The 72,089-nt window shown below is 38.5% G+C and overlaps 2 protein-coding genes and 1 pseudogene across 2 annotated transcripts; all 3 read left to right on the plus strand.

The window, feature by feature from the left end:
* The first annotated feature begins 20,096 nt into the window (after positions 1 to 20,096).
* Positions 20,097 to 22,331, plus strand: LOC112624653 (growth-regulated alpha protein-like). The gene is made up of 4 exons (XM_025385482.1): positions 20,097 to 20,364; positions 20,463 to 20,586; positions 20,700 to 20,783; positions 21,596 to 22,331. The coding sequence occupies exons 1-4, from the start codon at positions 20,265 to 20,267 to the stop codon at positions 21,609 to 21,611; spliced, it is 324 nt and encodes a 107-aa protein (XP_025241267.1). The 5' UTR covers positions 20,097 to 20,264; the 3' UTR covers positions 21,612 to 22,331.
* Positions 22,332 to 34,436: 12,105 nt separating this feature from the next.
* LOC112624312 (C-X-C motif chemokine 5-like) lies at positions 34,437 to 35,379 on the plus strand. The gene is made up of 4 exons (XM_025384817.1): positions 34,437 to 34,545; positions 34,673 to 34,805; positions 34,916 to 34,999; positions 35,361 to 35,379. Exons 1-4 carry the CDS (start codon positions 34,437 to 34,439, stop codon positions 35,377 to 35,379), a joined length of 345 nt encoding a protein of 114 aa, XP_025240602.1.
* Positions 35,380 to 40,841: 5,462 nt separating this feature from the next.
* On the plus strand, positions 40,842 to 41,416 carry LOC112624933 (annotated as a pseudogene).
* The last annotated feature ends 30,673 nt before the right edge of the window (positions 41,417 to 72,089 follow it).

Raw genomic sequence — 72,089 nt, forward strand, 5'->3', positions numbered from 1 at the left:
GGGACCCTTGCTCACATGACCTTTTCTCTGTGCGTATGCATCTCTGGTGTCTTTTCCTCTTCTTAAAATGACACCAGTCATCTTAGATTAAGACCAATCCACATGACCTCATTTAACCTTAACTACCTCTTTAAAGACCCTATTTCTAAATGCAGTCATATTGTGAGGTGTACTGAGGGTTCAGACTTTAACACATGAATTTACAGGGAATGCAATTCAGTCCATAATACTTAATGAAATGCCTTTGCTCTATTTCTACTATTATTTATTTTGTTTTATAAGAAAAGTTTCAGTTTCTGGTATAATGTGCACTGTTGAAGAGGCTTTGCAGTAATTACAATTAATAAGCACTTTATTTTTATCTAGCACCAATGAACAGCTCAGGCCTATGTATTTTTTGGTGTGAGTCAGGAGAGGACAAAAGAGGATTAAAATGTGTATTAATGTGCTCACTAGACAAGAAAAGCAAACTTTTATTCTATAAGTGTTTAGTTTTTGATATCTTTAACTTTTGATATTTTACTAAACTTATTTGTTCATTAACTTAATAATGTTATTTAATAGAATCAGTGTTATTCATAATTTCATAAACACTTTTTCAACATCCTATGTACTAAGCACTGTGGTAGGAGTTATAAGTACAACACCAAATAGGATATATGGGAAAGATATATAAGAAAGATATATAAATAAGATATTTCTTCCCTTAGCGGTCTTTCAGTCTAGTGAGGATATGAACTGGCAAGTAAAATGTAGTCAGCAGAGTATGATATCATGGATAAATACAGAGCCCATGGAAGCAAATGGACAGGACTTTGCATCTGTTTGGTGGGAATTGATATAGAAACCGAGAATTAGGATTGAGCATAGAGTTTTTAAGACAAAAGTGATGGGTGAAAAGAAGAGGTGACAGTCCTCAGAACCAAACAGTGTTTACATCTGTGTGCTCTCTCCTTTAGAAGCTCTAGGCCTTCTGCAGAAGCAGCTCTCCTGAGGGAAGTTGCTGCATGGACTTTCAGGCCACTGATTGATTCTTCTTGCAAAGAAATGACCCCAAATATTTGAACCTTTGAACATGTGCTCAGGGAAGCTATTGATCTATATATAGATCCTGCATATAACCTATGCATTCTTTAAAACTCAACCCAAGCAGCACCCCTGCTTGAATGCTTCCTGAAAGATCATTCTTTCACCGTCCACCTCCCTGTACAGATTAAGATCTGAAGGTTTGTTCTGCCGGTCTGGGAACCTTTCTGTACCCTGTAGCCTGGAAACCCACTGTATCTTTTCTCAACTGACTTTCTGGTTGTTTTCCTCTTAACAATAGTAGCTGAATCTGAATCCCAAGCACCTCACACATAGTAAACACTCAGAAAAAATCTGCTGAACAGTGTTAGTCTTTCAGAGTCATTCTGGCTCAGCAGCCAAAAGATCCTGTGTCCGAGGCCAGTTTCCTTCTGTTGGCTCCATTCTAAGCTCAGCATGCCATGACTCACTGTTTCCTAGACAATGTCATTTATTGGCATGGCTATGAAGCCCCATCCACTTGTGGACTTTCCCAAGGATTTCAGAATCTCCCTTTAAAATCCCTTTCTCCAAGCATTTCCATCACAGGGGCCTCAAGATCAAAGGAGTTATAGAATATTGTTACCCTGAGGATAAATATTGTTACCCTGAGCGTAAAACCCTGAGGGAAATTGCCAGACATTTCCCACATGAACTTTGCTTACAGCATCTACAAAAGAGAAAACAATATGTGGTTTACTTTATAAATTTGGTGAAATAAAACCTAATAAGCTAATTTTAATGTAGCAGACATGAGTGTGATTTGAGTGGAGAACCAGAAAGATAGAAAGATATCTATATGCCTAGTCCAAACTACCACTTTAGTGTCAAGGAAAGAAAAATCTCTTTGAACCGAAGCCAAGGAAAACTTTTCAAAAAATCATGTAGGTCTGTTTCATTGTTTTGGCCATACAACAGCATCTTCTTTCATTTGTTACTGTTACTAGTTACTAGGGTCACAGTTGCTAACCTAAAAAATAAGGATGAACACTTTTAGATAATTTAAAAAACAATGCCAATCAGATAAAGCAAGACATAATCACAATCATAGGTAAATGTACCATTAAGCTAATTAGAGCCCCTCACTTTTTCAGGCTTTTTTCAGGGCCTTGGGAAGGGCCCTAGGAATATGCTCATGTGGTCATATGGTTTTATACAATTTGCTGATAAGTCATATATTTAATCAAGTTGATTAGGACTGCTTTTTTTTCTCTCACTCTGACTTTATTTCTTTACAGTTCTCCTTGTATTGGGTGATGTTGGAGTAGCTAGACATGTTTTTGAGATGTGGCTGGGGGAAGTTGAGTTGAGGGTACTCAAATTTAGTTTAGCTTTAGTGATATGTATTTTATTGGTTGACAGTTATCTTATGAATGGTTCTGTTTTTACTAGCCATCCTGGTGTGAGACTGGCTCTCAGGTGTGAGCCATCCTGGTGTGAGACCGGCTCCTTTGCTTACTGTGCACACTCACTCAGCATTCTGATGCAGAAATCAGAATGTGTCCTAATATACACAATACGAAAATGATGCAGGTATGGAAGAGACAAGGTTGAAATGCACAGATCCAGGAGCTAGTCTGGGGAATATTATTCTAATAATCAGAGTGAAAAATCATAAGCAGATAATTCACTTTATATCAATCCTAGATTTAAAAAACCCTCCCCTTCAGGAATATACTCAATAATACAGGGTCTTTGATTATAAATACTTTATATTTTTTCCCTTATTTGATTGGAATGATCATGTTCAATTGGAATTTAATAATGTTTCATAGAATATCAGAATTTCTGTGTTTGTAGAGCACGTACCTGTAGAAGCATGACAAACAACGAGTTCATCCATATGTGATGCTGCATACTTTATGCATTCAGCTATCAATAATAGCTATTTTTATTGATAAATGTAATTTAATTTAATAACTTATATTTACATTGCTAATATACAGAGTTTTTCTTTCAAACCACAGGTTAATACACACTAAAGGACGATGCCGTCAAAGGAGAAGAGGAACTTTGGAAACTATGCTGTCTGAAAGGAAAGCAAGGCACTCTTCATTAACAGCTAGTGGGTTCCTAATTTCTGCCCATGAAGGCATATTCATACTGAGAGAGCACCCTGTGAAGGGGAAGAACCATCCGCGCTAATTCTTGTTGTCTTCTTCTGAGCTAGTGGGCTCATCGTTCATACAAACTAATGTGTCAACATTAAAACCAAAAGGGAGTTGAATTGATAAATGACTTGGGAGGCTCTAACAGTTGTAATAACTATGGCGACAGAAGAACACTGGCCATAATATTTATTATTGCCACTGGTATCTGGATCTATAACTAAAAAAGCTTCTTCATTTCTCCAAACTAATAGATATGACAGGTGTTCATTATTTTTGCCACACTTAGCTCTACTTAAAGAAATATTCTAAACTCAATCTCAAATCCACTAATGGAATTTCTGTTGCAGTCTCTCCTATAGTCAAAAACTAATTAGAGTAACTGAATAGTAGTTTTATACCAGATAGATATTTGAAGAAGAAATAGTCCTCATATATACTTAAATATTCTCCAAATATCTCCCTTGCCCTCCCCCTAATACCATCATTTCTTTGTTTCAGGGAAATGGCATTTTAATAAAACACTTACTGTGATGTACCATTTACTGGGCAAGGGCAGCTGCCTGGCCAATTTGAAAGAGCACAGAAGCAAAGGCTTAATGCTTTGATCTAGAATCCTGGCTCCACCAATTCTCTGAGTCCCAGTTACCTCCTCTGTCAAGGGCTAATAACCCTTTGAGATTGGTGTGAGAATCAAATGAATTAATCCGTAGAAAAAGCCAGCACACTGCCTATCCTGGAGCAAATACTCAATATGTATTTTAATTCCCACACTCTTTGCAGCTTTGCCCATGACCTCTACTGCAGCCTCAAGCCCCACAAACCTAGACATTAATTTGTATGTTAATAATCTCCCATGTTTGCGAGAGAGTTTGGACCTTTCATATTCATCTACCATTGGTAAGCCAGCTTACCTGAGGTCCCACAGCTGATCAATTACAGGGCTGAAATGGTTAACTCTAGGTCCAGTAGGCTACCTGCTCTCCACTCTCTCCTACACAGCCTCTCACATAGCTTTGAGGGGGAACAAACAGCGCTTTTCAACAAAGGAAAGTGTGCTGAATCCGTGAATTATTACTTTGACCTAGAACATTTCAAAAGAAGAGCTTAAGGGAAAATTTAAAATTGTAAGACAAAATAACTTCTACTTCCCTGACCTGTTTTTTTATCCCAGTTACGGTAACTCACCTCCTTCACTTCAGGCATCTTGCTTGAGTGCTGTAGTGCATCATAGGATATGTTCATCATGGAAAGAAAAAACCCAGTGCCCAAGGAGAAAAACAAGCCCCCACTAGAATGTCAGCTCCATAAGGGCAGGGATTTTTCTATTTTATTTAGTGATGTCTCCCAAGTTCTTAAAATACTACCTGGAACATAGTAGGTGCTCTGGTGAATGAGTCAGTTCTATTGAATAAGAATGAGAGTGTGAATTCTAACATCACAACAGAATCTCAGGCAACTGTGATCTGGCCCTTAGTCTGAATTCCCATAGTACTTAGGCAAGTTGGCCTGGAACTGCTCTCAGGGATCAGGTGAGGTGTCAGGTGGTCTCCATCTACACTGCAAACTTTTATAGGGCAAGGGCTGGGCCTTGTCTCTCAGCTCAATGCTAATCCCCAGCAGGTGCGTTTTAAACAGACACATACACGTACATGCATATATATACACTCTTTGAGAAACTGATATTTGTACAAATTTGAAAGTAGTTTTATAGGCATATTTCTACATAATAGATTCAATTTGGCTTAAACCACAGTAATACACGTACTTTAAAAAAAAATTCAAAATGCCAGTGTCTTTTTTTTTTTTTTTTTTTTTTGAGACGGAGTCTCGCTCTGTCTCTTGGGCTGGAGTGCAGTGGCCGGATCTCAGCTCACTGCAAGCTCCGCCTCCCGGGTTCACGCCATTCTCCTGCCTCAGCCTCCCGAGTAGCCGAGACCACAGGCGCCCGCCACCACGCCCAGCTAGTTTTTTGTGTTTTTTAGTGGAAACGGGGTTTCACCGTGTTAGCCAGGATGGCCTCGATCTCCTGACCTCGTGATCCACCCGTCTCGGCCTCCCAAAGTGCTGGGATTACAGGCTTGAGCCACCGCGCCCGGCCGTCAAAATGCCAGTGTCTTAATCTGCAGTCTAGTCACCTATGTGTTGGTATCTTTTAACTAAAAGGCTAAGTACCTGAATTGGGCCATTTCTGAGTTACTATAAAGGACTATAAAGCACTATAAAGCAATAACCATGACTGGCTAACTTATAAAGAAAAGAGGTTTAATTGGCTCATAGTTCTGCAGGCTGTGCAAGCATGACTTCAGTAACTGTTTCTGGTGAGGGCCTCAGAAAACTTACAATCATGGAAAAAGAAGAAGCAAGAGCAGTGAATGTCACATGGTGAGAGAGAGATCAAGAGAGAGAATAGGGAAGGTCCCAGACTCTACAACCAGATCTCACATGAGCTAACTGAGCAAGAACTCACTTATCACCAAGGGGGATGTTGCTAAGCAATTCATAAGGAATCTGTCCCCAAGATCCATTCCTCTCCCACCAGACCCCTCCTCCAACATTGGGAATCACATTTCCACATGAGATTTGGAGGGGACAAACATCCAAACTATATCAGTATCTAAATTAGAAGATTGTACAGAGTTAAAGGCAAAGGACATGGAGAATTTTGAGGGCTCTTTCATCAAGGTATGGTGAGGCTTAACAGAGGCCACCTCCTGGTCAACAGTTCAGGGTCCCTCTTCCCCATTCCACCACTTGGCTATTTTTATGTTTGTGGTAACTATATTTCATGCTGTGGATAGTAGTTTAAATAGGAGGGCATTCTATAAAAAAGTTTTGAGAAAATGGTGACAAACTTTAAGCAAATAAATAATAAGAATATTTTTTAAAATTATGTAAAAATGAAACTGTTCCATCTAGTTTGGGATAACATTCTTCTATGGCTTCCTGGGTTGTTCCTCCAATGACTCACTTTTTTGTGTGTGCCTTCTGAGTCACCTACCCTTGTTTTCTCCTATGAATCTGGACACCATACTTTCAGAAATAGAGGGCAGGATATCCAGTCCTCGCGATGCATTGGAGAGTAAAATTTTTAAAATCAAAATGTCACAGGAAACAGAGAATGAGAATTTACTAACTTTGTAGACTAACATACTGTTACAGGACTCCTTCGGTGCTGCTTCACCAGCTGGAAATCTCTGTGGCTGCTGTGACCTCTGCTTGTGGTCTTGCCAGGGCCTGCTGGGCTCACTCTTCCCACTCAGCCTGGTGGGCTGTACTCAGCTTGTGCTACCTGCCTGGATCCCACATCTGAACAGGGACTCTGTGTTTTGCCTGTGGCTAAACTGGGCATGCTACAGGCAGCTTTTGCACTGGGAGCCAGAGTCTAGATAAGGGGAATGCAGTGGCACCTGAAAACTCAGAGATGCCAGCAACTGTGGAGCCCCAAGTGATGTTACAGCTCTCGCCCGGGGAATCCTGAGGTCTAAGCTCCCAAGAAATGTTGCAGCTTTTGTAGTTCAGCAAGCCAGCCAGGAGGGAATGGTGCCTAACTGCTTCACTTCTTTGAGCCTGCAGCTCGGAGGATGGAGACATGTTACAGCTCTCCCTGCTGCTTGCAGCTTAGAGGATGAAGATGTGTTGTGTCATGACTCATTTGTTCCTGCTAAATAGGTTGATGTGGCACCCAGTGGCTTTTTTCACTCCTGTAACTCAGTGAGCAGGAGTGTGTGTTACACCCTTTTGGCAGGTTCCGGGTTCTTGTCCTGTGACTAAGAAGAATGACGTACATAGACACTGGAGAGTGCGCAAAGCAGAGAATAATTTTCCTGAGTGTCAGAAAAGCTCTTAATACAAGAGGGAACTTGAAGCGGATAGTCCTCTGTGTGAGAGGAGACTCAAAAGCAGGTGGCTGTCTGTAAGGCTGAGTCTGGGGTTTTTATGGGCTCCTAATGGGGGAGTATAGGCTGATTGATCTATGGGTAGGCCTGGAAAAAGCATCATTATATTGGCTAAAAGGCATTGAGGAAATTCTCACTCTGGTCATGGGCTCTACCCAGAACTGGCAGCTCAATTTTCAGGCTCCTGGCTGTCTTTGGCTTGCAAATCAGGTTTTACCAGGGACATATCCCTGTCTGCCTAAGAATTTGTCTATCTCCTCTATCTCCTGTTGCTATCAATATAACCAATTTGACCAGCCATTTACAGGTCAAATTATGTGACTACATAGTGTGGTATGTGAAGATCCTAACTATACCCAGATAGATTATTATAAGTATCACCTTCCCCATTCTTGTGTTCTAGTCTCCAGTAGAATATATCAACTGTCAATTCATCAGAAATACTACCAACACACACACACAAAAAAACCCTTTCAATCAGGAAAAGTTAAATTTATTAGAATTACTCAACAGGAGGAATGATGCTGTGACAGCATTTTAGTGTCTCAGAAGGAAAATGTTCAGAGAATTGGGCTTAAAATGTTTAAAACTGGGCCGGGCGCGGTGGCTCAAGCCTGTAATCCCAGCACTTTGGGAGGCCGAGACGGGCGGATCACGAGGTCAGGAGATCGAGACTATCCTGGCTAACACAGTGAAACCCCATCTCTACTAAAAATACAAAAACTTAGCCGGGCGAGGTGGCAGGCGCCTGTAGTCCCAGCTACTCGGGAGGCTGAGGCAGGAGAATGGCGTAAACCCGGGAGGCAGAGCTTGCAGTGAGCTGAGATCCGGCCACTGCACTCCAGCCTGGGTGACAGAGCGAGACTCCGTCTCAAAAAAAAAAAAAAAAAATGTTTAAAACTGATTTGACAAGGTAAGGAATGAACTGGAATTGGGCACAGTTGCTGACATAATAGAGCTAGTGGACAAAAGAGGTGAGGTCTTGCTAGAATAAGCAAACTTGTCTGAGGAGTGATCTGCTAGCTCAGATGTGCAAACTGATGTCCTGAATAAACTGACTTAGAAGAATTTCCTGAAACAAATGGCAAAGTTCTCCATGAGCTTAGTTTTATTTTCTATGTAAGAATTTCCTGGAACAAAGAGTTAAGTCATACTAATACAAATAGTGTTAGTTATCCAAAGAATGCTCTAAAAAGTAGAGAACTTCTCAGTAGCCTCAACTCCTAGAACAGTACCTAGTATAAAATAAGTGCACATAGAAATATATCTGGTAGTCAAAAAATATTAAAATATTTGTTGAGTTGAATGAAGATTATCTTGGTCCTAATTATAATGTTAATTGAGATAGACATTGTTGCAGATTTGAAAATGCCCACAAGAAGAAGCCAGGGATCTGAATTCTAGTACTGATTCTACCACTAACTACTAATCTGTCTGAAACTCCATTTACTCACCAGACTAATAAGCAAATTTGACTAGATTATTTCTAAGATCCCTTCAATTCCAAAATACACTATCACTTTCCACATTCACTTAGGAATATTTAGACCTCCTGCAGATATACATTTAACTACTAGGGCACACAGGCTTCAGTTGTTGCTTAGAAAAGATAATGCATTCTGAGATTAGGGCTGATGGAAAGATATTCCAAAGTCTCACTTGGTGTCTATTAATAGCAATTTGGGGATCAATAGAATGCCTCATGCGTCCCAGAACATGTAGGCATGGGGTGCCCAGATTTATGATCCAGAGGAAAAAAATCCTTCATCTTCTAGTATTTCATTCCTAGAGCCTTTGCTTGTTTCAAAATAATAATAATAACAATAACAAGAATAGTAATAATAATGATAAATAAAAGTGGTATTGCTATCAGTCCAGTGAGAACAACTCCCAAGAATTTTCTGTTTGTAAGAGTTGCCTAGATGATGAAACCCAGGAAAAATCAATGAGTGAAAGAGAAAACCAGCTAAAGGGGAAAAAATATACAACAGATCCCAGCAGAGGATAATGAGAGCAGAGGACAGAGGCTACAGTAAGGGGAGGAAAAAGGGGATAAAGTTGATGCAGATTATGTTTATGCGGAGCTATAAGCAGTGGTGTGTTGGTAAAACAGCTTTCAAATTAGAAAAAAAATCAGATTTGTAGCATTTGCTGATTTCCATAAACACTCCCACTGTGGCCAAATTTGTGCTTCCAACAGTGAATAACTGGCTATCAAAATTCCAGACCATTTAATAACCTGCTCTGTAAGCCTGTACAAGCTGGCCAGAGCAATGAGGTAAGTGAGGCTGACTGAGTAGCTCTCGCTGACCAAGGGTGAGCTCCTATAGGACCCTCGGGATGATGACTCTTCAATTACTGAATACTTTTTCTGGGGTTTTCTTTTCTTTTCTTTTACTGAAATTCTCACTATGCTTTGCCTTAGGGAATTGGTATTCATATCCTGTAAGTCAAGAAAAGTTTTTTTGAGGGGAGCTTGAATAAATTGAAGTGGGTCAACTCTCAAGTGCCAGACACCCCTGTTCTGAGGTTTAGATGCCAATTACTTATTTCTTCAGTGATCCTTGGCCACTCTGAGATGGGAGTGGTCAGGGAGAGAAAGGAATGGAATGTCAGTGAAAACACTTCCTGTTCTCAGCCTGCCCTGGGGCCTCACTCACTCCCAGCCTTGCATCTCAGACCTTGGCCTTCCTGTGAAATGAACATTCCTTAGCCCTAGCTTCCAGGAATATTGGATGCTAGACTCTAAAATAAACTGATACCTTTCACAGGCCAAACCAGAAGAAAACCAGGAAACATATGGCAAAAGAAGTTTTCTTCGACAAATTATTTTCCATGTCATATTTGCATAAATTTGTCATGGGCCTGTCACTTCCATGAAGGGGGAAACCAGCGTGACTCTAGCATGCTGGCATCCTGGTGCCCTTTGCAGCTGAGGTCAGACTGTTTCTCCTCTTGCTTCTTTTCTGCATTTCTTAGTGGACTCACGACCAACACATTTGAAGCTACAGATGATTATATTCAACACTGTATGTGCTATGAGTGAGCAGCCTGAATTGCACAAGAGTATTTCATTTGGCTAATATTTCAGTTTGTTGAGTCATAAACTTGACAAGCAGCTACAGACCACAAAATCACATTTTCTGACTCAGAGCATGTGAGAGAGAAGTGGTAGCTAAAGGTTCAGCACAGCAGACACTGTTGGCACAACCATCTGACTTCACAACCTTGTTCTAGAATCTAGATTCGTCTCTACTTGACTCAATGGCATTGCTTTACAAATTCAATGTAGATCTCAGACCTTCAAGAACATATCCCAAAACACATGATGAACAGCATCTGGTGTTCAGCCTTCTTTTCCTCTAACTGTGAAAGTGTCCCACCAGGAAATGACAATAGCTCTCAGGCTATTAACTCATGGGTCACTTGATGCCTTTTGTGTGAAGAGTACAAGTTGAGAAATGAATTTCCTGCTGCTGAAATTCTAATACTTAGAAACTCTTCAATGAACAAACACAAGTATATTATTTGTATTAGTAGTGGGGGAAAAAGGGTTTTTTTGGTTTTTTTTTTTTTTTTTAAACCAAACAATTTAAGTGTCTTGACAAATGTCAGCATAGTGGGATAGGATCTTAAAGCATCAAACAGTGGGTTTTCCTTGTGTTATAGTTTTTCAAGGGTCCATTGAAGAATCAAGAAATGTTGATTCTTCATTTTTCTTAATCATGTTCCATTGTTCTATGTTATCATAAAATGACTTTAATTAAAATGCTAATTTTAACTAAAATTAATGGCTTTCTCACCTGATGTCTTAACTATTGAAACATATTATCTGCACTCTCCTTTCTTTCCCAAGAATGTCCTATTCAATTCATTAAGCTCTGCTGGGTTCCAAGCACTTATAAAATGAACTCTGTGTGTAGATAAAACAGAAATAATTCTTGTTTCAAAAACATAAAAATTCATCTGAGGGGGTGTCAAAATTAGCACACATTAAAATATGTTATAATAACCTAAATTTTTTCCCAGATTCATCTTTTAAGTCATCTGTTCTAGGATAATTTTTCATTATTTTCCTCCACATGTACTCCTTCAATGCTTCATGAGGCCATATCTAATAATTGTGGGGTCTTGAGAGAGAGTTCAGAGAGGCCCACGTTTCTCTGTCTAAATATTTAATGTTTTCTTAACTAGCTAACAAAATGTTAAATAAAATGAGTCCAAGGATCTTCCTATCTTCACAGATATACACTTGTGCACTACATAAGGACATTTTGGACAACTACAGATGGGATACACATAGAATGACAGTACTATTAATATATATTGACTGTATACTTTGTGTGTTTAGATACAGAAATACTATTATGTTACAATTACCTATAGTATTCAGTACAGTAACATGATGTACAGCCTTGTAGCCTAGGAGAATAGAATAGAGTATATAGCATAGGTGTGGAGTAGGGTACACCATCTGGATTTGCATAAGTGCATTCTAAGATGTTCACACAAGGAGTAAACAGCCTAATGACAGATTTTGCAGAATGTATTTTGATCTTCATGTGACACATGACTGTATATTAATAACATTTTTTAAATATATAAAGTTATGGAATTTGTATGATGAGAATCAGCAAAATATCAGAGAAAAGTGAATTTGTAATTCCATATCTGTTATTGTGCAGGCACTGTTTGGATGCATACAAAATAAAATCATGCATAATTTAAGATTTATTCTATTACTCTATATTTATTATATAAAATTTATTTTTCTTCACTTCAGCAAAATTAGTAATTACATTTTTATAATAGAAATGGTCACATAATTTTTGTTCTATAGACAATAGTGCCATTTTAGATGATGCTTCAATCAATTCTTACATTTATTTATAATTAATTTAAATTTGGAGACGTTTTACTCTTCTAATGCAGTGACAGTAAGATTCCTAAAGCATTACTTGGATGCAGAAACAAAGCATACATTTGATGCTATATTCACACATTATAATATGTCGTCTGTGGTAAGTTACCTAGACACTGAATTTTCAGAATAAATTAAAAAGCATCTGGTGAACTGATTCCTTAGGGTTATGCTTATTAATTGATCTCAGAAAAAGATGTGGAAAATGTGGAAGTAGTCGGCAGTAAGGATACGTGGTCCTCTTGACTTTTTCCAAGCTTCTTAGGCCAAGTTCCCTGTGAAAATTTGGTTTTTAAATACGCTTCGAGCTCCTCATAGTCATTCCAGAGCCAAAGAGAACAGAAGGGAGCTCAACCACCATGATCGTTATTCTTTAGTCTCCCCACTATGTGCCTATGGGATCTCAGCATTGGACTTGAACTTTGTTAATCAAGAGAGTAAATATCTAGTGTTAAGGAAGTTTAGGAGGTTAAGGGTCATTTGGTGCCCACTCTAGGTTCTGGTTCCTCAGGTGACAGAAGTGCCCCCAGGTTCTCTAATACATTTGTGGGTTTTTTGTTTTTTTTGTTTTTTTGTTTTTTTTGCAAGGTTGTGATAGTGAGATCTTCTGAAGCTTAGGCTCAGGACAGGGGGGCCTTCTTTCCTGGGTCTAAAAGCAGTAATGGATCCCATATGGAACTGACCAAACAAGATACATTTTTTTAGAAAATTGTTTATTCTACATTTTATAATTTAAGCACTTTAAGAACAAGTTCAGTATTTTACCCTTATTTTTATCCCCAGTTCCTTACATATGTAATCATACATAATGTCTGGCATAAACACTGGGTTATTATCACCTGTTGACATCCCTGTCTGCTCAACCAGAGTGTGGCTCTTGTGAGGGAAGGAATAGACACTTCGATTTCTGGATCTCAGTGTCTCCCTCAATCCTGGAAATATGGTTGCTGTTTAATAAATAAGTCCAGTGGTTTAGTATATGTGTAGCCTTAGAACCGTACTGAGGAAGAGGAGAGACAGTGTAGTCAATGTCTCACGTGGCCTGAATGTTAGTTTGGCAAACATCTGAATAAGGCAAGAAGAAAATACAGAACCAGAAGGGCACTGGAGCACAGAAGCAGCTCCTAGTCTCCATTCCACCATTTCAGCTATTTTAATTTTATTTCTCATTTCAAAATCTTCATTCCTGAATCTTGGACTACCAGTTGACAAAACTTTCAAAGTTAGTTAAGTAACTTCAGATCCCTTGGATGTGCCTCTCTTTTCCCTCTCTTGAGAATCATTCATTATTTTGTTTTATTTTTCGTACCAGTCTCAATGTCTCCCCCTTCTTTTTGAACTCATGAACTATCCTTCATCTGCTTCCTGGCTGTGTGCCACAGGGATGGAGGAGTGGGAAGGGAAAAGGGGCCTTCACAGTGTTTCACGCACTGCCAAAATTAACAGTTTTGTTTCTCCTTGTTGCTCTCTCCTTCCAGGGAGGTGACAGGACTCTGGAAGTAAAACTGTACTTTGTACTTAAGAGATTGGCAAGCACTGGTATTACCAAACTTAGCAAAGATTTATGTGCTACAGAATGGATAAAAGCTGCAGTACTGCACTTAAAATGACCATGTCAATGTTTGTCCTTTTATGGAAAACAAGTATAAGTCAACGTACAGATGGACAGCCCTGAATATTTTGCTCCGCATAAATCCCCTGGGAGCTTTTGTACTTTCAATGTGGTCTGGGAGCTACAATAATGACTTAGATTGAATAGTTTTCTCCTTGGAGGAATGAAGGCATATGGTCAAATTTAATCTGATTTAAAGGAAATGAGTTGAAGGACAGTTGAGATTAGACTTTTATAAGGGATTGTTGGAACCATAAAGTTTAAAATATAGCCACCGTCATTGCTTTTGTTCCAAGTGTAATGGTTGCAGGTATACAAGAGAGCTAACAATGTTGTATTTCACAAAACTGTATTTTCTATCTATTTTTATCATGGATATGCATGCAAAGTAGAGAAAAAATGACGATAAAGATGTAACAGAAAAGGATTACATCCCAGATAAATATATTATTACAGAAACTCCTCTGTAGTACAAAGACTTTCAATTTGTATCCAACAAATAATTTATACATGCTATTAAATTCAATAAAATTCTATAATAGAGACAAAGAATGTGGTTACATTGTTAGCATATAAAATTAATATTGGTCTTGAAAGAGTCAAAGCATGCTTCAGGCTCAAATGTGGATTTCTCAGAAAGGTATTGCGTCAGTAGTGGGGGCCAAATTAATCCAAAACTAAAGGGTATTGTGGACCCACAATAAGAAATCTTAGAAACAATTTTGGAAAGAATCAAACTGATCCCAGGTAACCTAAATATTTCCCCGATATTTTACCTTCAATGCCACAAGTTATTTTGCTAAAATACAAATACAACCATGTCACTCACTTACGTATAAACATTAAAAGTTTCTCTTTCACCTACATTTTGAGTTCCAATTTTGTTAGTATGGCAGATACCTTGGCTTCATAATGTGAAAATGGGCATATTTTGAATACCTATCTCTTGAGTTGGTGTCTATGTGTAAGGAGATGTTATGCACATACACACACACACAGACATGCACTCACATATGCACATGCAGGTTCAATCTCAGCCCTCTTCCAGATATAAAAATATACAAAATAACATTCTTATTATTAGTTATTCATAATTATAATTTTCATATTAGTATATTGTTATTTTGTGTACTGTCATAGATAATTTGGCAGGTTGAGTTAGACATTTAGCAAAGACAAAGATTTTGGCAAAAATAAACAAAGAAAGTTAAAATTGAGCAAGTTCTTCCATTGATTTTTTTTTGAAAAATTAACACACCAGGAAGTAGGGTGCCAGTGGTAAAGTATTAAGGTTTAATATTTTCTTTATTTCCCTTTTATACCTGCCACAAGTAACATTCATAGCTGGATATAATAATCCGTCGGTGTGGCCCAAATGACCAAAGGACTGAAACAATTTCTGCTGAGCAAACCAATAATGGTACTAAGTTAATCTTTTAACTCTGCTGAGAACACTGCCAAGTGGCCACTCTTATCAGCAGGAACATCCGAAGATGGCGTTCCTGCTGGGAAAATCTCAGCAATTTACTGTAGCTGCCTGTTGTGCAAACTTTTAGGGAGTGATGACATTAAAATGGAATATGCTTCAACTTTCTTTTTTTCCTGATTGGAAATTCTCATCGGATAATGTCTACAAACTTCGAACTTATTATATAGTCACAGCCTCGATCAATATAAGAACATCTCTGAAGGGATATTTTCACTCCTGGAAGTTCTTTTTTTACATCTTGTGCACCAAGTGTTGTTTTACAGTTACCCATCTGTGTAAGACACAGAAGTATTATAAGATAACAGTTAAACTAACAATATGTGATGCATTATGGCATATGTATTTTTAAATTCCATCCTATTATAATCCTATTATATTTTATTCATATATTTATATATACTTTTTTTTGGGGGGGGGACAGAGTCTTGCTCTGTCGCCAGACTGGAATGCAGAGGTGCAATCTCGGCTCACTGCAACCTCTGCCTCCCGGGTTCAAGGGATTCTCCTGCCTCAGCCTCCTGACTAGCTGCGACTACAGGCGCCTGCCACTATGCCAACTAATTTTTTTCTGTATTTTTAGTAGAGACAGGGTTTCACCATGTTGGCCAGGGTGGTCTCAATCTCTTGGCCTCATGATCTGCCCACCTCGGCCTTCCAAAGTGCTGGGATTACAGGCGTGAGCCATTGCGCTCGGCCCCATTAAATTTTTAAATACTGGTTACAACCCACAAAATTGACTTTATGACCCTCTAGTGGATCATGACTTGTAGTTTATATGTATTGAAGTATTGCTGTAGTATCTTGATGACAGACCAAGCTTTAACAGTTTATAGTGGTATCTACCTTCTTATTAGTGCCTTCTAAGATACTTTGAGAGCTTCTAGAGGTATGATGCTTAGCTAGATCCTTTACCTATGCTACCATCTGCCTTCAATTTTTTTTTTTTTTCCCATAGAGACAGGGTCTCACTGTCTTGCTCAGGCTGGTTTTGAACTCCTGGCCTCAAGTGATTCTCCTGTCTTGGCTTCCCGGAGTGCTAGGATTACAGGTGTGAGACACCACTCCCAGCCTGCCTTCAATCCTAATATCAGATTCTGACATGGTGTTGAGAGTTGCTGGGAACTTCACGGAGTGAATTTGGGGGCTGATGGCACAATAAGCAGGAGGTTCTCTGGGCTGCTGGGGCTCTGGAGGCTACTAGTTGTCATCACTTCTACGTGTCTGTTTGGTTCCTGATCAAAACTGTATTACATATTTTAATAAATGCATTATTTTATTGTAGTGTTGAAAAATAATAAAATATTCTCCGTAGACTTAATTAAGATTCTTTTACATGTCCTCTTCTTCCCCAATCACTTCCTTGTCTAGAGAAAGACTGGCTATGAGCTTCTGAGTCAGACAGTCTTGGGTTTGAATTTAATTCCACCTCTAAGATCTTTTACTCCAGTTTCCTTGCCTATAAAATAAGACTCATGATACCAGACTCCCAGCATTCTTGAAATTATTAAAATGACAGTACACTGAAAAACTCAGGCACTGCATCTAATAAAAAATTGGAACCTAATGAATAAATATTACTTGCCTTCTCTTCCTTTGGCACTTTATCTCCAGAGCACCTGTTTTGATGAGTGGTGGCCACAATCCCTGAGCTAACAAGCAATCCACTAAAGAACCACAGTCAAGCAAGAATTTTTCTTCCACAGGGTCACAACCCAAAGCTGGGGTGCCAGAGCCAGCAAGGAAAAATTTAGCACAATGAATATAAACCACAGTTTTCAAAAAATCACAAAAGTCCCACAGAACATGTCAATTGCTATGTTTATAATACTATGAAGTATTCCTAGATTCTGATCATTGAGAGACTGCCTTAATTCTTTAGTGAAAAAAATAAGAAATACACATAATATGTAATTAAATCAATTATGTATTTCTTCATGGAGTCAGACACAATAAAGGGGTTGCACCACTGTCCACTTTGTGTGTGTGGCAGGAAAACCTGAAAGCAAAGGAGTTGCTAAGCATAAACAGTGTGAGGACTATCAAGTCTTATCAGAACAGTGTTATCTGTCTTCTATTCGGTAATTCCAGAGCCCCGTATCTCAACCTCCACCAGATCTATCTCTAAAATCAGTTGTACTTCTTTATTTATCTTTCTAGTCTGTTCTCTAGAGGAGCAAGCTTTATGTTGGAAGTTATATCAGCAAAGTCTTCGAGGCAAGTCACAGTAAAGCAGAGCCACACCACTCATTTTGCTGCCCAAGTAGCAAGAATGTCAGTGCTCGGCATGGAGCAGTAAGTTTATATTTTTCAGGTCTATTAGATTGTACTAGTCACATCTGAAAAATATAATAGAAATTAAAGGGGAGAATGGAATTTAGGAAACTGTGCTTCCATTTTAGAGTTAGTATCTTTGAGTTAGTAATTGCATGGGTTTACAACTTGTGCCTGTAACAGTGGCTCTCAACTCATATTAAGACAAGAAGGAATTTGTTATGGTAAGTTTCATAACACTGGTGCTCTTAAAAACTTCAGAAGCTTGGTTTAGGGCTGTTGCAAGTTAAATCATGGAAAGTGGTATATTAAAAAAAGAAAAAAGAATTCTACTTCCCTTCTGAAAGCAAATAATTTTTAGTAAAGAAGTTCCAGGAATAATATACATAATTCTATAAATGTTGGGCTGATTCTTGAAATTTCTCATCTTTTGGGGGAGCTGTTACTGTAGCAATAGAAATTTTACTCGATTTACTCACATCAATACTTTGGGATGGGTCTGGCCATCATTATAAGCTGATGTTTTATGTTGTTCTTTAGTTCTTTAGCACAAAATAAAGAAGTCTGGGCAGGTAGCTGCTAATGCCCAAGGCAGAGTCATTTCGTAAATCTTTTCTGAAAAATGGATAGGGTAGAATTTTACTCTTATTCTCATTTTATATGGAAAGTAATTGAAACTAAAATTTCAAACAAACAATGGATCAAAAAAGTATTCTAAGACCCCATAAGGATATAAATACACCCTCCTTTAAAATTTCTGATGTTGAAAAATTGTAAAGATAAATTAGAAGATATTTCTTTGAAAATATTTCTTTCTTTGTGTGTGTGTGTGTGTGTTCAAAAGGCTTTATCAGAGTGCTTCTGTTTAGTAAATGTCTTAGTCAGTTTGAGCTGCTATAACAGAATGCCATAGTCTAGGTGGCTTAAACAACAATTATTTCACAGTTCTGGAGGCTGGGGAGTCCAAGATTAAGATGCTGGCAGATTTCATGCTTGGTGAGGGCCCTCTTCTCATTTTGCAGATGGTGGCCTTCTTGCTGTGTCCTCACAATGCAGAAAGGGAGAGAGAACCAAAGATTGAAAGCTCACTGATTTCTTGCTATAATGGCACTTATCCCAGCATGGGGGCCATATCTTCATAACCTCACCTAAACCTAATTACTTCCCATGGTCCTGTCTTCTAATATTAGCACATAAGGGCATCAGGGCTTCAACATCTGAATTTGAAAGAGTACGGTTGTAAAACACCACTTCGATTTTGTAACTTAGCAAATATTTACATAACACTTTACATGCACTGATGGTTTATACATATTAACAATCAATACTTCTAACAACCCTGTGAGGCAGGCACTATTATAAGCCCTTCTACAGGGGAGAAACATGAACAAATAAAGCATAAATTACCAAAGGTCATGAAGCAAGTTAGTGGTATGGCTGAGACTTCAGCCCTGATATTCTTATGCAGTGATCTCTACAGCTGCAGCATCCAGGGAACACTCTATTCCTAAGGCAGTCCCACTTCTTCATCCTCCTGCCACTCCCAGCTCTTCTCATAGCAGTGGCAGGATATCTCACATATCCCTGAAGTCTGCATCCACCAGGAAGAATTAAGACAGAGTATTATAGGCCTGCAGCTTAATTTTTAAAGGGAGGGAACATTGAAATTGATGACGAAAAGTCAATAATCCAGTGAGAAGGCATCAGCTAAACAGGTTTGGAAATGCTTTATTGACATTCCTCTAGAACTGAAATTTCCTTAATAGCTGTTTCTCTAGAGGGAACCAATCCCAGGATGCTGGTAAATACAGATGGCATGGAAATGCAATTATGTTAGTAATCTAGTATGTATATATCAGATACGTCTGCTTGTGCTTAGAGGAGTAAACAAGCAGAGTTTCATTCCCTGCTCCTTTTTCTGGTGGTGTCTATGGCCTTTTCTGCCCAGGGACAGTACTAGAAAAGACAGACCTCCTGAGCCCAACAGGCCCCTCCCAGTTCCCCAGTGACTTCCATGGATCAAAACACAGCCTCCCATATAACAAAAAAGTGATGCTACTGGAATTACTAGAGTTCGAGATGTTCCAGAATTTCAAAGAGGGAAACGATAGGGGATTGCAACACTGAATAAACACTGAATTGACCTTTGGCAATTGTCTGTTCCCACACCCAACACCTGGCTCCACTATGTAAACAACAAAAAAAAAAAAAAAAGAAAAGAGAAAAAAAAGCACACATGTGATATTTGTTTTTAAGATCATAAAACGTCAGGAAGACAAAAGCTCTTACGCGTAATCTGAGATGACAGATGTACTGTTAAAGAGTGCGTTTGTTTCAAAGCTGAATGAAATCTGCAAAACCCAAACTAAAGACAAGATAGATAAGATATGCTGCAGTTCTTGCCCTAACTCTTTCAATCCCAACAACTGAAATGTCTTCCAGAGAAGTAACTCCCCCCGGTAAGGATGTAGCGCGGTCCCTACGTGGTTCTAAGGGATCAGACCCGCGAAGCACTGTACTGGGTTCACGAAGCGCCCCTCGCAGGCGCAATCTCGGTATCTCGGAGAGCGGTGGGCTCTCGCTCCCCCTCCAGGGATTTGGAGCAGAAAGCGAACATTCCACAGTTGGCGGGAGTTACGCAAGACAGCCAGACTTGGCCTTCACTCGTGAGTGCCCCCACCCCACTCCACCCCAAAGGCGGGGCTGCGCCTTCCTTCCGGACTCGGGATCGATCTGGATCTCCGGGAATTTCCCTGGCCCTGGGCTCCGGGCTTTCCAGCCCCAGCCATGCATAAAAGGGGTTCACCATGCTCAGAGAGCCACAGAGCCCAGGCCACAAGCAGCTCCCTGCCAGCTCTCCCTCTCCTCGCACAGCCGCCCGAAACGCCTGCTGAGCCCCATGGCCTCCCCCGCTCTCTCCACCGCCCCTAGCAATCTCCGGCTCCTGCGGGTGGCGCTGCTGCTTCTGCTCCTGGTGGCCGCCAGCCGGCGCGCAGCAGGTGGGTCCCGGAGCCCTGGGGTCCCCGGGCCGGAAGCGGCTGGGATGGGCGCCCGGCGCCGACAGCCCCGCTCAATCAACGAGTCTCTTCTTCCCTAGGAGCGTCCCTGGTCACTGAACTGCGCTGCCAGTGCTTGCAGACCCTGCACGGAATTCACCCCAAGAACATCCAAAGTGTGAATGTGAAGGCCCCAGGACCCCACTGCGCCCAAACCGAAGTCATGTAAGTCTGGCCAATCGCTGCCGCTGTCACCGCCGGGGTCCCCGACTCTCCCGCCGCCCCAACCCTGTCCTCAGCCTGACCTCCTGTCTCACGAGATTCCGTTCTCTCTGCAGAGCCACACTCAAGAATGGGCAGAAAGCTTGTCTCAATCCCGCATCCCCCATGGTTAAGAAAATCATCGGAAAGATGCTGAACAAGTGAGTTGTAATTTCCATGTACACAGGCGACAGGAGCCGTTGGTCAGAAATACCGGCATCTGTTCCCTAAAAAGTCAATCAGGAAAACCCAAGGGTTAGCTGCAGGACTGAAAAAATTATAATTTTCACAAAGTTGCCATTAAGGTTATTAATCTGCGTTGGTGCCAGAGGATATTCCCAGTGCCGGGGGTCACCACCCAGGTTCTTCCCTCGTTTTAGCCAATGTAGATAAAACTGCTTTCATGAAACTTTTCATTGAAGTTTGCCGGTTGTGCTGAAGTGTTTCCCACCTGTTAAAAAACACAGGCTTCATTTCCCCTAGTTCCTACTGAACTTCAGACCTGAAAAGCAGATCCTCTGGTTTTTTGTAAAAGTTTAGGGATGAAGTGCAGAGATTTCACAATGATATTGCACTGGGTACATATCTGGTTGCCACCACATATTAGCCATGTCACTCAAAGACAATATTATTTAGTTTATCTCAGACTCAGCAAAACAGGGAAAATAGTGGTAGCTACATCATGAGGTTGCTTTGAGGCTTAAGTGAGGCCCAGTATGAGAAAGAGCAATAGGCTCTGGCTATTTCAGCGAGTAATACAGTGGAGACTGCTGCGCCGGCCCCCAACCCCCATTCCTAAGCCTAGAGGTCCTTGCCACACAGCACAGCTATCACAGGCAGTAGCCGCTTGGGTGCCAGGCTGGGGAAACTGCATTCAGAAAACTCTAGAGTCTGGGGAAACAGGACAGGAGAAGAGTGTTGTGCAATCAGCTTTCCTGAGCACCTACTCAGGGCACCCATTTTCTCATTACAGTGGCAAATCCAACTGACCAGAAGGAAGGAGGAAGCTCATTGGTGGCTGTTCCTGGAGGCGTAGCTGCCCTTACAGAAACAGAAGAGGAAAGAGAGACTCAGCTGCAGAGGCCACCTGGATTGAGCCTAATGTGTTTGAGCATTGCTCAGGAGAAGTCTTCTATTTATTTATTTATTTGTTTGTTTCTTTTAGAAGATTCTATGTTAATATTTTACGTGTAAAATAAGGTTATGATTGAATCTACTTGCACACTCTCCCATTATATTTATTGTTTATTTTATGTTAAACCCAAGTTAGTTCAATCCTGATTCATATTTAATTTGAAGGTAGAAGGTTTGCAGATATTCTCTAGTCATTATGTTAATATTTCTGAGTGGATGACATATCAAATGTCAGCCACTGTGATAGAGGCTGGGGGATCCAAGAAAATGGCCAGTGAGATCAATGTGAGGGCAGGGGAATGTATGTGTATCTATTTTTGTAACTGTAAAGATGAATGTCAGTTGTTATTTATTGAAATGATTTCACAGGGTGTGGTCAACATTTCTCATGTTGAAGCTTTAAGAACTAAAATGTTCTAAATATCCCTTGGACATTTTATGTCTTTCTTGTAAGGCATACTGCCTTGTTTAATGTTAATTATGCAGTGTTTCCCTCTGTGTTAGAACAGAGAGGTTTCGATATTTATTGATGTTTTCACAAAGAACAAGAAAATAAAATATTTAAAAATATAAAATGTTTGTTTTATTTTGGGGGAAACAAGGACTATCTTTGCTGAAAAATCTAATGATTTACATCAATATTTATTTCTCAATTTTTTTCCTGGGCTTTCAATCTGCTATACACATAAATCAAACAATGAATTATGCCTAATTTTATGTGGTGATTGCTGTCACTCCCCTTGGCTCTCACCTAGTAAACAATGTGCTTTACCAAACTATGGTCTTGCCCCTGATGGGAGAATCACTGATATATATTGCCATTTTTACAAGAAATTCCTTACTACTCAAATTTACCTCCTTGAAAATACAGAGGGGAGAAATATGTCAGAGATGTTTTAACCAGAGCAACTCCATCTTGAATAGGGGCTGAGTAAAATAAGGTTGAGGTTTACTGGGCTGCATTCCCAGTAGGTTAGGCATTCGAAGTCACAGGATGAGATAGGAGATTGGCACAAGAAACAGGTCATAAAGACCTTGCTGATAAAACAGGTTATAGTAAAGAAGCCAGCTGAAATCCACCAAAGCCAAGATGGAGAGTGACCTCTGTCATCTTCACTGGTCATTACACACTAATTATAATACATTAATATGCTAAAAGACATCTTACCAGCCCCCTGACAGTTTACAAATGCCATGGCAACATCAGGAAGTTACCCTATATGGTCTAAAAAGGAAAGGAACCCTCAGTTCTAGGAAATTGCCCACCCCTTTCCTAGAAAACTCATGAATAATCCACCCCTTCATATAATCAAGAAATAACCACAAAAATAGCCAACCAGCAGCTCAGGCTGCTGCTTTGCCTATGGAATAGCCATTCTTTATTGCTTTACTTTCTTAATAAACATGCTTTCACTTAAAAAAACAATTAAATTCTTGTAGTTATCTTAACAAGGGATCTCATTTGTTTGCTCTTGCTAAATAATCTTTTATATAATTGTTGACAACTTAATGAAATTGTAAATAAAATGGTGGCTAAAATATTTTGTTTTTCAAAACTCAAGTAGTTTGTGTCATAACAGAAGCATAAAAAGTGAGTGGCTGAATACTTAACCTGTGGAAGCTTCTAGTTGAACTTTGGACTCAAAGTTCTAACCTTCAGATAGAAGTAACTAGCACTAAGTTTAATGTTGTTTCAATCCTTTATAGCAATATACCAAATGTAATGCTTTTAAGATTTAACTGCATTAGTCTGCATCCTTCCTAGTGGAATTTTGACGGGACCTCATAGAGCGTTTGCCCTCTGGGGAACTCTGTATTCAGTGCTGCCCCAGGATGACAGCAGCATGCCAGGTTTTCAGGACAGCCACACAATTGTCATGTCAAAAGAAGAAAGACCTCAGTAATCTAAAAGAAACCATACTCCCAACCTGAAAAGGAAGGACAATGGTGCATGCATGAGGTATCTACTTGTCTCTGATTCAGGACTCATTCAGGAATTCTTAACCCTGGGTAACTGCCTCTAGCACAGGCAAGAAGGTGAGGCTGGCAGCCTCAGTAATTGAGATCAAGTTCTGTCCCAAGTAGCTGGGTAAATAAGGGAACAACCTTTAAGTAGCAAGAAACAACCTCTGTGAGCTTTTCTCACAGCTAAAAAGGTTAAAACAATAATCTCTTAATAATTCCAAGGTTGTGAGTTAATTATAAATGAGATGAGAAAGAAGAATATTTGTAAACTATATATAAGTAAAAAATGCAATCCATTCGAGAAGCTCCATAAATGGTAGTCTTCACTCCCTAACCCCAAGTTAGAGGACACTGGAAAATGTTTACAAGTGGCACCCAAGGGTTCAATAAAACCACTCCTTAAACCTAGACAAAGTCCTCACCCTCTAACATTGGAGCTTGCTGTACTGGCTACTTAGCTCTTGCTAATATAGAACAGGGAACATGAAAAGAATAAAAGAGATGCTTTTATTTACATAGTGGTTAAAGACAAGTTTCAAAGGATCAGATTGACTTTGGAGTAAATTCCAGCTCTGTCACTGTGATCTTGGGCAAGTTTCTTTACTTCACTCAACCTCATTTCCCCTTCTATAGGATGAGGATAACAACGGAATGAGCCTTCTGAAGTGTTGCAGGGATTAAATGTTATGGAGGCTTTGGAAACATGGTCCTAAGACCAACTCCATGGACATTGTCTGGGTCTCCATCTTAGATCAAGTAGATATGAAAATTGTGTTTTTCACACCAAATTGCCGAGAAGTTGCAAGTACCAGGCAGTCTCCTGTAGAATGTGTTATGGCAGGAAGTAGGACACAAGCCAGTTTGAGGTGGTGGTCACAGGGTGAAGGAAGTAGGGGAATAATACTACATGATACATCACAGTTTTGAGAGGCCGTCAGCAGGAAACAGCAATGACCACAGTGACTGAAGTTTCCTGACCAATGTGTTACCGGAAAAAAGTCCAGATCCAGACCCAACAGAGGGTTTTTGGACCTCACACAAGAGTTCAGAGCAAGCCCACAGTGCAAAACCAAAGCAAGTTTATTAAGAAACAAAATATAGTCACATCTATGTAATCTTATTGCTTAAATGCCAAACCTCCATCAGCAATTTTAGAGATGGAACCTTCAGTGTTTTTGTTCCCAATGTTTCACAAGCAAACGGATGTAAATCAGGAGACATATAGGGGAACAGAAAGTCAAAATCTCTTAAGACCAATTAAATGAAATTTCCTGAAAATGACAGTGAAGCAGAGATAGTGACCAAAAAATTGATTCATGTAGCAAAGAGGCAAGGCAGATAAATACACACAGCATAGCAGCTAACATCCCCTGGCGCCAAACCTCTTCTTAGCCAAGAGGAACTTTGCTGAGAGGGCCCTCTAACCCCATAAATCTTAGGAAGGACTCTAACCTTCCAAAGTTGGGCCTGGAACCCAGGTTCGGTCAAGTGTCCTTGCCTTTTATTAAAAGGGGCCTTTAACTCTCTCTGTCAGGGGAGACTCTAACTCCCCTAAGTTGGGCCTCTAACCCAATCCCATCCTTTACCCGGGTACCCAACCACTTAACCAAAGTCAGCTAATTGGTACTTCAGTTTATTTCCTTTGGGTTGGGGGTCTCCTCAGTATTTTCCTTTCATGGTTGCCAGAAAGATGTTACCAGAAAGGGGTCCCAGTTTAGACCTTAAATGAGGGTTCTTGGATCTCAAGCAGAAAGAATTCAGGGTGAGTCAACAGTGCAAAGCGAAAGTAAGTTTGTTAAGAAAGTAAAGTGGTGAAAGAACAGCTACTCCATAGACAAAGTAGGACGTTCCTGAAAGTAAGAGGAGGAACGTGTTCACCCTAGGTACGATGCTTGTTTATGTATAAGATAAAAAAAGATCAAGAGGAGACGTGTTCTGCTACAAGAGTTTGTGACGAAGGTTTAATTTTTTTAATTACTACGTTTTGCAAGAATTGATATTAGTATCTTTAAAGCAAAATTAGGAATGCTTCTGTTCTCTAGATATTGGGATATCAGGAAGCTCCTAAGCCTGGGTCTGTTTAGTACATGTTATCAATCTGTTCCCTTAACTGTAAACTTCTAGAGGCTAGGAATACCTAACTTTCTGGGAATGCAGCCCAGCAAGTCCCAGTCTTACATTTTCTTAGCCCTCACTTAAGATGGAGTCACTCTAGTTTGAATGCCTCTGACATATTTCCCCACTTCCTTTACAAGAAGACCCTTAACCCTAAGGGTGGCAGATAGACAAAGATTAGTCTTTTGTAACTTCCTTAGGCTGAACAGGGACGATGATATTCCTGCCTAACTGTTAGAATCTCTTGTATTCAAGTTAGAGAGGAACTCAGTCAGAAAGCATTGGTATGGTGAAGGTTCATAAATGAGTCCCAGCAAAAGGAGAAATCCGGAAAATCAATGTGTCCAACTTAAGAAAGCATTGAGTAAGCTAGTCTTGCTTTCCCACGCAAAGAGTACAATTGCAAAATATTCCACAACAGTAAAGCAAAATAAGTAAAATCATCCTAAGTAAACTAAACAGGAAGGCTTCCAAGAACTGGGTAGTGGTTGGAACCAAGTTGATATAGGGTCAACTGACAGTGCATCAGTGGCAGAGATATGAGTGTCTAGAGTTTTCATAGCCCTAGTAATATTATGTGAATAGTCTGATACACACACACACCATTCGTTTTTTATTTGTTTGTTTGAGACGGAGTTTCACTCTTCTTGCCCAAGCTGGAATGCAATGGCGTGATCTTGACTCACCACAAACTCTGCCTTCTGGGTTCAAGCAAGTTTCCTGCCTCAGCTTCCCGAGTAGCTGGGATTACAGGCATGTGCTATCGTGCCTGGCTAATTTTGTATTTTTAGTAGAGATGGGGTTTCTCCATGTTGGTCAGGCTGGCCTCAAACTCCCGACCTCAAGTGATCCGCCTACCATGGCCTCCCAAAGTACTGGGATTACAGGCATGAGCCACCACACCCAGTCCAAAATTCGGTTTTGATCAAAGCACAAGTTCCCCCAGGACTGCTGTTAAAATGTTCAAAGTCGCATGGTTTTGTAAGGCCACCTGCCTAATCTGAGAAGTTTCCTCAGTTAGGAGGGTAAGGACATGGCGTGTATTATTGAAAGCTGCAGCCATGTGCTTGGCTAAGGCTTTAACTTGTAACTTGGTATTGATTATGGCTGTCTGTGGGGAAAACCTAGCCAGCAGGTAGAACCACCAAGAAGCCTGTTTTTGTTGCCGTATAGTGAGCATTTACAGTTTCCCAGTTAGACGGGAGAGAGTCCAATTTGGTGAGGATAAGTCCCAGGAGATAAGGACAACTCCATGTACACCTTCAAGTCCAATTATAAAGTAAATACAACCAGTCGTGAGTTCCATAAGCATGTAACCATCCCCAAGGGGAAGGGTGGGCATCGATATTTTGCAAACTGTGTTGCCATCCTACCCACATTTGGTCTGTTGAAAGAAGGGTCTGATTACATTGTTGAGGTGGCAACCATCCCATATCATGGGTTTCAGTCAGGTGGTGACTATTATTGCACCTTTCAAAACATAGAGGTGTTTTGCCTGATACCTGTGCTTGAACAACTGTCATTCACCCAAGTCTATTGTGTACAGTATAACCTAAAGTCAAGGTGCCGTTTCACTGTTTCCTAATTAGATGAAAAAGGTGCCTTCTTGTCTCTCCATAAGAGAGGAAGGGGCTAAGGCCTGTGTGGCTATGGTACATGAGAAAAGAGGGATGATATGTGTAATGCTCAGTTTCCCAATAATAATAAAATCCCCATAAACTTAGGTTTGCTGGTTGAATATGCCAGGGCAACCTGAAAGTGAAGGAAAATGACAATTCTCTACATACCCAACAGTTTGTTGGATTATGTAGAGAGGCTACAGTCTGCCCACTTAGCAAAGAAGTTACTCTTTGTGTGATTCCAGCTTATACCCAAAACTAGAATGCCAATCCATATCTTTATGTTACCCATCCCTTTTGTTTCTGAACAGGAGCTAGAGGTCATGGGTTGGTCCACAGGAATAAGTGGGATCAGTCTTTTTTGTTCTGTGGGACCTTATAAGAGACAGGTTTCATTCGAGATAAGTGAACCCAGCTGTTCATTCCTAGAAGTTTAACTGCAGTTGGGGTACTAAGGAGAACTTGATAGGATCTCTTTCATTTTGGAGGAAAGTTGATCTGCTGGGGATCCTTCCTTCCAAGTTTTTAATAGGACCCAGTCTCCTGGCTGGGTTGTAACAATATTATCTTTCCCTAGTAGGGGAAGGGAGTCTTTGATTTCTATATTCAAGGAGCACCTTTGCATTTGTCCTAAGTTGATTACAAAATGTTGTAGTTGAAAGTATCTATGTCTAACAGGAAGTCTGTAGTTAAGAAAGGCTTTCCATACGTCATTTCAACAGTGTCGCACTATAGATTTCTCTTGAGAACAGCTTGAACCCATAACAAGGCTACAGGCAATATAGATAGTCAGATTTCTGATGTTTCCTGGCATAGTACTTTTTAGAGTTTGATTAGCTCTTTCTACTTTTCCTGAACACTGTGGCATCCATACTAAATGAAGGAGGTACTTACTTCCTAGGGCCGAAGATATGTTTTGGGTAATTGTCACTGTGAAAGATAAGCCATTATTGTTTTGCAAGCTCTTAGGCAGCCTAAATCTAGGAACTATTGCCTTTCATAGGAGGTTAGAAATCTTGTATTTTCAGATCAGGTAAGAAAAGCCTCAGTCCAACCAGTAAAGGACTGATGAATACTAATAAATATTTAAACCCTTCGCATAGGGACATCTGAGCATAATCTACTAGTCAATCTTCACTGGTATACGTTCCACTATGCTGAACAGGCCTTACTAAAGGAGAAGGAAAAGACTGGTTATTTGGATTATTCCGGGCACAGAGTTCACGGGACTGAGTTACCTGCTTTACTGTTCTAAGTAAGTAAGCCTTTTCCTATAAAAAGATGAGACATTGGCTGGGCACAGTGGTTCATGCCTGTAATCCTAGCACTTTGGGAGAGCGAGGCACATGGATCACCTGAGGTCAGGAGTTTGAGACCAGCCTGACCAACACAGAGAAACCCTGTCTCTACTAAAAACACAAAATTAGCCAGATGTGGTGGCGCATGCCTGTAATCCCAGCTACTCGGGAGGCTGAGGGAGGAGAATAACTTGAACCCGGGAGGTGAAGGTTGTGGTGAGCCAAGATTGTGCCATTGCACTACAGCCTGGGCAACAAGAGTGAAACTCTGTCCAAAAAAAAAAAAAAAAAGAGAGAGAAAGACAGACCTTAATTGAAACAAGGAATCTCGTCCCAAATGAATAGAGTCATGCAAATGCTTAACTATTTTCCACTGATTAGCACCTGGCATCAATAATTTGTTGTCATTGATAAGTCATCCAGAAGGATCTTGAATTAAACCCTGACCTTAGCCCATTCTTATTCCTCTTTAGTATAGCTTGGTTCTGTCATTACCAGGACAGAGGGCACTAACATGCCTACAAGTCCAACTGGCTGCTTTAATGCAGCTGCCTTAGCTCCTGCATCTGCAAAGGAGTTTCCTTTAGCTACACTAGAGTCTCCTTTTTGATGCCCTCTGCAGTGGATTATAGCTACTTCCTTGGTCAGCAAAACAGCATCTAATAGATTTAAAATGTTAAGTGATGTTTCTTAGGGGAACCCCTAGCAGTTAGGAGTCTCCATTCCTTCCACGAGCATGAAGCACCAGAACGGCATACATAGAAACAGTACAAATATTAATTATTAAGTCATTTCCCAAATGCAGGGCTATTAATATGAGCTATTAATAATTGCAGGGCTATTAGCAAGAGCTATTAATTCTGCCTTTTGAGCTGAGGTAGAAGTTGGTGAGGCCTGAGACTTAATTACTTTGTGTTGATTGACAACGGCATATCCAGCTTTTCTGTGTCCCTCGAGCACAAAGCTACTTCCATCTATAGAACATTCTACTTCAGGATTATCTAGGGGCTCATCCTTTAAATCCGACCAGCAAGAATAAACTTGCTCCATTACTTGTATACAAGAATGATATAGGGTGCCGGTGGGTTCAGGCAGAGAGGTAGCTGGATTTAAAGTCTGGCATATCTTAAGGGTTACGTGAGGAATGTTTAGCAACAAAGCCTGATATTTAAATAAGTATTTCCTTTCATCTACTGTTGTCCTTTAGCTTCTAGGACTCCTTGTACTTGGTGTGGGGTTAAAATCTCCAGATGTTGTCCTAAAGCCATTTTATTGACTTCGTCTCCTAAAAGAGCAGTTGCTGCAACTGCCCTGAGGCATTCAGGTCATCCTGAAATGACATGGTCTAATTGTTTTAAAAAAAATATATCACTGGTTCTCAGATATCTCCCAGTTTCTGGATAAGGACACCCAGGGTGGTTCCTTGTTTCTTAGCCACTTAAAGGAAAAATGGCTTATCAAGATTAGGGATCCCTAGGACTGGAGCTGATCCCAATTTTTCCTTGAAAGCATTAAAAACTTGTTTACAATTGTTATTCCATTCTAAAGAATCTACATTCACTCCTTTCAGGGCATCATATAAAGACTTGACCATACACTCCAATCCTGACACCCCTAGAAAAGCCCGCAGCTGCTTTCTACTTTGGGGTTGTGGAATGCCCAAGATAGCTTCTTTTTGTTCTGGTACTATTGCCTGGGTGCCAGGGGTTAGGAAATATCCTAAGTATTTAGCCTCTTGAGTTGAAATCTGGGCCCTATGTTGTAAGACCCTATCCCCATTAGCTCACAGAAAATTTAGCAACTTAAAGGTATTTTCGTCCAAGCTTCCTTCGGTTGGGCTAGCAACCAACACATCATGCACATATTGGATAATGATGCCCTTATTTAAGTGTAACATCCTTAATTCTCTAGACAATGCATTTCCAAACAGATAAGGGCTGCCCCTAAATACCTGCGGAAGAACTGTCCAAGTTTATTGATAAATCAAATGACTGTCAGGATCAGTCCATTCAAAAGCGAAGATGAATTGTGAATCAGGGAGTACTGCAATGCAAAACAAACAAACAAACAAAGACATCTTTAAGATCTAAGACTGTAAACTAATTGGCATCTCTAGGGATGGGACCCAGGCTAACAGCATATAGGGATTGGCACTATAGGATGTATGGGAATGACAGCCTCATTGAAAGCTCGAAGTTCTTGACCAAATCTATAGTATCCGTTTGGTTTTTTAACTGGTAAGATTGGTGTATTACAAGGAGAATCACAGAGGTTTAACAACCCAAATTGCAAAAACTTAGCTATTAATGGCTGGATTCACAGACTGCTAACTGCTATACTAAGAAATTATGGGAGGTTATGTGAGAAATGCATGACATCACCACTGATTTAAGGAGTTTATAGTTGACTTGAGGAAGACAAAGGCAAAATTAAGGAACAATTAAACTCCGCCTCATGAGGTAGTTATTACAAGTACACTAGATGTTCAAAGAGCAAAGGTGGAAGCAATACCCTACAAATGACTTTGCCACAATAAGCCTTTTCAAAGAAGAAAGGACTTTGAATCTACCTGGAAGACAGTGAGGGATTTAGAAAGCAGAGGACGGTTTCAGGTGGGATAACTTGGAAGCCTCTAGGACCCTTGATATTACTGCAATCTCAAACACAGGAGTGGAAGGATTGAGGATCTCAACAGCTTAAAATATGGTTGTTGGGAAACACAATAAAATGGTTAGCCAGACTGTAGCAAGCCGCTGGGGGTTATTTGCCAGCAACTGTGAAGAAAGTGGTTTGTAATCTGGAAACCATTAAAAATTACTGGGGCAGATTCTCTGGTGCTTGACTGCCAGTGCTGGATTTTCTACTACTTAACTCATACTCTACTTACTTTGCCTAGCTGCAAAATGGGAAGAAAATTTCTCTTCTCTAAGAATCAATGTGACACTCAAGCAATAATGAACATGAAAGTGTTTCAGAAGGCAAAAATCATTTATACTGTATTAGTTTATATTACATTATACTGTGGTATAATGACCAAAATAAGATTGCTTTAGACAGATAGTTAAGCCTTCAGGCTATCAGGATGCTGATATCATTGGATGAATTGTTCTATTTTAGTTGGGAACAAAAATAACAGAGTTCTTTTCTACCACATGGATACAGTGCAAGTAAGAAAAATGGCTTTTGTTTAAACTGGTGATAAAGAAGCAACTACTGTTAAAGTGCTGTGTCTTCAGTGGTTCTTGGTGCTGTCATACTCAACCTCAGAGGACCTTTGGACCATTCACGTTAGTACAAAGCCAATATCCAAGATGCTTATATAGGAGCCAGACATGGGCAGTGGGCCAGAGTGATTTCCGTGGGAAGCCAGTTTAAGTGACACATTGCTTCCTGATTAGGTTGGGCAACCCAACAGCCCACTTCTAGTGGGGACTTTCTATCACCTGCTGGTCAGCTAAACAAGTATTGTTTTTGTTCTTGTGTTCCATAAACAAGCTACAGTGAATTGATTCAGAGTGCAACCAGGTGAGATATATACATTTATAAGACCGTCAGGAGGAACTGGCAATCTTGTCTCATGATCCATCTCAGATTTCACCATTTGATGCCAAAAGCAAATTCATATGTTCACTTATGTTTAAAATAGTTTAATTAGAACTAATCCAAACACACACACAAACACACACACACACACAGTTTAAAAGTCAATACCTATGTAATCAAACTGTTTTTTTTTTTAAGCAAAGTCTTATATTATGGTTTATTCCCTGTGGTTAAGTTGAATTTAATTGCCCAAGATTTTTTGAAGTCTTATCACTTCACCAAGGCTTAACTTTTGTCTTTAGATACACTCTAATCTCTAAAATGTCAATAGACTAAATCTGCAGGCTGTTTTCTACCGATCACCACTCCCCCAAAAAATGAAGAATTCCATTTGCCGAGTCAGGTATGATGCTGATGATGTCAGGAAGCTGTGAGGACTTCTCATGTAGTTTCCCACAGAGTAAGGCCCATACCACCCAACCTTACTCAGCCAGTGAATTTCTGAAGTTTCCTTCCAGAATAAAAGTTGTAAAGGTCTATGACACCTCTTTCTTGCTCACCAGTGGAGGTGATGGATGGAGGAGTTAATAAAATTCCCGGAATCACAGGAGACAAGGGAACGAGTTATGTTTCATGACTTGTTTCTCATTGCAAACATGTTTACTGATTACCTTTGCTCTGCCATGAGGGCAAGGGTTTTGAGAACCAGCCAGAAGAGGATCTAGTTCAATTTCCGTGAAAGAAAGCCAATGTGTCATTCAATACAATAGCCATTCCTGCATGGAGTGAGACAGTGGAAGACCCTTAATCCTTCAGTGCTTTAACTGCTCCACAGATAGCAGAAGGAGAGAGGGAGACGAAGCTGGAAGTTACTTCACCCTTCAATTTCAAGCAGCAGTGCAGGGCTCACTGGGGACTAGAGTAGGCCTGTGGGAACAGCCTTGATCACCAGCAATCACGAAACTCGAGAGATCCAGAAGCCTGTGGGGGGCATTACCCACCCCCCCATGAAGTTGTTTGAGGGAAAACAGACTGGGTGCTGTTGTGCTGCCAAATTGATGCAAACCCATACAAGAAGCTTTCACAAGAGCCCCTCAAACTCATCAGCCTCCTACAGCATCTCCAAATGGTGTCAAATACACACCTGGGGGTGGGTCCAGAGCTGGGGCAAGCCTGGGATCCCTGGCAAGCTTTAGCCTGTGCTCACCATGCTACACCTCACCCCCAAGAAGACCAAAACCTCTTCCAATTCAATAGCATAGCAACTGCCAACAGCAAGGTATCTTCCATGGCAATTTGCTGGGTGATTTTGGAAGATTTTTGTTTAACCACCTGGACACACATATACTTGCTATACTACAAGTACAGAATTCTCAGTAAGCAGACTTACTCACCAAAGAAGGTGATCTGTGGGGGAGTCAACAAAATTCAGTGGTGGTCCTTTCAGGCCACTGACTTCAAGTGGCAAGAGACAAGGGTCTCTTGTTATGTTATCTTGGCTTCCAAACCTGGCTGAAGTCCAGAGAATCATAAAGTCATTCAAGAAAGCTAGAATGACCTTCTTGCAAGGAAGACAGGAAGGACTTTCAGTTTAGAGCAATTCAAACATGCATAACATTTCCTAGATTAATAGTAATAATAATTAGAAAGGATTGACTTTGAGAAATTTTTCTCAAATCAAGGCTCCTGCTACTTTGGTTCCACCTTTTCTCTCTAGAAGGAGAGGAGCAGCATCTCCCAGAGTGCTGCCTGCCTCAGAAACTCCGGCATCCCTAGCCCCCTCAGGCCCAGGACTTGAGGTCCCGCTGTATCACTGCTGCCTTCTGGCTGGAGCCACAGCTCCCTCCACCGAGGAGCAGGTGGAGAATGTCCCTCTAGGTAGAGGTGCCCGCAGCTCCTCCAGGACACCCTCCCCACTGTCACTCCCCCTCCCCCAACCTCTTCTTTCCACACTGCCCCCTGAATTCAGGGAATTTCCCAAGCATCCCAAAGCTTGAGTTTCCTGTCAGTGGGTAGAGATGAATGTAGATAAAAGGAGTGCAAAAGGCACTAGGAAGCCTCAGTGCTCCGGATCCTCCAATCTCTGCTCCTCCACTCAGTTCAGGAACTCTGGATCGCTCACAGCGATCTCTTGACCACTATGAGCCTCCTGTCCAGTCGCCCGGCCCGTGTCCCGGGTCCTTCGGGCTCCTTGTGCGCGCTGCTCGCGCTGCTGCTGCTGCTGACGCCCCCAGGGCCCCTCAGCCCAGGTGAGAGCGCCTGGCACGCGGGGCGCACTGGGGCACAGTGGTGCATCCCAGCCTCTGCGGGGCAGCTGCCTTCCAGGGAACTCACCAAGCAACTTGCCCTATAAAGGTGTCTCTCTTTCTTCCCCAGCTGGTCCTGTCGCTGCTGCGTTGAGAGAGCTGCGTTGCAGTTGTTTACAGACCACGCAGGGAGTTCAACCCGAAAGGATCAGTAATCTGCAGGTGTTCGCTATAGGCCCGCAGTGCTCCCAGGTGGAAGTGGTGTAAGTTCTGTGCTGCTCTGTCTACCGTGACCTTGGCAAGAGGGAAGTTCCCCAGCCTGGGTCTTCAACCTTGCTATCTCATGAGTGTATCTTCCTTTTCTTTCCTTCAGAGCCTCCCTGAAGAACGGGACGGAAGTTTGTCTCGATCCACAAGCCCCTTTTCTAAAGAAAGTCATCCAGAAAATTTTGGACGGGTACTTATCACTTTGATCTTTGTGGTTTTTAAATCTCATCTAGCGAGACCATAGACTTCACAAGGTCTTTACTCTCTGTACTATTTAAGTAACACTTTTCACGCTTAGTATTAAAAGGTTGTTAAATTGGGAACATTTTTCTGGACTGTCCTGGGAAAAACTTTATTACCAATCTTACATGTAATTACTTGAGCAAATACACACAGCTTGTCGCTAGTTATGCTTTGTGTTTCCCCATTGCTTGTATTGATTTTGTATACTCCTTTTTTACCAAGCATTATAAACGCTGAGTGTTGACACCAGGGTGCAGTAGAAAGGAGTGCGAAAAATGATTAAACTAATATAACCTTTTTCTCAACAGTGAAAACAAGGACAACTGATGAAGAGAAATGAGTAGGCGTGGAAGCGTTTCCCAGTCTTCAGCAGAGCAGTTTTCTGGAGGTCTCTGGACCCAGGGAAGACAAGAAGGAAGGATTTTGTTGTTGTTTGTTTATTTGTTTTTCCAGTAGTTAGCTTTCTTCCTGGATTCCTCACTTTGAAGAGTGTGAGGAAAACCTATGTTTGCCCCTTAAGCTTTCAGCTCAGCTAATGAAGTGTTTAGCATAGTACCTCTGCTATTTGCTGTTATTTTATCTGCTATGCTATTGAAGTTTTTGGCAACTGACTATAATGTGAGCCAAGAATCACTGGTTGTGTCTTGAATTGTGTCTTGAAATTGAAGGTGTCTTGAATCGAAGTGTCTTGAATTGAAAGGTACTATTATATCTCCAAGAAATATTCCTTAAGGTATTAACTGAGAAGGCTGTGGATTTAATATGGAAATGTTTCATAAGAATTCTGTCGATGGAGATACACTATTATCTTCACGTTTTTAAGAAATAGGAAATATTTTAATGTTTCTTGTCAGAGAATTTCCTTACTCTTGATCGTGGGATACTATTTAATTATTTTGCTTTAGAAAGCTGAGTGTATCGCACCTTATCTATGTAGAATCTATTTCCTTATTCAGAATTTCTAAAAGTTTCAGTTCTATGGGGGCTAATATTGTCCTATAATTTTAGACATTTTTTATCTTCTTAGTATAGCAAACTGCCATTATTTACTTTTAAACTTTGATTTTACATACTATTTATTAACAATTTGATTAGGAGTACTATAATTCTGTTAACTAAATATATATTTTAGATAGATGAAGAAGCGAGAAAACAGGCACATTCCTGACTGCTACTTTACATTGAAATGTATTCTTTCAGTTTTTAAAGTAAAGGCAAACTTAACAATGACTTGTACGCTGAAAGTTTTGGAAACTTATTCAAACATTTGAATATAAATTTACCATTTAGTTTTTAAAATACATAGCGACATCCTCGAGATCCTAGCATTTCTCCTTGTACAGGGGACCAGAGAGGGCTTGGAATGTTGGAAAAGAAAGCAAGGAGAAGTCGTCCAAGGGATGTCCATTTTTTATCCCTCTGCATGGGCTAGATTTTCCAAAATCATAATTTGCAGAAGGCCAGCATTTATGGTGGAATACAAAATTATATATAAGGTGGCCACACTGGGGCACAGTCCATACCCACTCACAGCTTTGGCCCCTTTCACAGAGAAGAACTCGGGTTAGAGGATTGCAGAAGACCAACAGGGAGGGCAGGGAAGATGCCGGTTGGGTTTTTAGGACAGTTCATTTCACTGGGATTTTGAAGCATTTCTCTCTGAATGCAAAGCCTGCTCTAGTCCTGGTGGGACATACTGGGGGTGGGGGTAGGGGAAGATGCAGTAATGAAACCAGTTAGTCAATATAGTCTTAATATCCTTGACAATGCTATAAAGTTTCTTTTTATAAATATTTCTGTTTAAGCTATTTCACCTTTGTTTGGAAATCTTTCCCTTTTAAGGAGAAAATGTGACCCTTGTGAAAAAGCTTGAAGGAAAGTTCCTCCCTTTTTTTCTTTAAACGTTTAAATGACAAATCTAGGTAATTAATGGTTGTGAATTTCTATTTTTGCTTTGTTTTTAATGAACATTTGTCTTTCGGAATAGCATTGTGTGATAACACTTAAATGGCAAAAATAAAACATGTGCAATTAACAAAGCTACTGCAAGAAAAATAAAACATTTCTTGGTAAAAAGCATTTGTATTTATATATTATATACTTATATATAATATATACTTATTATATATTTAGCATTGCTAAGATTTTTAGATGTCTGTTGTGTATCTTTTAAAGGTTTTGACCATTTTGTTATGATGAATTACATATGTATTACATTCACTATATTAAAATTGTACTTTTTTATTATGTGTCTCATTGGTTCATAGTCTTTATTTTGTCCTTTGAATAAGCATTAAAACATTTGTAAACTTCACTTATATTGTTTCTCCTTCCTATACTGTAACAATACATTTTACTTATCTTTAGTTCTATATAATTTCAAACACTAACTCTGCTCCTCTGTGCCTGGCAGAGAAGGCCGTCGTTCCCCAACACCATTGCTTTGGTTCAACCTTTCTCCAAGCTCAGTTCCCTTCCAGTTATTCCTTCACAGCCTCAATGGCCTCTGGGGTTTTTGGAAAACAAAGATTTCCTTCTCTAAATTCTTCCCTATCTAAATTGTTTCCTAGAAATAAAATAGAGGTTTCTAAGTATGACAGATGATGTTCTTTCTGTCTCAACCCACTCTTGATCAGCGCTTCAACTTCCCTTGTCCCTCAAATTCACTATAGTCCAGTGTTTGGTTCCCTAACTGGGCATGTTCTTTCCTAGGCCCATGACTTTGCATTTGCTAGGGCCACTACCTGCATATAAGAGGAGGCTTACTCATCCTTAAGAACTCAGTTCAAGTAATACCTCCTTTGTGTTTTCCTTGGCAGAGCTCATGGCTTCCAACTTGATGTTCCCATAACATCTCATTATCTGAATTACAACAAAAATACTGCATTGCTCTTACTTATTTATAGGTTTCTTCATTCACTCTAGCTCTTCCAGAGCATTAACCATATTATATCTACCACTGCATCCCCAGTGTATCATTAATGCAGGACTTAATGAATTAACAAGTTATCTTGATCTTCAGGCTGTCAGATACTGTTCTAAATTCAGTAACCTGGCTCACAATAGGTGTTTTTTTGTTGTTGTTGTTTGTTTGTTTGTTTTTTGAGACTGAGTCTTGCTCTGCTGCCTAGGCTGGAGGTCAATGGCATGACCTCAGCTCACTGCAACTTCTACCTCCCAGGTTCAGGTGACTCTCCCACCTCAGTCTCCTGAGTATGTGGGAGTACAAGCACCTACCAGCATGTCTGGCTAATTTTTGTAGACAGGATTTCACCATGTTGGCCAGGGTGATCTTGAAATCCTGACCTCAGGTCATCGGCCCACCTCAGCCTCCAAAGTGCTGGGATCACAGACATGAGTCACCGTGCTTGGTTTTAATTAAATTATAACTTGTTTACCCTCTTTTCTCCTTGTCTAGCAGTAGTCCAACAAGGGATTTGGCATGCACAATCCTCTCAATCTATAATACCTCCCCTCACTTTTACCAGGGTAACTACCATCCTTCCTTCTGGAATAGCTTGCCTTTTACTTTCTTGAGGAAACTTCTCCAATCCTTACTCCTACCTTTGAGGAGTCCCCTTTTATACCCTCTCCTAGCACTCTGTACTTTAACTTCATAAAGTTTTCTCACCAAAGTTACTGTAGAGTTTATTGAGTCTATGTGTTTATTGTCATCTGTTTAGGGTCTCTCTATTTTAGCTTCATGTAAGCTTCATGAGAGCAGTGACAATGCTTATCAACTTCATCTCAGTTCCTAGGACAGTACCTAGCACATACAAGATATTCAAAAATCAAGTGATCTAGGCTAAACAAGTCCCCTTGTCACTCTAAAAGTAAAAGAGCAATTTCATTTACATACATATTCTTACGTATTTTAACTTAACATTTCCCTATCTAAATGACAAATGAGGCTGTCTCATCCCAACCCTGATCAGTACTTCAAATTCCCTTGTCCCTCCAATTTACTATATAGATACCTAACAATGGGTATTTATATGAAATTGCTCTTTTATGAAACACAAGAAAAGGAAAGAAAGAAGATTAATCGTATTACTATGTATGTACATACATTCACACTGCAGTTGGATTATATTATACATGTTTATACAGGCATGTACTTGTATAAATTTGAATATGCTATGAGTCTTTTTTTCTTTTTTTTTTTCTGAGACAAGAGTCTCGCTCTGTTGCCTAGGCTGGAGTGCAGTGGCATGATCTCGGCTCACTGCAACCTCCGCTTCCCGGATTCAAGCAATTCTCTTGCCTCAGCCTCCAGAGTAGCAGGGACTACTGGCACGCGCCACCGCGCCCAGCTAATTTTTTTGTATTTTTAGTAGAGACAGTGTTTCACCACGTTGGCCAGGATGGTCTTCATCTCTTGACCTCATGATCCGCCCGCCTCGGCTTCCCAAAGTTCTATTAGCTATTAATGGTTGGATTCCTCTTTGTGCCTCTGGCTTTAAGAGGTATTGTCTCCTCCAGGGGTACAGGACATCAAGTTTAAGTTGGATACAGATGGAGGGAACATTTAACACTTTGCCTGTGATCTCAGTGTCCCATACTATAGGATTGACTTGGGAAGTAGATAAGTTTTCCATTGTCTTTCCTCCCTTATCACAGGAAAGCAGAAGGAGCAAACCGTCATCTGCCTTGTGATTTCCAAGACATACCACTGTTTGCAGCTGAGCCATCAAACTCCTTCCCAACAAGGGAGTGGGGCATTCAGACATGAAAAGGAAGGTATGTGAGGAAACTAAAGTCTCTGAAGAGCAGCTTAAAAGGTGGGTAAAATGGCATGTATGAAGTTGTTTATCTACCCCTGTGACCATACAGTTTTGGGGTGACGGAAGCCCATTGTAATGGGTCAAAACCAAGTAAGCAAGTCCATGTCCAAATGGAAGTTAATATTCTTCTTCTTTTTCTTTCTTTCTTTTTCTTTTTCTTTTTCTTTTTCTTTTTTTTTTTTTTTTTTTGAGACCGAGTCTCACTCTGTCCCCCAGGCTGGAGTGCAGTGGTGCAATCTCGGCTCACTGAAACCTCCGCTTCCCACGTTCAAGTGATTCTCCTGCCTCAGCCTCCTGAATAGCTGGAATTACAGTCACCTGCCACCATACCTGGCTAATTTTTGTGTTTTTAGTAGTTTCACCATGTTGGCCAGGCTGGTCTTGAACTCCTGACCTCAGGTGATCCACCCACCTCGGCCTCCCAGCGGGCTGGAATTACAGGCATGAGCCACCTCACCCAACCCAAAAGTTAATATTCCTACCTGCCACCTCAAAGGTTACCTATGGCTCCTCTGGAGATATGTTCCATTGTCCAATGGGAGATGTGGCAGAAGGTCTGGTGGGCTTGCCTGGGTATTTCAGCCATCATTGGTTCAGATGCCAATGGCTCCCTTTGGAGTACTGGGCATTTCCTCTTCCAATATCCAGTTTTTTTGTTTTTTTTTTTTTTTTTACAATATACACACTGATTTATGCCCAAGGCATGGTGACTTGGATGCCCAGTTTTATGTGTTCCACCTTTTCGCTTCCCTTGTTTAGGCTAAGAACCAGGAGGGCAATCCCATGTGGGAGGTGAGCTTAAGGCTGCAGCCAAGAGCTGCACCTTTTGGGACGTCCTTTTTGCTCTTTCTGCTTCCTATGTTCTGCCCCTGTTATTAAAAACTAAAAATGCCATATTCAAAAGCCTGGGGAGAGACTTCTTCAGCACCACAAGCAAGGAGGGATATGATAGGCCGCCAGTGGCTATAACTCCCTTAGAAGAAAGGAAATTAACTTTTGATACCCATGCATTGGTTCAGGACTTGGAAACTCATGGATTTGACAAAACACAAGCAGAAACTACAGTATCAGCACTAACTACTTTATCAAATGTCAGCCTGGATACTACCAATAAAAAGATGGTCACTCAAGCTCCACAGGAAATAACAGTACAAGAGGCAATGGCTCATTTGGGCTCTATCAGGAAAGAAATGGGCATCCTAGAGAAAAGTGAATTCACAAATCTGAGAGCAGAGAATGAGAAAATGAAAACTGAATTAGACCAAGTTAAGCAACAACTAATACATGAAACCAGTTGAATCAGAGCCGAAAATAAACTGGATATCAACCTAGAAAGGAGCAGAGTAACAGATATGTTTACAGATCAAGAAAAGCAACTTAAGGAAGCAACTACAGAATTTACAAAAACGGATACCCAAACCAAAAACATTATTTCAGTGACCAGTAATAAAACTGATACAGAAATTGCTTCCTTAAAAACACTGGTGGAGTCTAACAAACTTGAGACAATTCGTTATCTTGCAGTCTCAATATTTAATTGCCTGGCAGTAGCATTGAGATTTTAGAGATTCTGGAAGTAGTATTAATACTCTTACTGCTGTGGCTATTGGCTTCTTAGAACACCAAACCAGGAGAGATTGATTTGGAACATTGTCTGTTGCAGCAAAAATTTACCATACAAGATTATTCGAAGTATATAAGGACTAAAAGAGGAAATGTTTCAGAATGACAAGAGACATTTTGTCTTTATTGTGTGTGTGTGAGTGTGTGTGTGTGTCTTTTTTATATTGAAAAGCTGTAATTTAAACCTGGTTTATTTGATATAGAAGAGCATTTTGTCCTTTTGATAGTTCATAAAATTGAACCAGGGTTTTCTTGTGTTTGCTTGATCTATTTTATAAATCATACAGGATCTTGTTGGTATTGGCTGAATATTTGAAAACTATTCCCTAGCCTACATACTTATTACTGAATTAACTTCCCTGATAACCATTGTATAATTACATTTTTCTATAAAATAAAAGGTTTTTACAACCACAGAAATGACAACAGCAACAACAACAAAAGGTGATTCATAGGAGTCTGGGGACCCATAGCTGCATTTTGTAGTTTCATACGGATATGAAGATCAGATTGGATTATAAAATGTACTCCCAAAGGGGTTTGTCCTTTTTTTTGAGTCAGAATTTGTGTTAGTACATTTCCTAATTGCCTCAACTAAACATCCGTGAAGCAAAACCGATTCTTATCTTTACCCGTAGAAACTTCCTTAATCTTTTCATAGTTAATAGGCTTTTCATCCACTTCTTCACCCCTTCTAACGAACAAAGAACCATATGAGTGCCCTCCCCAAGTCCTCACTGCCCCTTTGATGATAGTTGCATTTCAGATCTTGATCTGGAACATCTGTATCTCCTGCCTGATATATTTTATGGTTAGGGCTATGAGCCAGTATCTCATCTGTGTGGGTCCCAGCTGTCCCCAAAATGCAATGTTTCTCTCCCACTGTACAACACAGAGACAACCAACATGCAGATTCTGCCAAGTCAAACTATAGGTCAGAGTTAATTTCTCAAACTCATCTATGAATTTTCCTGGATCTTCAGAGAAATGAGGAAACTTTTCTTTACGTAGAGCCAAATCAGACATAGAAAAGGGGACATGTACTCTTACAGTGCCTTCTTCCCCATTTGCCACCTCTCTTAGTGGACAAACATTTCCCTTTGGAGGTTGATAAGAGGCTCCGCTACAAGTAGTACCCACAGGGCTAGGTTCCTCAGGGAGTGCTGGGAATAGAGTGGGACTAGATGGGTAAGGAGGAAGGGACAAAGGGGTCTCAGCAGAACTTTCAGGTGGACAGAAGGGAGAATGGGCTGACATACCTGAACCTTCCTAGCTGAGAGAAGGAGGTTCTGCTCCACCCAAAAGTGTCTGCTGGACTGTGGGGGCTTGGATCAAGGGATTGTCTAGTGTATCTAGTTCTTTTTCTTCCTTTCCTTTCATCAAACATGCACATGCCTGTTGCAGGGTTTTATCTTGACTGAGCAGCAAAAATGCTTAACACGTGGTATTTCATCCCATGTTTCATCCCACTTACAAAACAAACCAAGTGGAAGTGTAATCGAATATTATACTTATATTATATTATTATAGTATACAATATATTATAATATTAAGTACTATATATTTAATTATATACTATAATATTAAAGGCTGTACTTCCAATAGGAGACAATTTCTTTTGTTTTTCCAAATAATACTGAGGCCAAACAGTATTACACATAAACACCAATTTCACCAATTTTCTCCATTATTCCCATTTATTTTAAACTGATCTCAGTGTGGAAGGATACATCCTAGTGATAAGTCCTTTGGGATCAATGTTGTGGTTCCCACGAAGGAGGCAGGCGATGTTGAAAGAAAAGTTCCAAACTGGTGAGATTGTATTGCCACTGGCCAAGTTCCACTAAAAAGGAAAGGAGGCGTTTTTAAGGTCAGCAACATTCATGTAGCTGAAAACTGAATTCTCTTATCCACACTAGCCAAATAATATACATGAACTGAGCCATGACTCTTAGATAAACCACAACATAGAATCCAATGAAAGAAATGTCAAATAAGGCAAAGGAAATGAAGGGGAGTTAGGTGGAAATGGCCAGAGCAAGCAGGCTCTGGGCAATAGTTGCACTGTGGATTGGACAAGCAAAGCTGATTTGCCCGAATTTTGAAAAGATAAGAAATGTTTTTAGTGTACAAACCAAACAAAACAGCAAGGAGAAAGGTCCCCTGATTTCTATCCTAGTGCTTCTCAATCACGCCTAGTGATTGCAACAAAACATAACCACACCTATGTAATCTTATTGCTTAAATACCAAATCTTCATCAGCAATTTTAGAGGAAGTTAAAATCTCTAAGATCAGTTAAATGAACTCTCCTGAAAATGACAGTGAAACAGAGACAGTGCCCAAAAAATGGATTCATGCAGCAAAGAGGACAAGGCAGATAAATACAGACACCATAGCAGTTAACATCCCCAGAGGCCAAACCTATTCTTAGCCAAGAGGAACTTTACTGAGAGGGTCCTCTAACCCCACAAATCTTAAGACGGGCTCTAACCTCCAAAGTTGGGCCAGGAACCCAGGTTCGGTCAAGGGTCCTTGCCTTTTATTAAGAGGAACCTTTAATCCTCTCTGTCAGGAGAGACTCTAACTCCCCTAAGTTGGGCCTCTAACCCAATCCCATCCTTTACCCTGGAACGCCAATGCATACCCAGAATCAGCTAATTGGTACTGCAGTCTATATCCTTTGGGTCGAGGGTCTCCTCAGTATTGTCCCTTCATGGTCGCCAGAAAGATGTTACCAGAAAGCGGTCCCAATCCAGACCCCAAGAGAGGGTTCTTGGATCTGGGGCAGAAAGAATTCAGGATGAGTCCACAGAACAAAGTGAAAGCAAGTTTTGTAAGAAAGTGGTGTAAGAACAGCTACTCCAAGGCAGAGTTAGGTGTTCCCAAAAGAAAGAGGAGGCCCGTGTTCACCCTAGGTACAATGCTTGTTTATGTATAGGAGAAAACACGATCATGGGGAAACGTTTTCTGCTACAAGAGTTTGGGATAAATAATTAATTTTATTAAATACTATATTTTGCAAGAATCGATATTGGTATCTTTAAAGCAAAATTAGGAAGGCTTCTGTTCTCAGGATAATGGGATATCAGGAAACTCCTAATCCCAATCTGTTTAGTAAATGTGATCAATCTGTTCTCTTAACTCTAAACATCTAGAGGCTAGGAATCCCTAACTTTCTGGAAATGCAGCCCAGTAGGTCCCAGCCTTATTTTTCCTAGCCCTCATTTAAGACGGAGTCACTTTGGTTCGAACGCCTCTGACTATGTTACTGTGGCAGCTAGAGAAGGAGAGGAGGAGACGTGTCTAACACTAATTCTGTCATCGTTGAGTCCTTCTTTGTGAGTCCTCCTGAGACACCTTCTCAGGTGTTCCAGAAGTAACTGAAGAGACATTGAGGGATGATGGACGTGTTAGAACCACAATAGCACAGTGGGGGCAATCCAGAAAAACAGATCACACTGTTGTCTTTCCTGGCTACCCATACAAATAATAAAGAAAATGACCTGTCCTGTCTTCGCCAGTGATGCTCCACTGCATATCTCCTCCACTCACCAATGAGTTCAATGGGTGCAACGGACAACAGCTTTGCAATTTTAGCTGCCTGTTACAATTCCTCTCTTCCCGAGGGCTTTCTCCAACTGGAGATGGGAAAGTAGGCTGGGCAGACAGAGCTCACAGGCAGGATGGCCTGTGATTTCAAACCCTTAGAGGATGGGCAGAAGTTAATGGATGAATATTCAATTTTCCCAGTCTCTTGGTTAGATAATTCTAGAAGTTTCTTTCTTGTTTTCTCTCTTCCTACATTTCTGTATATATTTTAAATATTTTATATTAGAATAAAAGAGTATAAAAATAGAATAAAATAAATATATAAATATATAAAATGTTCCACTTCTCTCTTCATTATGATTATACCTTCTTTTAAGCCGCTGAGCATATTTGTATTAATTATTTTAAAATTCTTGTCCACTAGTTTATCATTTTATCATGCCTGATTTTATACTGACTTGATTTTGTTTTACTTATTATGGCTTATGCTGATTTCTGCAGGAAATTGTGAATTTTATGTTGCTGAGTGTCAATATTTGTTTTCCTTCTTTAGAGTCTTGGGCTTTGTTCTGTCAAGTAGTTAAGTCACTAGGGCGTCACCTTTACCTGTTTGAGGCTTGTTGTTGAGCTTCGTTAGGGTGGTCTAGAAATGTTCTTCACTCTAGGATTTGTTTAGCTGTAGTACTAAGTCATGGCCTTCCCGTGCCTTTAGTGTTGCCCTGAGTGCTCATGAGTTCTCTTCTCTCTGATAGGCCAGACCTCAAATATCTGCCCACTCCCTGTTATGTCTGAGATTTGCTCAGCTGACAATTTTCTGGTTACACTTTGCTTAATTTATGGAGTTTCATCCTATGCATGCGTGACTTAATATTGATCAAACAGACCCAGTGGGACCTCTATGCAGATTTCTGGAGCTCAGGTTTCCTGCACAGATCTCTCCTTCCTCCAACTCTTTTCCTAAACTTCTAGTCACTCCAGTTATCCTCTATTCAAATCTGTGCTCCCTCAACTCAGCAAGACTACCATGGTCTACTTTGGATCTCTCCTCCTGCACAGTGGTCCAGAATTGCACCAACAAAATATCCAGGGTGTTCATCGATCTCATCTTGTTTATTTCCTTTACCCAGGGATACTAGTATGCCCCTGCTTGTTGGCTTGTTGTTTAATGTGTAAAAGGAGTCACTTCGTATATTCTTTGGGTTTTCTAGTTCTTCAAGACAGGAAGTTAAAACTTCTGTTTTACTTCAGTATGACTCGAAATTGAAGTCTTAGTGGGACAATTCTGAGAAACACTTCACAAGGTTTGTGTAAGACTCCAGGCAGGGTTGAGCTCTGATTGCCCACAGTGATATCTCATTAATTACATACCCTTTATTAGACTTTTTCCCTTGCCTATTTCACATTCCCCCACTTCCTCATTCCTTTCTATAATCATCTCTAAGGCAAACTGCACTTAAGTCTTGGTGTCAGACTCCGTTTTGGGGGAGCCTGAACATAGACAATTGGGCCCCCCAGAAATTATACCTCACAACAAAGGCTTATGACTAGTATTTTATTATTTATTTATTTATATTTTTGTTGCACTTCAAGTTCTGGGGTACATGTGCAGAACGTGCAGGTTTGTTACATAGGTATACATGTGCCATGGTGGTTTGCTGTACCCATCAACCCATCACCTACATTAGGTACTTCTCCTAATGCTACCCCTCCCCCAGCCAACCCCCCACAGGCCCCAGTGTGTGACGTCCCCCCACCCCCATGTCCATGTGTCCTCATTTTTCAACTCTCACTTATGAATGAGAACATGTGGTGTGTGGTTTTCTGTTCTTGTGTTAGTTTGCTAAGAATGATGGTTTCCAGCTTCATCCATGTCCCTGCAAAGGATATGAACTCATCCTTCTTTATGGCTTCATAGTATTCCATGGTTTATATGTGCCACATTTTCTTTATCCAGTCTATCATTAATGGGCATTTGGGGTGGTTTCAAGTCTTTGCTATTCTGAAGAGTGCCGCAATAAACATACTTATGCATGTGTCTTTATAGTAGAATGATATAAAATCCTTTGGGTATATACTCAGTAATGGGGTTGTTGGGCCAAATGCGACTACTCTTTTACTAAGGAGAACCAGGAGGAAAGAAAATGGGAAATGAGGCAGAAAACAGTGAAAGCTCCTAATAGGACAGAACATAACCACACTGGCTATTGCTGCAGACAACTGAGTTCTTGACTTCACAAAGGGGCGGTTGTGAGTGTGAATTCTTCTGCAGAAACTGTGTAAGCAACTCAAACCAAGGAATTGTAGTTCTGTGTTTACAGGAGAGTCATAAATCACCCTACTAGCAGGGCATCAGCCTCTGATTTCTATTCCTTGGTTATACTTAATATAAAAACCTGGAATCTCAATTCATAAGGCCCCCAAGTTGGGGGAAGAGAGTTTACCGAACTACATCCCGGACCTCATGTTGACCTGTGAAGAGGTTAGTACTCCTATTGTCATTTTTGTCCTCCACATTAGAAGTGGTAAATCTTTTCTTTTATAGGTGTAGTTTAGTTATAATTGTTCCTGCTGCTTTCAACAATCCCCAAAAAGGAAGCCGGATTGAATGGGAGATGAACAAACCAATCAAAGATTAAGGCCAGACACTGATCCCTTGATAGCCAGACAGGAATTTGGTTCACAATATGAGATCACATAAATAAAAAACCAGTCTTCTTATTTTATAAATGGAATTGTGAAGTCTCAGAGACCTGCAAGGAGTTACCAAATGTCACAGAACTATTTTATTACAATATTGGGCTAGATTTCAGTTTTCTGATGTTTAACACAGGGAGATTTTCATTAAAAGTAGATTATTATCTGGACTGCTAAAGATTGTTAGCTTGAATGCTGGTTGTAGAATTGGCTTTCTAAAATTTGTAGAACCAATGTCAGGGTTCTAAGTAATAGCTAATAGCCATTTATACCATGAGCTCCTTTAGGACAATCTAAAGAAAGCAACGCACATTGTAGTCAAAAAATTCAAGGATAAAATGGGTTAGGCCACTTGATATGGTTTGGCTCTGTGTTCTCTCCCAAATCTCACGTCGAGTTGTGATCCTCAGTGTTGGAAGAGGGTCCTCATGGGACGTGTTTGGATCATGGAGGAGAGTTCCCCCTTGCTGTCCTCATGATAGTGAGTGAGTTCTCATGAGATCTGGTGGTTTAAAAGGGTGGTCCCTTCTCCCTTCACTCTCTCACTTCCTCCTACTGTCACCATGTAAGATGTGCTTGTTTCCCCTTTGCCTTTTGCCATGATTGTAACTTTCCTGAGGCCTCCCCAACCATGCCTCCTGTACAGCCTGTGGAACTGTGAGTCAATTAAACCTCTTTTCTTCATAAATTATCTAGTCCCAGGTAGTTTGTTATAGCAGTGCTAGAACAGAGTAATACACCACTTTATTTGACTTGCTACTTTATCAGTGATCTATTGTCTCTCCAAAATGCAGTGCATTAAAACAATCACCATTTTATTCTGACTCATGACTCTGAAGGTCATCAGTTTGGGCGAGGTGAAAAAAACTTTGGGGTCAGCTGGGTGGTTCTTCTGATGGTGTCTCCTGAGGTCACTCATGGGGCTGTAGTTAGTTTCTTGGTGACTTGCTTGGGGCTGCCTCACTCACGTGTCTGGTTGTTGGTATTACCCAATTCCTGGTTCTAGTGTCTCTAGTTGATGAGCTTGGCAGCAGCATTCTAAGAGGGCAGGGGAGAAGCTCCTAGGCTTCTTGCCGTGTTCACCTTCAACATCTACAACATCACTTTTAAAATATCCTAGTGCCAGAGCAAGTCATAAAGTCAGCACAGAATCTAGGGGGTTGGAAAACAGAGTCTCCCTCTTAAAGTGAGGAGCTGCTAAGAATGCATGGGTATTTTTAATCTTCCACCTTTCTCATATTTTATTGTCTTGTTTCTAAGTTAGAAATACCCCTTGCACAATTTCCAGACTTACAAAAAGTCGTAGAGCAATGTTAGCACAAAGGAGAGTACAAGAAAAAAATTGTTGTTATGATTGGGTCTCAGTACAGATAAATATTTTAAAGAATACAACATCTAAATGTACTTTTTATTATCATGGTAGTACATGTACACAATGTTAGCACAAAATTCTGTTACATTCACTTTGTACAGAAGGAAAATGGATTCAATGGAAACAGGGCTGTTTCTGAGTAATACTTCTATCTGATGTTCTACTTCTTGATTTGTACAAAGGCCAAGATCTGATCAGTCAATTGAATGGTGTCAAGTTATTACAACATCTCCTTTTCAGATTGAAATAGAGTGTTTTCCCTTCTTAACATGTCTGGATCTTCTTTGTGCCACTTTGCGTATTTCTCTATCCCAAATTCATATCAGCCTTTTAAATAAAAATAATAATGAATTTCTTGTTGTCTTTTCACAAGTTCAATGTTACCTCTCCTGTAAAGTTTTCCCTGACTCTCCTGGGGAAGTTCTCCCTCCTCCTTCCCTCCACAGTGTCGTAGATATACACCTATTATAATACAGATCACCTCTAGATTAATCTGTTGACCTGTCTGTCTCTCCATATAGTCAACAGCAGAAATTCAACTTTCATTGTTTTCAAATACCTAGAGTCAAGCAAAAGCTCTGGCAAGAAATAAATGCACAATGAGAATTAGCAAAAAAAAAAAAAAAAAGAAGAAGAAGAAGAAGTTACTGTTTAAGCTAGTTTTGCCTTTAGACTGTATCACCTCTCATTATCACCAATTTTTCAGTTAAATGTTGTTATGTGCTGAATTATGTCCCCCTCAAATTTATATGCCAAGATTCTAACCACCAGACTTCAGAATGTGACCTTATATGGAAGGAGGGTCCTTACAGAGGTAATCCAGTTAAATTGAGGTTATTAGGGTAAACTGCTAATTCAATATGATGGGTGCTCCAATTAAAAGAGGATATTTGGAGACAGACATGCATACAAGAGGAACATTATATAAACATGAAGATGACCACATACTAAGCAAGTAGAGATGCCTGGATCAACTCCTTCTCACACAGTCCTGAGAAAGAAACAGTCTGTCAAATCTTGATTTTGAAATTCTGGCTTCCAGACCTGTAAGATAAAAAGTTCTGTTATTTAAGCCACTCACTCTGTGGTACTTTGGTATGGTAGCACTAGAAAACTAGTTCAAATATTTAATGTTTGATTTGTTAATGAAAAAGAAAACCACCCTGTACTCAGTATGGAATAATTAAGGTCACTCAAGACACTTTTCAAAAAATAAAATTAAACCTCATAGTTCACTGTTAGTTAATTAAGCTTGAAGCACATGGAAACTGCTATCTCCAAACAATAAGTAAATTGTAGGTTGCAATTCCTCACAGGGAAAAAGTTATACTCTGAACTGAATTTTTTTCTGCAGTATATCTAGGCTGTGCAAGTAGACTTAGTTTGAAAAATTCTATTAAGACTTTAAATGGGATTACACAAATAGGTACAACATTCAAAAGCAAATACTTGCTAAGGAGAAGCATCTTAATTCCCTATTTTGTACGAACAAGTCCTTGGTAAAGATGCAAAGACATTTTCAAGACTCCATTCTGTAAGTCACCATTAACTGCAACTAACATTGACCCTTTCACAACTATGCAGTTTCACCCCAGGAAATAACAGATACATTTTTCTATTTAACAAGTTCATCTCATCGTGCTCCAAATGCCCCAATTAAAACAAAGTTTGAAAAACAAACTCAGCTTCCTTATTGGCTTGTGAGTGACAAGTATGGCACTTGATAAACTTCACCTTTTATTCTTTAGCGAAGAGAGAGAGTACAAGGAGAGCAATACAAATTTCTCAGGGTTGCAGAGAGCACATGCAAGTGGGCTGCAGTATTGATTTCACCATCCAGACCAGGATCAAGATCAAGGACAGACATGGGTACTCAGAATTCACCAGCACTCCTCCTGCTGGCTTTCCTTGTCCTGTCTATGTTTGGTAAGCCAGCTATGGCTTTTATCTTTTCCTTCTAGGGACTGGAAAAACTCAGAAAAGATTCCAGATGTAATGAGATTGTATTTAACATGAAACAAAATATAGAAACTGTGAAATTAAAATGTAAGCAGACCTATATAGTATTTAGATTGTGGAGGGTCAAAGAATTTATTGTTGACTCAAATAAAATCGTGTTTATGGCCAGGGGCGGTGGCTCACGCCTGCAATCCCAGCATTTTGGGAGGTTGAAGTGGGCGGATCACCTGAGGTCAGGATTTTGAGACCAGCCTGGCTAACATGGTGAAACCCCGTTTCTACTAAAAATACACAGAATTAGCTGGAGGTTACAGTGAGCTGAGATCACGCCATTGCACTCCAGCTTGGACAGTAAGAGCAAAACTCTGTCTAAAAAAAAAAAAAAAAAAAAAAAAAAGAACATGTTTACCTTCCTAGAAACATCTGGCTGCACAGCCGGGCACAGTGGCTCACGCCTGTAATCCCAGCACTTTGCGAAGCTGAGGCGGGTGGATCACCTGAGGTCAGGAGTTTGAGAACAGCCTGACTAACATGGTGAAACTCCGTCTCTACTAAAAATACAGAAATTAGCCAGGCATGGTGGCGCATGCCTGTAATCCTAGGTACTCGGGAGGCTGAGGCAGGAGAATCGCTTGAACCCAGGATGGGGAGGATGCAGTGAGGTGAGATCGTGCCATTGCTCTCCAGACTGGGCAACAAGAGCGAAACTCCAACTCAAAAAGAAAAGAAAAGAAATATTTGCCTGCAAGAGTTGTGCTTTTCTTTTTGTAGGTGATAGTAGGAAGCTCACTGAAAATAGGTTTAGGGTGTTTTAATGATGGTAGGCAGATAGAAATTGCTACATTCAGCTGATAAAGTTTACATATAATCTTTACTTTTACAACTTTTCATAGAAAGGATCAAGTTGATTTTTGCCATTAGAAAAGTTATGGACCGTGCATATGAATACTTTTAAGCTATTAATTAATGGTTTAGTGTATTTACCAGTTCTTCAAATATAATAGATGCTCAGTAAGTGTTTGTTGATCAGGATAATAGCATATCATTAGGTTTGTGTAAACTTCTCCCTGAATATTTCTGAATTTGTAAATCCAGTTGAGTGTCCTGCTACATTGATTTCAAATTTCAAGTAAGTGTTACGGCTACATTTGTTCTCACTGAGGGCTTTTCTATTCCTTTCTCACACAGCTGATTCCTCTGAGAGTCAACAGTTGTGATATGAGTGTGTTCAGATATATTCTGACTTTATCTCTTCCCAGTTTATTAAAAATGTTCAGTTGATACCTGAAGGTGCTTTCTGTAGCAGAAAATCAATCATGTAAGCAGTGAAGATGTGGGGGAGTATGGAAGCCTCTAGGACTGTGATTTTCAAAGCTGGCATTTATTTACAAAGAATGCTAAGCAGAGAGTATAGGAAACCTAGCCTCTAGACATGATTCCTGCACAGTGTGGGAAGATAACTGCCCAGTCTTTTTGCCCCCATTCATGAAAATATCCTGTATTCTCTCAAAAAAAAAAAAAAAAAAAAAAAGGCGAGGGGGGCTTTCAAATGGAAACATCGGGTGTGAATTCTTCTGAGTGGAGTTAACCTTGTTGTAAGTGAACATGAACAATAAGCAATGATACACATTCTTCAGTAAGAATACATAGATAACTCAATAAATTCAATACTTCCTGATGGCCCTGGAGACAAGTTTTCTGAGGCATAAGTCTACAAATATAGAGCTTAAAGACTATGGGAAACAATTCTGCCTTTTATTAAACTTTTTTTACTTACAGTATTACTATGTAATACAGACTGTTTCAGTTGTTCATTGTTAGGTAACAATTTACCACAACTCACTGGCTTAAAATTAACCCACATAATACTTCACAGTTTTGTAGATTAGCTGTCTAGGTGACTTGACCAGGTTCTCTGCTTGGGATTTCATAAAGCGAAAATCAAAGTGTCAGCATGGTCAAGCTCTCATTTGAACGCTCTAGGAATGAATCCAATTCCAATTCAGGTTGTTGGTAGAATTCAGTTCTTTACAATATAGGACTGAGGTCCTCATTTTCTTCCTGGCTGTTGGCTTGGGGTCACTCAGCACTCCCAGAGGCTGCTCTCACTTCCTTCCACGTGACTCCCTCGATAATAAGCAATGAACAACCTGCCTTGCATTGAACTGAGCTCACCCTTCAAATCTCTCTTACTTCCTCTTCTGCTACCTGCCAGAGAAAACTCTCTGCTTTTAGGGTACAAGTCATTTCATTAGGCTCACTTGAATTATCACTCTTCTTTTATTTAGTCTACTCATCAATAACCTTAATTACATCTGCAAAATCCTTTTTGCTATGTAAGATAACGTAATGATGGCTGTAATATCTCATCATATTCACACTCCAAGAGAAGTGGGTGGGAAGCTCGATGGGCTTTTCCTTGGATTCTGCCTGCCACAAATACAAAAGAGAATATTATTACATATATACAGTTTGGAGAGCAGTAATCTAGTAAACACCCACTCTCTTGTTATGCAGGCTAAATTTTAGAACTAACTAATACATCAGAAGCCTCTGTGTATGAACCTCTTGTAACAGGCTGAACTATGCATTTCCTAAATTCATATGTTGAATCCCTAATCCCTAGTACCTCAGAATAAGACTGTATGTGGAAATGAAGTCTTTACAGAGGTAACCAGGTTAAGTGGAGTTCTTTAGCATGGTCCTGAATTCAATATGACTGGTGTCTTCCTAAAAAGAGAAGATTAGAACACAGACAACACACAGACTGTGGGGTAACCATGTGAAGACAGTGAGAAGATAGCCATCTGCAAGCCAAGAAGGGAAGTCTTAGGAGAAACCAAACGTTTCAGGACCTTAACCTTGGATATTCAGCCTTCAGAACTGTGAGAAAATACATTTCTGTTGTTTCAGCCACCCAGTATATGGTATACTATTATGGCAGACATAACAAACAAATACATCTCTCAAATCATACACCCATCCCTTTCCAAGAATTAATCACTATTTTGAATTGTGCTGTTTCTTGCTTTTCTTTATAGTTTTACCATCTAGGTATGAATCCTTAAACAATTACGTATTTTGCCTGCTTTTAAACTTCATATCAATGGAATAATGCTGAATGTATTGTTCTGTAACTTGATTCTATTATTTAATATTATGTTTTGCAATCCATGATTTCGATATGTTTAGCTGTTCATTCGATTTTTAGTAATTCCATTGCAGGAATATGAAGTAAATAAATGCAAAATTCATTTATCCAATCCTGCGTTGGAACACACTTGGGTTCTTTTCATATTTTGACTATTGCTGACATTCTTTATATGTTTCCTGGTTCATGTTATATAAGACTTTCTCTAGGAATTAGTTGCTGTGTTTAGGGTTTGCATGTCATAAATCTTATCAGGTAATGCCATGTTGTATCACAAAATAGTTGTACCAATTGACAATACTTCCTGTATAAAATTATCTGTTGCTTCACATATTGGCCAATACCTAGTATTGTTAATCTGATGAGTATGTAATGGTATCATGCCTTTCTTTTAATTTTCTTTTCTTTATTATTAGTTAGATTGAATATTTTTATACGCATAGGAGCATTTGTGTTCCCTATTTTATAAAATTTATATATTTTTTAAATTTTCTTATTTGTATATTCTCTCTTTCCCATTGGCACGCAGGTATTCTTTATTTATTCTGGATATTAGAACCTTGTCAGGTTTATAAGTAGCAAAACTAGTTTTCCAATTTGCAGCTCATATAGTCTTTCTTTTTATTGTGTCTACAGTGAACGTAAGTTTGTATTTTTATTCTACTTGAGTTTAGCAATATACTCTTTTCTGATTAGCAACTTTAGTGTCTTATTTCAAAAAGAAAAAAAAAACTTCCTTTTACAATTCATAAAAATATTCTTCTATATTATATTCTAAAGTTTTTATAATTTTTTTCTTTGTGTTTAAGACATGATTGTTTATGGAATTTGTTTTTGTATTACGTGAGGGAATTATCCAATTTTGTTTCTTCTTCTACAGGACTCATTAATTGTTACAACCCTATTTAATAAAATATCATTTCCCCACTGATCAACAATGCTATTTCTGCCATAAATTGTGTTCTGCAAGTGAAGTCCTCCAAGCAAAGGAATGTTTCTAATGTCTCTTTTCTGTCCCATTGATCAGTGTGTCTATAGGTATACACAGTCTTCATTATTAATATTTCATAATAATTTTTAATATCTGGGATGGAAAATTCTTTAATGTTGTTCAAGAGTAGCGTGTCTTTTCTTACACGTCTGCTCTTCCATATAAATCTGAGAAATAGCTTTCAAATTTGCACTGAAATAAATTATAATTTCAAATGGAATTTCTTTGAAGTTATAGATTAATTTTTAAACTATTGACTTCTTTATCATGGTGAGTTTTCCATTTTAAGAACATAAACTCGCCACCAATTTGTTGAGGCCTTATTTAATGTCTTTAAAGGTTCATAATTTTCTCCATAAAGTCTTTCCATATTTTTTAATTATAAAAAAACTATTTCTTGCTACTCTATATTGTTTGATGTTATTGTAAAGGGTATCTTTATAAAATATAACTTTCCATCTATTAGTGTTGAAACATAAAATTTTGTAGTAGTTTGATAACCAACATTTAACTTGGGTAGTCATATCATCTGAGGATAATGATAGTTTAGTTTCCTTTTTTGAAAACCTTATGCCTTTTATTTATCTCTTTAGCTTTGATGAGATGTCTGCGATAATAACCTACACTCTTTTCTTGTTTTGGCCTTCAAAGGGATTACTTTCAAGATTTCATCATGTGTGATATTTTGTGGCTATCCTTGTATTAGTAATTTGCTAAGGATTTATCATTGTATTATTATTAATTTTTATAATTGAATCTTGTTATTTTCTTAAACCCTGGAATGTTCACCCCTGGCTCAGAGTGTGCTAAGATGATCCAATCCTGGAGATGCTGGTGAAAAAAATATTTTTTTAAAGATTAAAAAAAAAGTAGATTCATATGGTTCAAAGTCAGCTTAATTAAAAGTGGATATCCAAGCTATACATATATTTAAACAGCCTTTATGCTTATTCTTTCCTTAAATCTGTTCTTTTGAGAACAATCATTTTTGCTTCCTCTCAATCGTCAGAATCGTTTCTCCAGTCTTTCTTCTTTCCACTGCTGACGCCCACATGAGAGGATCTAAGTAATTTCTAACAGCCTGGAACTTCTTGGGAAAAACAGAGGAGGAGCCACAGACCCAGTTTTGGGAAATACCTTTGTTTTCTCCTCATGGAACCCTAAAATTGTAAGCAGATAGGTTTCTCTTAAAAATCTAACGCTTTGCTCTATTGTACTTTGTGTTACCTGACCTTTTGACTTTTAGGGGTGTCAGAGATTACTTTGCATTTTTGGAAAACTTTTAGCCTTGGTGTGTAAGAGCTAGAATATACTTTTAGGGATGGCCAATGGCAGTTGCTTACAGTGAGTGGTTAATACTACAGACCAATACTTCTTTCTTCTCACACTGGCATAAACAAGCATGCTATTCGACATCTAAAAGGTATGGAATGGGGGAAGGATTGATTGCACAATGAGTTAATTGGCTTTGGGCTGACCACCAGCCTTGGAGAAAAGCCATTGCAGTGAAATCCATGGTAAAAACATTGCACTCTCTGGTCTCACAGTGTTCCCCTCTTTTTGGGAATCCAGGATTGAGTACAAAAATGGAATCTTAATTCTGGGGAGTCTATTTTGCCTTCCCGTTGTGTTTGCTTTTTTGGCCCTAGAAACTGCATGCTTTAAACTTAAATACTGGCAAAAGAAAAACCTTGTAACTACTGGTTCTTCTTCAGTCTGTGTATTTATATATGTTTTGTGTGTGATGTTTATGTAAAAGAGCTTTAATCCCTGGCTTAAATAAAATAAACACTTAAATATTTTGTAAGAAAAAAAACCTTTCATGCCTTTTAGTTCATATGCTCGAATAATCTTTTAAAAATAAAGACAACTTAAAGATTATCAGTAGCATAAAATAAAAATGTCTTCAAGATTTGGACATTTGATCTAAATTATACAGGTCAGACACTAGGATTGCTAAATGCTTTAAAGTCATAAACTTTCTTTGATGACTTTTGATAATTGTGCAACTTACCTGCTTTGGAGCCATTAGATTGCAGATAAGGCCTGGGGACATATAGAATTTCCCATGACATCTAGCTATGCTGGAAACAGCATGACTTTGCAGCTCTGTCCTGTATTCTAGGCTCTGCACCTGGTCCACAATTAAAATTGATTACATTTTGTTGGGAATAGGCCCTCAAAATCTGGCCATAAACTGGCCCCAAAACTGGCCATAAACAAAATCTCTGCAGTACTGTGACATGTCTGTGATGGCCATGATGCGCACGCATGCTGGAACGTTGTGGGTTCACTGGAATGAGAACAAAGAATACCTGGCCCACCCGGGGTGGACAACCTCTTAAAGTTGTTCTTAAACCACAAACAATAGCATGAGCGATCTGTGCCTTGAGGACATGCTCCTGCTACAGATAACTAGTCAAACTCATCCCTTTATTTCGGCCCATATCTTTGTTTCCCATAAGGAATACTTTTAGTTAATCTGTAATCTATAGAAACAATGCTTATCACTGGCTTGCTGTCAATAAATACATGAGTAAATCTCGGTTTGAGGCTCTCAGCTCTGAAGGCTGTGAGATCCCTGATTTCCCACTCCACACCTCTATATTTCTGTATGTGTGTGTGTTTAATTCCTCTAGCGCCACTGGGTTAAGGTCTCCCCAGCCAAGCTGGTCTTGGCAACATTAAAAACTAAAAATTATATATTCTTGATAGAAAGGCATGAGAATGTGTGTGTTTTTTTTTTTTTTTTTTTTTTTTAAAGAAAGTCATCTAGTCGAATTTAGAGGATTTAAGAAATAGGATAAAACTGAAGTTTTAAGCAAATTGTAGAAGGTTTATGAAACAGTAACCTTGTAAAGAATTCTATGTGTAAGCAAGTTGACCAAAATCATGAGTATTATTTATTTTTTCCAGAAATTGAATATTAAAATAAAAGCACCCTGATGCAGGATGAGAATCTTGGCCCATGTGTCAGAATAACAGGGTTTTCTGAAACATTGATTTGCTGTTTCATACAAAGTTATAAAGGATTACAAAAGATTTATGGAAATATTACCTTATGGTCAAACAAATGAAAATTGGGTAATTGATAAGTTGATTGGGGTTTTATTAAAAATTAGCTTTAGCAATAATGATGAATTAATGCAAAAGAGAAATTTGATTTTCCTTTTTGAACAAGATTTTTGAATAATGAGAGACAATGAAATATTTTTTTTGGCTTTTGAATAATTATAGAAAAAATCATGGAGAGAAAAGAGACATAGACTTTGGAAGGTAAGTCTCCTCTTTATGAAGGGTAAAGTTTTTTTGCCCTTTTCAAATATTTGAGTTATCATTATGGCTAAATAAATTACTTATGGCATCCTGGAGTCCTATTTTATAATATCAAGTATTTTAAACCATTGATGTTTGACAAACTTTGCAAAATCAAATACTACATTAAATCTTTTTCTGACCTGATTAATCCTCTCAGATATCAGGTCCCCTAAAGTCCAAAAATGGCATATTTGGCTTATTTGTTGTATTAAAAATCATACAGGAAGCACTGTCAGATATAGAGTAGTGTTTGGCTTCCTTTAGGCTGTATTTGTCTAAATGTGTTACCGGTTTATGTTCTAAAACTATGCAAAACTCCAATAATTCTGATATAACTTAGTGTACATTATCAGTAATAATTATAAATACTATATACAATTATTGTGTGCCACAGAGTAAATCAAATTTCCTTGTCAATTGTGTCTTTAACTGTGGATGTCCTAAGACATTTTTCATCCACAGACAATTTTTGTCTTGTTTTGATCCTCTTCAAAAAGTGGTTGATAATCAGCTATAGGACTCTGATGAGTCCTCTTAACTGAAGGTCTCTGATACTTTGGACAATGTCCCATTGAAGCAGAGAGGAATAAAACCTCTCACAGAATGCTAATATATTCATAAGGACGGTTGGTCCAATATCAGGCAAAACAAGAGTTAACAGCATGGACAAAACTGATAAAAGACCAAATAATTTTTTAATAATTGTTTTGTTTTAAACATTGATGATCCTTTCTGCTTTATTTTTCAGAGTCAAGAAAAATTTTCTTTTGACCTGTTCATAGCTTTTAGCAATTAAGTAAGGTATATACTCCTCTGAGCAAATTTTGGAGCACATTTCTTTTGCCCTACCTGATTTCTCCAGAATTTAGAAACAATTTGTGAGTATTCTTAACTTATGGCAATATAGTAATCTGTATAAGTGCAATAAGAATCTGTTTTCTTTTGTAGCTGTATGCAATTGGAGACACTAGTTGTTTTACTTAAGGTATTGACTGGAATGGCGTGCTTTCAAATATGAATACACTGCTTTAAGGAATCAAAGTTGACTTACAGAACCTATGAAAGCCCCTTGGGAAACTGGTCTCATACCTTGTCTATGCAGTTACTGTATGGATTCTTGATTTTGGTCAATAAAAAATGTCTCATTCTGACATGCTCAGGAGGCTCAAGTCATCCTGTGACCTCAAGAAGAGAGGAATTCACCCAACTCATACAAATACAATTATTTGAAGGTACAGGTAAATCTGTGGCCGGACTCAAGGCTTGAAAATGTCTAATCTGGGATTCTTATGGAACAAAGTTACATCAAAGCCAAATCAAAAAGAGCCTATATGGCAAATCATTATTCTTCTTGCACTTTGTACAAATAATCAGGCCAAGTATAACAATAAAACTATACTTACTATGCAAAAAATCAGTCCTGCCATGATTTGTGTTTGGTAAAATGGGAATCTAAAGAGAGAAAAATTATATTTCAAAAAAACTAGAATACACCTGCTGTTAGATTCTAGTCTTGTTCATTGTTTGTTAGTTTTTATCATTTTTTTATGCAATTTAAACTGACAAGTCCCCAAACTGATGTCTTCAAATTTATCTTCTCTTTTTCCAACTAAACTAAATAAAATTATTACTACCTTTTCTTGAGGCTCTGTAAGCTAAAGCTTATTCCTTGTGAGACAGGTGAGAAAAATGTGTCAGACTGCCACCACCTTCCTCCTGTATAACTAAAGATGTTTTGAGACTAACATATGGATAGAAGTGTCACCATAAATCTTTGTTTTTCTTCTGTTCTCATAAAAATGTCTCTTATTAAAAGTCTGTTTTGCTTTGCATTTCATACATCAGAAAACTGGTTTTCCAGTCTATTTACTAGATTTCAAATGGCATCTACACTTCTTATAAGGATTGTTCAATTGGACTTAAACATTTAATTATCACTAGGTGCTATTGGATTTTCCTTTTAAATAATTATTTTTCATGTTCACAGGGGTTCAGATAGTTAAAGTTTTTATTTTCCCAACTAAAACAGATCCAGAAAAATATGCCCAAGGGTATTTTCCCAAGGGTTTTAGCCTGTGCCACTGTGGGAAAGATCAAGTCTCTATAAATCATTACATCAGGTAGTGAGATATTTCTATACCTCCAGAGCAGATAGGCGGCACAGTCCCTATTCAGAATTAAATAGTTATGGATGATGAAACCTCTGTCCTTTTCCAGTCCCTTAAGATTAAGGGGTGTATTTAATCTCTGAGGTGGGGATGAGATAAGAGTTTGGCAGGACTGGTTTCACAAGGTACAGGTGACAAAGATCCTACTGGTAAAAGAGGTTGTGGTAAAGAAGCTAGTCAAAACTCACCAAAACCAAGATGGCAAAGAAAGTGATCTTCGGTAGTTCTCACTGCTCATTATACACTATCGCCAGCACCATGACAGTATACAAATGTCATGGAAATACCTGGAAATTACCCTGTATAGTCTGAATGCGATTGGTACCCTGACTTCTAAATTCCTGGGCCCTGTCCTGGAAAACTCATGAATAATCCACCCCTTGTTTAGCATATGATCAATAAATAACCATAAAAATAGCCAACTAGCAGCACTTGGGGCTGCTCTGCCTATAGAGTAGTCACCCTTTCATTCCTTCATTTTCTTAATAAACTTGCTTCCATTTTACTCTGTCAGGTTGCTCTTGAATTCCTTCCTGCATGAAGCCAAGAACCCATGCGGTCTCCCAGGCTGAGCCCCAATTTTGGGCTTCTCCCTGTAATCCAGATTTTCCAGAGTCTTAGAAATATATCTGGCACGTAAGTCCAACAATGTATGCTGAATGGTTGATATATTAAAAGATTCTAAAAAAGATGTTATTATTTAATTGATTAAAAATATAGCTATGCACACTCACGTGACTAAAAGTTGTACTCTAAATATATTATAAACATAGTGTGAGAAATCTAAGTATTCATTTTCAGCATATGCATTTCATGTTTCAAACATTTGAATGAATAAATTTGAAGCATTGTTCAATTAAGTATAGTTGTTATTTAGTCAGGACACTTTCTTCTTTTCAGAGTCACACTGAAAGATGGGAAATCAATATGTTTGTATCCTGAGGCTACATGGGTGATGACTATTATCAAAGAGATTATGGACAGGTATAATTAATGCCAAAAATTCTCATGTTCACTTTCTTTTTCTCTTTCTTTTCTTTTAATTAAGGATATATTTATAATATATACAGACTCTGTTTTAGGTTAGAATAAAATAACAATAAGACTAGAATAAGTCCCTTCCAGAGAATCCATGACCTCTGTGAAGAGGTTAGTACTCCTACTGACATTTTTGTCCTTCATATTAAAAGTGATAAATCTTTCCTTTTTTAGTGTAAGTTAGTTGGAATTGTTGCTGTTGCTTTAAAAAAATCCCTAAAAAAATGAAGCCAGATCACATGGAGAGGAAACAGCAAATCAAATGTTGAGACTAGGGACTAAACCTTCGGCAGTCAGACAGGAATTTGGTTCAAAACTTGAGAGCTCACACACAAAAAAAACAGTCTTCTTATTTTATAGATGGGACTGTGAAGGACTGTGAAGACCACCACAGAATTTTCAAATATCACAAAACTATTTTATTATAAAAATGGGTTAAAATTCAGTTTTCTGATATTTAATATAGGGTGATGTTCTTAAAGTAGATTATTATCGGACTGCTGAAGAGTGTTAGCTTGAATCTTGGTCATAAGATTAGCTTTGTAAAATTTGTATAACCAATCTCAGGGTACTAATTAATAACTAGCAGCCATTCATGCTATGAGCCACTTTATGATAGTCTAAAGATAATATTGTGCATATTGTAGGCAACTAACTAAAGTATAAAATGTGTTCAGCCACTTTATGTGGCCTGCTGAGTTACTCTATCAGTTACCTATTGTCTCCCCAAAACGCAGTGAGTTAAAATAAACCATTTTACTCTGCTTCATGTCTCTGAGGGTCATTAATTTGGGCTATGTGGTACTACAACTTGGGCTGGACTCAGTTGTTTCTTCTGATGGTGTCTCTTTGGGTCACTCATGGGGTACAGTTAGTTTCTTGGCGACTGAGTGGACCTTTCTCACTCATGTGTCTGGTTAGTGACTGGGACTAGTGTCTCTAGTAGATGAACTTGGCTGTCTTCATATGGTGGCAGAAGCATTCCAAGAGGGCAGGAGTAGAAGCTTCTAGCCTCCTTACCTTGTTGACCTCGAACATCTACAACGTCACTTTTACCACATCCTATTGGCCGAAGCAAGTCATAAGGTCAGCACAGAATCAAGGGGATTAGAAAATAGATTCTACCTCTTAAAGGGAGGAGCTGGTAGGAATGTATGACTATTTTTAATCATTCACCATGCTGATAGTTCTATGTCTTCTTTATAAGTTAGAAATACCTCTTGTAAAGTTTCCAGATAACTAACAAAAATTCATAGAGCAATGTTGGCACAAAGCACAGCACAATAAACAATTGTTATGATTATAGCACATTGGATCTCAGTGTAAATAAATATTTTATACAATAAAACTATTTATGTACTTTTGTTTTATCATCATAATACCTGTATGCATTGATAGCACAACATGTTATTACCTTTATTTGGTACGGAAAGAAAATGAGAGTCAGGGAAATCAAGGTTGTCTCTGAATAATACTTCTAGCTTATTTGTAGCTTTGTGATTTGCACAAAGGCCAAGCTGTGATCAGTCAATTAAATGTTTGCAGGTATTAATACATCTCATTTTAAAATTGAAGTGGCTTTTCTCCCCTTCCTTAGCATACTCAGATCTTCTTTGTGCCACTGCATGCATTTTTCTGTCTCAAATGCATATCAGCCTTTTTTTTTTTTTCTAAATGATGAGTTTTCTTTTATCTTTTCACAAGTTCAATGTTTGTGCCCTATAAAGTCTCCCCTGACTGCCATGGGGGAAGTCTCCCCTCCTCATAGCCTTAATAATGTCTCAGGTATACAATTATTATCACACAGATCACCTTCTAGTTTAATGCGGTTATATGTCTGTCTATCTCTTAAAACAGACTGTGAACATCTCAAAAGCAGAAACTCAATTGTTATTATCTTCAAATACTCAGTGTCAGGCAAAGGCCCTGGCAGGTAATAGATGCTCAGTGAGAATTAGCAAAGGAAAGATCTTATGATTTGGGCAAGTTTTGCTTTCAGAGTGTATCAACTCTCCAGTAATCACCAGTTCTTCAGTTCAATGCTGTTTTGGGTTGAATTATCCCTCATATTTGTACATTGAAATCCTAACTCCCAATACTCCAAAATGTGATCTTATTTGGACACAGGATCCTTAAAGAGGTAATCCAGTTAAATCGAGATTAATACAGTGAGCCCCTAATTCAATATGGCCTGTAACTTTATCAAAAGGGAAAATTTGGAGACAGATATGCATACAAGGAAAACACCACGTAAACATAAAGATGACCATCTACTAAGCAGGTAGACATAGCTGAAACAACTTCTTCTCTCATAGTCCTAAGAAAGAATCAACCTGTCAAACCTTGATTTTGGACTTACAGGTTCCAGAATTGTAAGATTAAAAAAAAAATTATGTTGTTTAAACCATCTAGTTTATGATACTTTGTTATGGTAGCCCTAGAAAACCAACTAAAATGTTTTGTTGTTTGATTTTTAATGCAAATATTAAAATGTGGTCACTATGGGATAAGTAAGGCCACTTATGAAACTGCTTAAGAAACAAAATCACAGCTCATAGGTCACTCTTAATTAATTAAACTTCAAGCCCATGGAAACAGCTATCTTGAAACAACAAGCAAATGGTAGTTTGCAGTTTTTGACAGGAAAAGAGTCATAATCTGAACTTGATATTCTCTGCAGCATATCTAAGCTGTACATATAGTTTAGTTTGACAAATTGTATTAATAGTTTAAATGGGATTATGCAAATAGGTACAAAATCCAAAAGCAAATACTCTGAGGAAATGCATCTTAATTCCTTACTTTGTACAAACAAGTCATTGGTAAAGTTGCATAGATATTCTCAAGACTCCATTCTGTAAGTCACCATTAACCACAACAGGCATTGACTCCTTCTCAGTTATGCAGTTTCACCCCCAGGACATAATAGATTCATTTCTCTGTTCAACAAGCTCATCTCATCATGTCCCTAAAACCCCAATTAAAACAGTGATGGAAAAACAAACTCAATGTCCTTATTGGCTTATAAGTGACAAGCATGCTACTTGATAAACTATACCTTTTGTTCTTTAGTGGAGAGGGAGAAGGAGGAGAGCAATAAAACATTCTCAGTGATGTAGAGAGCACATGCAAGTGGGCTGCAGTATTGATTCCACCATCCAGACCAGGATCGAGATCAAGGACAGACATGGGTATTCAGAACTCACCAGCACTCCTCCTGATGGCTGTCATTGTCCTTGGCACATTTGGTAAGCCAACTATGGCTCTTATCTTTTCCTTTTAGGCACTGGAAAAACTCAGAAAAGATTCCAGATGTAATGAGATTGCACTGAAATTAATCAAAATATATAAACTGTGAAATTAAAATGTAAGTAGACCTATATAGTATTTAGATTGTGGAGTGTCAAATAACTTTCTGTTGAATCAAATGAAAATATTTGTTTAACTTCCTAGCAGTATCTGGCTCTAAGAGTCTATACTTTCCTTATTAGAGGTGATAGAAAGAACATTACTAAAAATAAGTTTCATATAAAATATCTAATCTTAGAAAAAATAAGAAAAGGAAAGAAAGACAAATCCTATTAGTATGAATATACGTACACTCAAAATGCAGTTGGATTAATTTGTTATATATGTTTATATTAGTATGGATTTTCATAAGTTAGTATAAGCTGTGAGTCTTTACAACAAAGCACTGTTAAGTGTATATTCTGCGTATGTTTTCTGTCAATTACATAGGTATTACCAAAATGTATGATGTATTTTCCTTCATATAAACATTCATCAATCAAATATCAGTTTATTGATACTAATTAATCATCTCATTATACACCTGACCCTGTCATCTAGAAATTGCAAAGGTAAAGAGCTTTAGGTCTAAGTTAAGATCTTTTTGCAGAAAATATACTCCATTTTCCCATAGAAATTAAAGATTTTTCAGTAAGGGAAAGGGATCAAAAACGGGGAGGAGAGGTGAGAAGGGCTAGAAGACAGAAGAGAGGAGAGAGGGAAGAGAGGAGGAGGGAGTTGAAGGGTCTTATGTTGTGTTTTTGTTTTCTTTCTAATTTGTTACTTCTTTCCTTTTCCTTGTTCTTTTCCCTCCCCTTCTCTTATCTCTTCTCCTTCCCTCCCACCATGCCTTGTTTCTGTTTATTCATGGAAGTAAAATAATTATACTTAAAAAAGAGGAGGAGAAGGACCCAACCACCCCAGGAGAAATCAGAGCCAGTAGCCAACACCAACCACCTCCCATGTAAATGAGGCCATTTCTTATTTTTAGCCATTTCAGTGGCTTCTGACTGCACTCACTTAAGTGAGCTTAACAGAAGAACCTCACATTAACAGCAGATATATCAGAAATAATAAATTTATTTTAAGCCACTGAAAATAAGGTTGACTTATTACACAACAAAAGAGGATTAATGGTACTGGTAACTATTTAATGTGTTTGCAGGCTTAGAACAACATTATGCTAGAATTTCCTCAAATGAGTGAGTATGTAGAGAAACTGTGTAACTTTCATACATTTGAGATTCAACAAACGGCATTTATCAACATAATCTAAAGTAAAAATTCTGAGGCCTGCAAAACTTTGAAGTACTTGTATGTAATAGCACGCAGAAAGATACTTCCCCCTCAACTCCTTCACCCTCCCCACTCTCCTCCCACTTTCAGCCCATGCTTCACCTCTGGGTAGTAGACAGTAAAACCTCAATTAACTTGAGTGCCAGAGTAATTGACATCTGGACAATCCTTATCAACTAACAGTTACACAGAAAGCACATTTGGTTTCAGCACTTATAGAAAATCTTTTGCTGTCTAGTATTTTAATTTATGGATTAAGATACTTTAACAAACTTATACACAATTGTAGTATCCCTAAGCATTTTCTGAAGCAATTGTTTTTATGATTGATTTGCAGGTGTCAGTCTATTTCCTTCATACTTGAAAGAAGGATTTGGGAAAAGTGTGTTAAGAATGTTCTGTGTGAGGCAGAAAAGAAGTAGTCTATGTCTTAATTTTATAAATAGTGGTCCTGTAGTGTCTCTAGATAATTTGTTTTAAAATAGCTCACATAAGATGTGCTTTAGGTCTTAGATAACTTGCTTGTTTCCTGAATGACTCTGAATTTATAAGATGACTTAAAGGGAAAAGAGATAAAATAACTTACTTCTTGCAATACACACACACACACAAAGCCAAAGTGACAATGCAAGATTTATAAACAGGTTGTGAAGTTATTTTAAAACCAAAAAACCTGAGTTTTTTTCCACTTCTGGCATTTATTTAAATCATAATTTTGGATAAGCTAATTGCTTTCATCTGAATTGCTCATTTAAAAAATATCTTTTAACCATTTTTGTATAGTTTGTTACTGTGAGTATAGTGTTTCTCATCTTGGAAATCTAAGGGAATGATGCAAATGACAGTAATAGCGGTTCACAGTAGCAGTCATCGTCACTGTCATAATAGTAGAGTATTACTCATAGCCCATTACTTTGCACAAAGTTTTTAGGCCTCACTTTTAAAAAAGAAATAGTTAAAATGACTAAGTCATGCAAAGAAGCGAACTTTGTAAAGCCTGGCACATAATTGAGGCTTAATCGATAATTTTTGAGTAAATGAAAATTAGCAAAAAGTTGTTTTATATTAAAGGTTGACTAATAGGCTTATACGATTTTGATGACTCAAGAAATTTGGTACTACTTCCTCATGACCCTTGCTGACGATGTGTCTTTTGTGACCAGCCACATTTGCTGATTAAGGCAATGATTCAAAGATACTGTGCCTACCTCTTTCCTACTGTCAACTCACTCAAAAACATTATTACTTCAGGAGACTTTTCCTGTAGTTTCCTCAAAAGGATGAGGAACTTTTTGGAAATCCTACTAATGAACGAGGAAAGAAATCTGGATAGGGTTAGTATGGAAAGAAAAGAAGTGTTCAGTGAAGCCAATAAATATTCTCAGATATGTGTTTAGGGGGTTGAACAGAAAATGAAAGATACTATGTTAAAATGAAACATAAATGAAACAGAAAATGAAAGACACTAGTGTTAAAAACCTCTATCTCCGGCTGTGGAAATGGCTTTGATCTTAGGATTGAATGAAAATGTATCAGACTTGAGAATTCACAGTATCTCAATCTCAATAACAAGAAAAGATTATAAAGTCATCCTGCAGGAGGAACTAGAAAGAAATCTGCTCTGGTCATTCTGTGTCCTGCTGAGCTTCTCTCTGCAATTGACTCCACATCTCAGCTCTCAGAAGAATCCAAACTCTCAGCTTCTGCCCTTCTTTTAAGCTTGCTTAAGAATAGACATTTCTGTGTTGAGATGGAAGGAAAAATTATTTCAGTTTAATATTTTCTACTGCTGAACTCTAGTTCATATGAAAAAATTAAGTAGGGTAGAAAAATATAAGAAATACATTTATCTACTGAAATTATTTCTGTTGAGGCATAAATAATTTTAGAAAACTTTATTGAAGGCCAAATGGGAAGACAGACCTGGAAAGACACATCAACAAAGTTGGGGGTGTTCTAGAGTCTTTCACAAGCTCAAAGGGCTTTATGGGAAAGTTTAGAAGAAGAGAGGAAGACTCCTCATACCAGAGTTGTCCTCTTTTTCACTAGAGGATCAAATAAAGGAGTTACAATCGTTAGATTACTACATACAGGCTAAATGTCTACCTGCAAAACTATCATAAAACTTCTTGTTTCAGCGCAACTTAGACATCAATCATTGTACTATTCAGTATCATAAGGTTCTACATAACTCAGTACATCAGCAACTTGAGGAACTCATAATAAAATGCTTTACTCAGAGATAGAATGTCAACATCAAATCACCAAACCTTTCCAAGGTGGGTGAATTTGGAAGTCTGCTTACTTCTAATGTAAACTGTAAAATGTGACTTGGAGCTTATCACACTTCATAACAGAAAGAAGATGAAAATAAGCAAGCCATGCTTCAACATATAATATACGTTTTACCCCAATCCTTGCCTAAACATTGTAGTGTACTTTCCCTTTATTTATTTGAAAATTTCTATTGAAACACATCTTTGTTGATTTTTTAAACCCAACTCTACTGTTAGACTAGACCTGCTGATGATAATAAACAGATTTAATAATGACTAATGATATTAGGAATCACACAGAGCCCAGCATAAAATATTTGCTCAATAAATTTTGTTAGTATGCTTGGAAACTTAATAGGGTCTTTTAGTGTCTTAGTGCTTGTATGTCTTGCTTAAAACATCTTCTGAAAGTTTATTCTAATGTTTGTTTTAGCCTTCAAACCCTAAAAATAATAAAGTTGTAGAATATAACTGTTGTAAACTCTGCTTTTTTACTTTGAAGTATGTATATTTACCCCTGGTAGAATGAAAAATAGATGATGGAAATGAATTAATGTATCCTATTAAACAACCTGTGATATTTTTTGAAACAAGAAAGAAAGAAAGGAAAAAAATTCTTGAGGTTAAATGTTTTACCCTGACATGTTTGTATATATTAGCATTTAATTAACATCTATATGGTTACAATTCCAGCATTAGTATTGACCTTGTAGTAAGTACAATGTAGAACTTAACCTTTACTAGACTAGTAATTCTTTTTCTAATCAACAAAATTTCCAGTCATTTCTTAAGCCCTAAAATTTATACCTACAGGCCGGGCGCGGTGGCTCACGCCTGTAATCCCAGCACTTTGGGAGGCCGAGGCGGGCGGATCACAAGGTCAGGAGATCGAGACCACAGTGAAACCCCGTCTCTACTAAAAATACAAAAAATTAGCCGGGCGCGGTGGTGGGCGCCTGTAGTCCCAGCTACTCAGGAGGCTGAGGCAGGAGAATGGCGTGAACCCAGGAGGCGGAGCTTGCAGTGAGCCGAGATCGCGCCACTGCACTCCAGCCTGGGCGACAGCGCGAGACTCCGTCTCAAAAAAAAAAAAAAAAAAAAAAAATTTATACCTACAAAATTTTCATTAAAAAATTAATTTTGTTACTACAAAAGTATTAAAACAAGAATAAAACTTTCTATTGATTTGTTGGTATATATTATTAATTTGAATATAATTGCTATGGACAAAAGCTTTACTTCTTCCCTTCTTGTTTTGTTTCACAGTTTGGTATTCCACAACATGGCCAACAAAATTCATTAAGTTATGATCTGTATCATTCTTTATACAGTATGATAATAGTTTAAATTTATTAATCACTTTTAGTATGCCAGGCATATAAAGTGTTGAGCATGCCGGAAGAAACAATTTTTATGAGTTAGTTATGATCTGGCTAAAAGCACATCCTCTGGAGTCAGAATAATGGGCTAACCTGGCTCCACCACTTGCAAGTTCCACAACGGCTATTGGGTTGGATGCTGGATGTTCAAAAATGCAGTACTTAATAATAGGAGTACCTTCTGAGGAATGCCTCATTAGGGGATTTTGTCGTCGTTTGAACATCATAGTATGTACTTACATAAACCTAAGTGGTATAGCCTATTGTACACCTACTGTAGTGTAGGGGACATCACAGATACAACTAATGATGTTTACAGCCAAAGAAATCACACAGACTGTGGTACTCCATGCACCCAGAATCAAAGCCAAAGTACTTGACTCACCAACCACCATAAATACATCTTCAGAAAAAAGTTTTCCCCTACTAAAGAAAATTCCAAAATAGGTAAAGGTACCTTTTATACCACATACCCAGAAATGAATATAAGGATATAGGAAACATAAAAAAGCAAGAAAATATAACACCTCAAAAGGAAAACATTAATTCTCCAGCAAATATCTTAATCAAAAAGAAAGTTTCAACGTTCCAAATAAGGAATTCAAAATATTGATTTTTTAATGATAGTGCTATTTTAGAGAATTCTGAAAGACAATAGAAATAAATTTTTAAAAATCAGAATATAAATGATAAATTTACCAAAAAGATAGATATTTTTAATACAAATCAAATAAAATGTTTAGAACTTAAGAATTCATTAAAGGAAATATGCAATACATTTAAAAGTGTTAACAATAGGCTAACTCAAGCAGAAGAAAAAATCTTAAAATTTGAAGTCAGGCATTTTGAAAAAATTCAGTTAGATAAAAATAAAGAAAACATAATAAAAAAAAGAAAGAACAAAGGCTTTGTGGCATTTGAGACAATATAAAATGATCAAACATACAAACTATCTGTATCCCTGAGGGTGAAGAAACAAAGAAAATATTAGAAAATCTATAACATGCAAAAACAGATGAAAATTTCCAAATCTATCAAAAGATTTAGACATTCAGATTCAGGTGGCTCAATGTGTCCAGACAGATACAATGCAAAAAGATTTTCCCTATGGGTGTCTAAAGTCAAAGTTAAAAACAAATTCTAGAAACAGCAAGAGAAAAGTAGTTAGTTAGCTATAAAAAAAAAAACCCATCAGATTAACAGTGGATTTCTCAACATAATACTTCTACATCAGAAGAGAATGGGAAGACATATTCAAAATGTTGAAAGAAAAAAATCTTTCACCCAGGAATGCTACATCTAGCAAAATTATCCTTTATAAATGAAGGTGAGATAAAGTGTTCACAGAGAAACAAATGCTGAAGGATTCATTACCACTAGACTAGCTCTGAAAGAAATACTTAAAGGAATTCTAAACCTAGAAGTGAAAGGATGACATTTATCATCATGAAAACACACTAAACTATAAAACTCACTGCAATCATACACAAGAGGAAGGGAAAGGATGCAAATGATGACACTAAGAAATCCACCAATCCACAAGAGAAAACTATAAAACAAAAAGAACAGAACAAAGAATATATAAAACAAGCAAAAAATAATTAACAATATGCCATGGACATAGCGTCGTATATCAATAGCAACCTTGAACATAAATGGATTAAATTCTGCTCTTAAAATATATAGAATGACAAAATAAATTTAAGAAACATGATTCAGCTATATACTGCTTACATGAAACTCACCTTGCCAGTACAGTTACATACATACAGACTGAAAGTAAAGAGACAGAAAAGCATATTACATGCAAGTGGAAACCAAAATCAAGCAGGAGTAGCTATACTTACATAACAGAGACTTTAAGTGAAGAACAGTAAAAAAGACAAAGCAGATTATTATTATTATTTTTTATTTTAAAATTCTGTTTATTTATTTGTACAAACATAATGTAATATTTATCTATATAAACGTGTTCCTTTTTTGTTATAGTCTCTGAGGGTCCTAAAGAACAAACATTTTAAAACTGGACAGTTTATTATCTATAGTCACCTCAATTGAAATGTATATAATTGCCATTTGTTTAGGTGCTTATATAGCACTTGTTTATGATTGGTAATGAATAAATCAATACTTAGTTAATTGTATATCC

This window comes from Theropithecus gelada, chromosome 5, assembly GCF_003255815.1.
Source record: "Theropithecus gelada isolate Dixy chromosome 5, Tgel_1.0, whole genome shotgun sequence".
NCBI classification, from domain to species: Eukaryota; Metazoa; Chordata; class Mammalia; order Primates; family Cercopithecidae; genus Theropithecus; species Theropithecus gelada.

Coding starts and splice junctions, on each gene's coding strand:
- LOC112624653 (XM_025385482.1), top strand. CDS start 20,265: ATGGCCTCCCCCGCTCTCTCCACCGCCCCTAGCAATCTCCGGCTCCTG. Junction 20,365..20,462: donor CGCCAGCCGGCGCGCAGCAG/GTGGGTCCCGGA, acceptor CTTCTTCCCTAG/GAGCGTCCCTGGTCACTGAA. Junction 20,587..20,699: donor TGCGCCCAAACCGAAGTCAT/GTAAGTCTGGCC, acceptor TTCTCTCTGCAG/AGCCACACTCAAGAATGGGC.
- LOC112624312 (XM_025384817.1), top strand. CDS start 34,437: ATGAGCCTCCTGTCCAGTCGCCCGGCCCGTGTCCCGGGTCCTTCGGGC. Junction 34,546..34,672: donor CCCAGGGCCCCTCAGCCCAG/GTGAGAGCGCCT, acceptor TTTCTTCCCCAG/CTGGTCCTGTCGCTGCTGCG. Junction 34,806..34,915: donor TGCTCCCAGGTGGAAGTGGT/GTAAGTTCTGTG, acceptor TCTTTCCTTCAG/AGCCTCCCTGAAGAACGGGA.